Genomic DNA, 72,089 nt, shown 5'->3' with positions numbered 1-72,089 from the left:
TATTATGTGTCCATATCAACCAATCAACAGTGCGATAACCCTTCACAGATCGCTTGTAAGTACAGTTGGACCAATAACCCTTATGCCCTTGTAGTTACATCTAACTCCTTAAGTACCATTGATTCCTCTAATGAACATAAGTCATAGTCCTACTATGACCGAGGTCATGTCACCTATAGTCGTTTAGGTGAGATGTAAGTCTCCAGTATCAACGACGTTATATACAGAGACTAGTCATCTCGTGGTCCGGTCTTATACAAACTTTTTGTATAGGACACCCACACTCATATGTCTCCACATGAATGGTCAAGACCAACCATCTGTAGTAGTTCACAACACTTGTAAATCTCTACAAAGCGGGTCGTATCCGTAGTGTCACCAGGATCAGGTATCCCTCCTTAATCCTTAGATTCATATTAAAACTATATGTTAGATTTGATATGAATGAGATTCATATTACAACTATAGGTTAGAGTTAATGTGAATGAGATTCATATTAAAACTATAGTATATGAGAGGAAAATAAATTTGAATATGGTTCAAATATAATATTAATTAAATATATGATATTTTTTAATTAATATTAATTAATATTTATTAAATAAATTTAACTCCAATATTGAGTGAGCAGGAGAGAGTTACTCCAACTCCCCTCGAGAGATATGTATAAGTGTTATGCATTGGAAGTAAGAGGACATATAAAGAAGAATATTGCTCTCTGAAATTCATTCAAGAGAATACTCTCAATTCCCACCATCTCCTATCTATCAAAACACAAAGGAAAAGTTCCCCTGAAAAATCCTCTTCCTATTCTTCCAAAAATTGGCTCCTACAAGCCATTTTCTTGCTGGAGAATAGGGGGAAGGCATATTGGTGGGGTTCTGGTCGTGATTGGGAAGATTGTGACCACATTGAAGAAAGTCTTCAAAGATATCTCCTTATCCTTGAAAATATCCATTGTAAAAATATGCTTAATTAGATATATGTATTTGTTCTCTGTGTTTTTTTATATGTTCCAAATTTAAATTAAAAGCACATGCATTCACGCACTTCAGCACGAGATTCGATCCCTTCAAATACATAACAAATATCTGTTGGGTTTTATAACTTGTGATTTGTAACAATAAAACTTATTCTGAAAATTCAATAAGTTGTTATTGATTATATGTATTGCTTATTAGAAATCCAATAAACCTAAAAGTCCTTTGACTATTACATGAGTACTTGAACTTTATGTAGAGTCATAAAAGTGGATCAGGTTCAAGTAAATAGTCAAAATGATTTATAGTATATGAATAAGGTTGGGTGCCTTATTCTGGTAACACTATTGGATGCGGCCTACTCTGTAGTTGTTACAAAGAGTTGTAAAGTGCTACAAACGAAGTGATCCGAATTCGTACATGTTATGACATGAGAAGTGGGGGCGTCCTGTGCAAATGAGTTTTGTACAAGATCGGGTCACGAAATTAGTCACTCTTACTTTATAATATTGTTTACTATTTAAGACTAACTATTTCAAAGCGATGACCTAGGTAACTTGACCTTAATCCTTAGCTAACCATGAATTCCTGTTTGTTTGGAATTATCCTTTGATTTGCATGAGGGAGAGTAGTCCAACAGCACTACTCAATAAGCCTCCCATTTTGGGGATAAGACCGAATGAATAGCTGGGGACATAACCCTGCAAGATAGAATTCACTCCTACCCGATTAGGGTTAGCAGAAAGGTTGTTCCCTTAAGTGTTGATTCTGGGTCTTGAACAAGGGGCTCCACCTTCTCATTGGCCCGAGAGGGACTCGATTTGTTGATTAGATCACAAATCAATTGTTCATTAGAGGATCAGTGGGAATTAAGAAACAAGAGGTAATTTTGGGGGGTAAAACAGAGATTTAACCCAACCATTATTACGAACAATTTGTGAAGGGTTAAATTACTAATCATAGTTATATCGAGTGGACATAATAGATCTACAGTGAGGGGAGTTCAACTATGGGTTTTAGTGGAGTGACCCATTAGTTAACAAATGAGGGTTAATTCGGTCTAATGAGTTTAGCCAATTAATTTCGGATCGTTGGAGCCCATGATCTATAGGTTCGTGAGGTCTCCCTACTAGCTCGTAAATGGATTGGCTTTAGAGTAACATGATAAGTTAATTTGAAACGTTCAAATTAGAATTAAAGGAATTGGTAATTATATGAGATATAATTACACTTTTAATTTTAAGAATTAAACAGAATCGAAGAATTAATATTTAAATATGATTTAAATATATGAAGGTGGAATTGTGTAAAATTAATTTAATATTTGATATTAAATTAATTATAATTGTTTAAATTGTTTAAATAATTATTTGTTAAATTTATTAAGAAAATTAATTTATGAAATTAATTTTGTCAAATTAATAATATTTTCAATTTTAGAAAACAAATTGATTTTTGAAATCAATTGAAAATTGAAAAAGATTTAAGAAAAACACAAAAATGGAAAGTTGGATTTTTCCATTACATCTTCAAATTGCTCACACAAAACCCATTACTTTGGGCTTCAATTACTCCAAGCATGAGCTGCATTTCATGCAGTCATCTTCTCTGCATGATTGTTTGCAATATATTGAGAAGATTGGAGTGAATTTGAGCGTGCAATCTGGTGAAGAAAGCGTTCTTCAAGTGGGTTGTTGCTGTGAGCTCTTCTCTAAATTCCCTTCATTCAAGCTTATTTTGAGTCCCACAACTCAATCTAAAGCTCCAAGAGAATAGTAGGGAAGATCTTGAGGTGGTTTACAACATGATTTGGAGAAATCTGCAGCTGGAAATTGAGATTACAAGAGTTCTACAAAGGTATGACTTGAAACCCATTTATTTTTGCAATAGCATGCCTTAGTTTCTGCCAAAATTAATGAATTAGAGTACTTATTGATCCTTGTTACTTCTGCTGCTTGCTGATACAATCTAACAAAATCCACTACCCTGTATCGATGACTTGTTATATCAGCTCAGGAATGCTTTATTATTCTTTAATATCGATTCAGGATCGAGATATCATCAGCTAAAGCTTAAAGAGTCAGATATTCTAAAGACGGCTTTCAGAATAACGTATAGACACTATGAGTTCTTAATAAAGTCATTTTGGCTAACCAATGCCCCAACAGATTTCACGAATTTCATGAATCGAGTATTCCATCCATACATTGACCAGTTCGTGATTGTATTCATCAGTGATATATTGGTGTATTCTGAGTGTAAGGAAAAACTTGTTGAACTTCTCAGAGTTGTATTCTTATGCAGGAAGAAAATGTGGTTGCATATGCATTGAGATAGTTGAAGAAGCATGAATGCAACTACCCAACCCATGGCCTGGAGCTAGCAGCGGTGGTCTTAGCCTTGAAGAGTTGGAGACACTATTTGTTTGGCAAGAAGTTTCACATTTACACTAATCACAAGAGTTTGAGGTATATCTTTGATAAAAAAAAAAAAAAAGTTGAATTTGAGATAGAGGAGGTGGTTAGAGTTGATTAGAGACTATGACTGCATAACAGAGTACCATTCAGGAAAGCCAATGTTGTAGTTTATGCATTAAATAAAAAGTTTAAACATCAGCTTCACTTAATGCAATTAGCTCGTCTCTATTGAGGGAGTTGAAGGATGCTAAGGTAGTCCTATCAGTAGGTAGAATGGGAGGTCTATTTGTTCACTTTCAGATAAGGCCTACTTTGATTGATGATATTATCAAAGGCCAACCAAGAGATCCAGTACTCAGGAAGATAACATAAGAAGTGAACCTGAAGCAAAGGATAAAGTACAAGTTGAGATATGATGAAGCTTTGATGAAACATGATAAGTTATGTGTTCCAAGTGATTCAACTTTAAAGAGTGCAATCCTGGAGGAGGCTCATAGTACAGCATATGCTATGCATCCCGGAAGCACAAAGGTGTATAGGACTCTGAAGAGGCATTACTGGTGGGCAGGAATAAACCATGAGATTGATGATATGTGACTAAGTGTTTGATCTATCAACAAGTTAAACTTGAGCAGTATAATCCAATAGGACTCTTAAATTCACTTCATGTACCCGAGTGGAAGTGGGAGCATGTCACTATGAATTTCTTATTTAGGCTTCCTCGAACTCAGAATGGTTATTACGGGATACAAGTGATCGTTGACAGGCCTACCGAAACAACACGCTTTTTGCCAGTTACGGTAATTTTTACTCTGGATAAGTTAGCCAAGTTTTATGTTGATAAAATAGTAAGCCAGTATGGAGCTCCATTATCTATTGTATCTGATAGAGATTCAAGATTTACTTCCAAGTTTTGGCCTAGCTTATATCAAGCACTTGGTACTAAATTACATTTTAGTACAACTTTCCATCCTCAAATCGATGGCCAATTAGAGAGAACTATTCAGACCTTGCAGGACATGCAATGTGCTTGTGTACTGCAGTTCAAAGGAAGTTGGGATTCACATCTACTGTTGATGGAATTTTCCTATAATAAAAGTCACCATTCCAACATCAGAATGGCACCGCATGAGGTATTATATAGTAGCAATGCAGAACACCTATATGTTGGGATGAAATAGAAGAAAGGAAGTTATTAGGGTTAAAGTTGGTTCAAGCTATTATAGAGAATGTGAAGTTAATCGAGGAGAAACTAAAAATAGCTTGGGTAGACAGAGTAGAGAAGCCACTTGGGAAAGTGAAGACTAGATGAAAACCAAGTACCCTTATTTATTCTCCTTATGACGTTCACTAAATTGTGAGGGCGAAATTCTTATAAGGGGGTAGTAAATTGTAAGCCCCAATTCTTTACTATTTTTTCCTAATTTTAAGTTAGTGTTAAATAGTGCATTGTGGGGATTAAATGCTTTATGTAAGAATGTATTTAAGTTAAGGATTTAGATTGGGAAGATGGGCATTTTGGACAGTACTATTATAAAGAAATGAAAAATGAAAAATGAACTACTTTAACTTTGTGTGGACTTGAGTCACTAAGGAAAAAAGAGGGAGTTATTACTTAAGTGTTGAGTTAGGAGTAAAAGAAAATTTAAATTTTGTTGGGAATGGGAGGGAGACCTGAGAGAGAGAGTTATGAAGATTCTAAAGATATTTTGAGGGAATTTGTGGGGGATTGAAGGAAGCTTAGTGATTAATGTTTATTTGTAGTTAAAAAGGTGGCTAAAAAAGAGAATAGATAAACATTATTAGGTTGAAAAGGTTGAAGGAAGAGCTGGCAAGAATTGAAGGTGAATAGAGAAAGGTGTTGTCAGTGCATATATATAAGGTGAAGAAGAGAAGGTCAGTGCTTCCAATTCACTTATGCAAACCATTAATTTCTTCGGCCAAAACTCAGAGAGATCGAGGAAGAAGATGATGGAGGGCTGGCATGGTGAATTTTGATCGAAAAGTTGATGAATTTGAAGGAAAACAAAAGGTTGTTTAAAGATTCGAGCAAGATTGAGCAAGATGAAGTGTGGAGCTAATTTCAGGTTGTTGAAGAGAATTTAGGAACTCAAAATCAAAGGTTAGTTTGTTTAAAGGTTGTTTAAGAGTTTTATATAAGAAACTTGTGTTAAATTTGGCTAAAAATGGTGAATTACGTATTGAAATTGCAATCGGGAAATACGGAAGTCAAATAGAGGGCTATCAGTTGGAGGTTGAAGAAACCGGTTGGTGGGAGCTTGTAGGCACATTGTGTGACATTTGACGCATTGTACACGCCCTGTGCATTGTCGTGCGCACGCGCTAGCCGCTTAAACTCTACACCCACAGTGCGTTCAGCAACGTCCATCTACGCCCAGTATTGTACTTGTTCACATGCCCAATGCTTAGCAACACGCGTCTCGCCCACCCAACGTGTTATGCGTCCAATGCCTTGCATTCATCCCTCAACACTTAGTGTATAGTTCACCGTCCCTTAAGTGTTCTGCATGTGTGTCTATGCCCTGTGCGTGAGTTGTCAGTTGTCAGCCTACCTTGTGCGTGAGTTGCTGCCCATCAGCCTACCCACGCTTTGCCTTGTCGTGTGCCCAGCTACCATCAACCTATCTATTGGTCTTGCCTTGGTCATTGGGTATTTTGGTGAGCTATTTTGAGTCCATTCAATGTTTTTTTTATATATTTTTAGCTATATAACAAATAAGGATGGACTCTAAGATGATACTAAGAGTATTTGGAGATAATTTAGGAATTATTGGAGCTAAGGCAATGTCTAGGGGTTAAACAAGGGCTATGATCTAATTTTGAGGCCAAACTGAGATTGGAGTGGCCTATATCCATTGGGAGCCAACCATTGACTGTGAGTGACACTTGTTCTAAAAATAAACTCTTCATGGTTTATGACTATGATTTCTTATGAAAATGAGTTGCTTAACTGATAATGTTATGGTTTTGAGCATGATTTCCATATTTGAATTCTTATGGTTTGTTTCTAAAATAATATGCTTATAAAGAAACAAATTTGATCTTCATGATTTTATGCATATAAATTGCTAGGGATTTGCTGAACAAATGATGTTAATGGTTTCTGTTAAGCTAGAAATTGTTATATATGAATGCTAAAGCTTTTGAAGCGTAGTTTCAAACCATTAGGCTTTGTATCCTGATCATGATTAACAGGATCTCTGATATTGAAGGACAGAAGAAGGTATTCGGTCCAGTATATGAGAGTGTGTAGGTCTTTGGGACCCACCCTAGCACATAGATAGGCATTGGGCCATGTGAAGGGGTGTTAAACCCTTTAGGGGCATTCTATGTGCACGTAAGAATAATATCGATACTGAATATATTGAGAGTACTTTACATCAACTAAGGTTATTGAGTGTTTTGTGCTTACTCTACCTTAACTAAGGTTTTAAGTAAAAGTTTAATGTGAGATTTAGTGAAGTTAAAGAAATGGAAATGATTTATCATGTTTCTATGGTTTACCATGCACCAACTTAGGGCATGACACATTGGTCCTTCTTTTGTTGTGAAGTTACTGCATCGACTCTAACGTTGGCTATAAGGTACGTTGGTGCATATGTTGGCATATGTTAATGAATTCTATGTTCCTCGCCATGCATCCATGTGCCAACTTAGGCTGTGACATACTAGTTCACTCTTTGTTGTGAAGTTACTGCATCAACTCTAATGGAGGTTATAGGGAACATCATAATGTAAGTTGACATTACATCAATGTGTCCCACATTCCTTGCCATGCGCCCATGCTCTAACTCAAGGTGTGACACATTGGTTCTATCTTTGTTGTGAAGTTAGTGCATCAACTTCAATGGTGGTCATAAGGTATATTGGGCTCGTTGGATGACAAATGCCAATGTGTCTTTCGTTCTTTGACAGGTGCCAACATGTATAGATGTATTGTAGATATGTATCAGATGCGTTGCAAATATGTAACAGACACGTAGTAGATAGACATGTCAATGCATCGTGCGCTACCTTCCAGGCGTCAATGCGTGCAACAATCAAACTTTGAAATAGAGAATTAACAATGCAACCATCAAACTTAGGGATGGAGAAGTAGTGATGCAACTATCGAACTAGGAGAGGGAAAAATAACAATGCAACCATCAAACTTGGAGACGAATAAGTAACACTTGGAGATGGAAAAGGAACAATGCAACCATCGAACTTGGAGATGGATGAGCAACAATGCAACCATCAAACTTGGAGATGGATGAGCAGCAATGAAACCATCGAACATGGAGATGGAAAAGCAGCAACACAACCATCAAACTTAGAGATGGAGAAGCAGTAGCACAACCATCATACTTGGACATCGAGAAGCAGCAATGCAACCATTGAACTTGGAGATGAGGAAGCACACAATACTATCAAACTTGGAGATGGAGAAACAACAGCTAAACCATCGACATTTAAGATGAAGAAGTAGTAATGCGACCATCGAACTTGGAGATGGAGAAGCAGCAACACAACCATTAAACTTGAATATGGAGAAGCATAAAAGAGGTCTGCAAACTTGAATTTGAAGAAACACTGGTGAATATCCAAACTTGGACTTAAGGAAGCATCGTCATAGCCTCTACTCTTGATCTTGAAGATGCAATATTGAAGCTTTTAAACTTGAGTTTGAAGATATTTTTGCTAGACTGAACTTAAAGTTTTCTTCAAGTTGCATATGTACCCTTATAATACACAGTGAGTCATAACATAGTTTAACAATTTTTTTTACTAGACTAAACTCAATGTTTCCTTCAAGCTACCTACGTACTCTTTAAAATGACAGGGATCAAGTTATAATGTAGTTCAAACATTTTTTTTTACTTTTTGTTTGTTTTTTTACTGAATTAAACTTAAAGTTTCCTTCAAGTTGTCTACGTACTATTTATAATGAATAGGGATCAAGTCATAACGTAATTTAAAAAAATAGTTTTTTTTTTTTTTTACTAGATTGAACTTAAAATTTCCTTCAAACTATCTATACGTACCCTTTTTAATGAATATATATCAAGTTATAACGTAGTTAAATGGAAAGATCTTTTTTTACTTAACTAAACTTAAAGTTTCCTTCAAACTGCTTACATACCCTTATAATGATAAGGATTAAGTCATAATGCAGTTCAAATAGAGTTCTTTTTTTTTTTTTTTTTGGGGGGGGGGGGGGGGGGGGGGGAGGAGAGGTGGGGTCGTTTATCCATATTCTTCATTTGTAGGATTCGTCAGCATGATGAGTTTTGCCTTCACGGTCAAGGAACCTTCTGTATTTATGTCAATAGACAACTTTTTCTTCATGCGTGAAAGGACACAACTATGAAACTTCTCATCATTGTTTTCTTCATTATACAGTTTTGCCTTCGAAGATTTCATATTTCTTTCTGAAGAAATTGAATCCCAATAGATCACTTCTATCTTTGAATTGGGATGGGGGGAATTTTAATTGATTTTATATGAAAAACAAGTTAAGAATGCAAAAAAAAAAAAAAAAAAAAAAAAAAAAAATCACAGAAACCATACCTTTGAAGACCATTTCTTCAAGATCTTCCGTGAAATTCCCACATCCTCCTAGGTCACAAATGAAAAGACACTGCCACAAGGCTACCCGACTATTCTCAGGGAGGATCAAGGATGGTAGGATCCAAATAGTAGAGAGTTGAATAGTTTAATGTTTTAGAGGAAAAATACTCTGAAAGTTCGAGAGAGATAAAGCAAAGGGAAGAAGAATTCCTTTTTTTTCCACTATATTTTGTATCAAAATACAACATCCAACAAACAAATTATCGTGAGGGGAGTTATCCCTTCACCCATGTAACCACTCCCTTGCAAACTGCATGAGAGTTATTTTTTTTAATATTTAAATTATTATTATTTATTAAAACTATATATAATCAAATTTAATAATAATAAATAATTAAATAAACATTAATTAATTAATTAATTACTAATTAAATGATTAATATAAATACTATATATTTATTAAATCATGCATTTAAATCATATAAAAATGCATATCTCTTTTTTAGACTATAGTTCTGATATGAATCCAATTCATATTAATTTAATATTCAAATCTTATTCAAATCTTATTCTCTCATATTATATAATTTTAATTATAAATCATATTTATAATTAACTATATATTATAATATATCATTATACATTATACTTTATATTAATCATTATTAATATAAAATTCTCTAAAATAATTCAAACAATTCAATTTATTCCAAAATTAATTTATCCCTGTTTTTCCCTCAGTGAGCTAGCAAGAGGACCTATGGACCTACAAATTAGAAGCTCTAATGATTCAAAATTAAATTAACTAAACTCTTTAATTAACTTGATTAATATTCATTAATTGTGGGTCATTTCACTAATGACCTACAACTGCATTTTTCGCACTACCATGAATATAACCAGTCATCAATAAGTCAATCCTTCATGAATTGCTCGTAATTATAGTTGAGTCAAAATTACCGTTTTACGTATACAATTATAACTTTCTCCTTAAGTCCTAATGATTCTCTAATGAACAACCTATTTATGGTTCTACCATGAACTAAACCCTCTTGGACCAATGAGAGGGAGGGACCCCTTGTTCAAGATATGGAGTTAATACTTAAAAGAGCAACCCATCTACTTTTTCTGAAAACGGGAAGGAGCAAATTCCATCTTGTTGAGCTATGTTCCCAACTTCTTATTTGAACAAATCTCCAAAATGGTAAGCTTATTGAGTCAGCGACTTGGGCCACTTTCAACATACAAATCAAAGGATTGCCCTCATAGATAGGAGTTCCTAACTCACTCATGATTGAGATCAAATTACTTAAGGTCATCCTATGAAATGTTAATCTCTTCAGTTAATGATGTTATAAAGAGAGATTAATCATTTCTCGGTTCGGTCTTATACAAACTCTTTGTACCAGATACCCCCACTCACATATCTCCACATGACGATTTGGATCAAATCGTTTGCAACACATACAACTCTTGTAATACTTACAAAGTGGGTCATATCCATAATGTCATCAGGATAAGACATCCAACCTTATATACTGCAGACCTTTTAGGTTATTATTTGAACATGATCCACTTGTATGTCTACCACATACTGTTCAAGCTACATAAAACAATCTTTGAACTTAGTTTATTGGATTGAGTTAATACATTTTAAATGTCAAATAAATACTTCTTATTTTGTTAAATAAATAATTTGTATTTACAGATTACAAACTACAAGATCAACGAGATTTAGGACACTAAATCTAACACTTCATGTTGATCGCTTGTCATTTTGAGACGATAAAAAATAGATGTTGAAAGTTAATCTTTCTTAGATGTGGAAATACTTGGCCTTTTGAAGGCTGAAGTTCGAGTAGAGGTAGATGTTAAACATTGATCTTCTTCTTTTATCTTAGTCATACCCAATTTTTAGAAGATTAAAGATCATGTAGTTGAAGGCTTGATACGATTGAAGACAGAAGTTTTTTTGCTCGATTTCTTTTGAATCGTCGACTTCTTCAATAGTTATATGATTACTGTCAACTTCCGTTATGCTGATAACATGACATGCAATAACTTAATACTTCCTCTGAATTATTATTGATGAAGCTTCTTGGGAGGAATTTTGTCAAAGTTATCGGTTGTCAAAGTCGAAGGAAGTCCTTGTCTTCTTCCTTAGCAAGCTTAGGCTTCCATGCCATCTTTTTCCCTTTTTTTTTTCTTCTGAATTTTGCTCCATCTTCTATAATTTCGATTGAAGCATGACTCTTTATGAGATGAATTTGGTTGTCTTCTTTTTCAAGGAGTCACAACAATCCATCCTTCATCCTTCTCTTCGATTGGTTCTTTCTTCTCGTGGGAGTCTTTCGTCACGATCTTCTACTGGAACCGAACAACTTTTTGCTCGAAGGTCCTAAACTCGATTAAACTTTTGCTTTCATCATAAAATGGTGTTGATGGTGAAACATTTGAAGTTATTGCCACTGCAATATGATTTTTCTAAGCTACTTCATCAATATCCAGTTTAATCTTCTTTTCATGAGCTAACCTTAGGATAAGCTCCTTTAGCATGAAACACCTATTTACTGGGTGGCTAACAATCTGATGATACTCGCAGTAGTTGGGATCGTCTACTTTTCTAGATTTCATTATTGTCTTTTCTCACCTTAGGAACCTAAAAGCCCTTAGTTCTTCTATTGACGATGCTCAACTCCTTGTCATGGGCATGAGTCGCCAACTCTTTGAATATACAAGGCTTTATCCCTTACAGAATGTAGCAAAGTTCCTTGTGCATGCCTTAGGTGCATATCTCCATTGTAGATAATTCAGTGAGTCTATCTTTGTAACTCTCTACTGGTTGATGTAGTCGATAACTGGCTCTCATTTTTGCTGCTTGGTTTATCAGCTCCATCATACTGACGATGCGTCTGGTGCTGTAAAAGTAGTTTAGGAACTATTTTTCTAGCTATTCTCGACTATCAATCATTGAATCCAAATGGGTGTACCAATTAAAAGCATTTCTTTTCAAGGTTTAGACAAATTGCTTGACTTAGATCTCCTCTAGATCCTACATTTTTGCAGGTTTCAATGAAATGAGCAACATGTTTTTTCGGATTGCCCTTTCCATCGAACTGCTGGAACTTTGGAGGTTGGTACCCAGCTGGCATTCGCAAGTCGTCGATTCTCTTGGTGTACAACTTGGAGTACATAAAAGAAGATTGCGACAGTCGTCCATACTGAATCCTTATGGAGTTTGTAATCATATCCCATAGCTGTTGAATCGACAGAGAGGCGATAAAGGTAGATTGTTGCTGCTGATTTTTCTACAAGATAGTCTTTCCTTTGTCATTAGCTTTAATAGCTGGAGCTTAACTCATCTCAGTAGTTTCTCGAGCCTACATTTGATCTTTTAAGGGAACGATTTCATGGTCTCCTCATTAACAACTTTCATTAAGAGATATCTTCATCTCCATCTCTGTCATGGCTGCCTCGACTATTATATCCGCCATCATAATAGACACTACATCAAAGTGTGATTCTTTCTCTAATCGATCAATAGCAGGAGCAAAGTCGTCGAACAAGATATTTTCTCTATTGTCGATCTCGCCTTTAGGAAATTCCATTAACTGCTTCCATATTTTTCTTGATGATGACAGAGCCTTATTCTTGCTCATGTAAGATCCCCTTTGAGTGACTCTGGGTGATAGGTCCCAATAGGAGCCGCTTGTAGCAGTTGCTTTGGATGCAATTTTCTTTGGTTCCATTTGTTGATTTGTCGATTGGATGATGAGAGAGAGATGAAAGGTAAAGATGTCCCACTGGGTATGCTAATTTGTAGTACGAGGTTTCTGGATAAATGTATTTCGTGGAGATGAATTTGTTTTGATGTAAATGTGGTTTAATCTCTAGAACTTGATCCTTTAATTCTCTCTCAGTTGAATGCATATACTTGACTTGAGGAAGTGAAGTGCATGATATTCTTGAAATTGAGGTCTTGGAAGAATCTTTGTATCAAGAATGCTTGTATCTTCAAGGAGTGGTTCAGTCTTTAGGTGTTCAGAAGTCTTCTGATTCTAAAGAATTTTCTTTAGGCTCTCTAAAATCTAAAATTTTCGATCCTTCACAAATTAAGAGAATTCCTCTATTTATAAAGCTCTCAGGTGGGCTTTGTGGGCTTGGACTTGGTTGGTCCATGGATCTGGCCCTTTGGCGCCCAATTAATTGGATTTGGGCCTTATTTGACATTTGACTAGATTAAGCCTACTTTTAGGACTCAATTTTACTTTACCTCAAATAATAATATCAAATTAGACCAAACTAATTTTATTCAATCCAACGGTCATCATTAGGATTTGCCAATTTATGTTTTCAATTTCAATTTGGGACACATGCCAACCTTTGATTGGTCCCAAATTTGATGAGTTATAATTTTGTCATTAATTTGAGAAATGACGTGACGATTTGTGAGGGTCCAAAATTTCTTATTCAACACACTTGGATTCTCTTTTAAAAATAAATCTATTATTCTCATGGTATGCAAGTTAAAAAAAAAGCATTATATGACTTAAAACAAGAACCACACGTTTGGTTTGATAGATTGAAGAAATTTCTCAATTCTCATAGATGTCACAATTCTCGAGCTGATATTTCTCTATTCATGAGAATCTTCTAAATCTACTTGCTATGTATTGATATATGTAGACGAGATAATTATCATTGGACCATCCTCCTAAAAAACCAACAACTAATATCTTCATTAAATACCGATTTTTCTCTAAAAGATCTTGGAAGATTAAGCTACTTTCTTGGTTTTGAAATCTCATATCCACAATTTGATGGACTATAATTATCTCAAAGAAATATATCTCTGATATGTCGAAGAAAACCAAGATGAGTGAAGTAAATAGTATGTCAACACCTATGATCTATCTAATCTTATCAACACAAAGAAGTGAAATATTTTCTTATCCTCAATTATATAGAAGTATCGTGGGAGTCCTCTAATATGTGACCATTACAAGACCAGAACTTACCTGCTTGTTAATTGAGTATGCCAATTTATGCACAACCCACAATTCTCATACTAGCAATCTGTCAAACGAATACTAAGGTACTTGAAAGAAACTTCACAAGTTGGTTTATTATTAGATAAACTAAAACATTTTTCAATTCAAGCTTTTGCGGATGCAGATTGGAGATCTGACTCAGATGATACACGTTCTACTTCTGGTCGTGTGTATTTTTCGGAGGAAACTTAATAACACGAGGTTCTAAGAAACAAAACACTATATAAAGGTCAAACACAAAAGCAAAATTTTGATGCCTAGCTTATGCTGCAGCTGGATTAATTTGGCTTGTTAAAGGAACTTTGTACCAAACCTCCCATCCTTTGGTGTGACAATCTAGGAGCTATTCATATTAGTGCAAATCCAGTCAACATTCACAAACAAAATATGTTGAACTTGACATCCATTTTGTTCCTGATCTTATCTTATAGAATAAAATCTCCATTCAACATCTCCCTGTCGTAGCTTAGATAATAAATGTATTTATCAAGCCTCTATTAGAATCCTCATTTTATCCTTAAGATCTAAACATTTTGTGTTTTTTATGCTACTAACATCGACTTGAGGGAGGATATTAAGATAGCTCACTAAAGGAAGTTTATTATGTTGTAATATATTGTTATTAGTTTGTACTATTGTTAGATCGTATATCTGTATGCCTCTCTATAAAAGGCATTAAGAATCAAGTGAGAAGAAGAAGAAGAATTACTTTATAAGGAAATGTGTTCTCTTATTCTTGTGTGATATATTTTGAAGGTCCAATATAATATGGTGAAGTGGAAAGCTAATGTAATAATTAACTTAAAAATAGACTTTAAAACATAGTCAAATTTTACCATCAATCTTTTAGTGTCAGTACAACATATATGGTCGTGAAATTTTAAACTTCTGACCATGAGGGGCAAGTTCTTAGATTGTTAAAGTATCATCGCATTAGCATAATCAAACAATTTTCACCACTAACGTTCACATAATTCTAATAATTCTAATATTTATTTTCCATTGTAGTCATATTTTATTTGTTTAAGCTTCGACAAGTGGATTAGTCAATAACACATGTTGTAACTAGTCAAGTACCCATAATATAATAGGCTAATAGATCATAAGTTTGAATCTTTATATTCAAATTTTAATTAACTAAAAGGAAAATGTTAAATCTATACCCCTAAACTTTGGTATTTCTATCAACGAAAACTTTAGACAAATAATTATATCAATTGTGAACTTTTATAAGTGTATTATTGCTTCATTCATTACATTCCAATAGGAAAAATGTGACGTAATACTTATATTTGTATGAATTAAACCCATAAACTTTCTTAAATCTAAAGGATTTTCTTTGAGAATTATCTGCGCATCAATTCATCATTCATCATGAAAACTAATTCTAATAAATAGTTTTAATTGATTCGCTTTTGAAATTTAATTGATATAAATTAAAAGTTTGAAACAATATTTAGATTGCTATAGTAACATGAAAAAAAATGAATCAAATCAAATTGGTTGAATTGGGGGAAAAAACCCGACCCAAAAATTGTTGTATGTTCGGAAGAACGTGATCCGCGACTTCTGTTGTCCGGACGAACAAAAGAAATTTCTTTCTTTCTTATTTAGAAACAAAGAAATAGGCATAAAATCCACCCTGTTATTCCACTTTCTTGATTCAATTTCCATCAATTCCCAATCTTCAAGATGAAATTCTGTCAAAAATGAAGCATCTTCCTCTCGAATTCTTGCACAGTTTCCGCCAGATCCTATACGCCTTCCTACACAAAGCTCCATTGCTTCTTCTTCTTCATCAAATCCCTGAATTCTTCTGATTTCTAGGGATTCTTACTCTCATCTTTTTTCTCTACCTGTTTTACTTTCTGGGTTTCTTTTCTTTCTTGCTCGTGAACCCACGTCTGTCGATGTAGCGATCTCCTTGATGTCAGTTGTCAAGGGGCGTCTGAAATTACAACCCTGAACTCTTGGAACCAAATCGTGGGGATTTGTGATTCATCCAAGCTGCACTGAAGGAAAGGGGGGTTTTGAAGTTAATGCAAGCGTAGTGTGATTATGGTGAGTATGGTCAAAGACGGGAAGGCTGGAAGTGCTGCTAAGCTTATAGTTGATGCTCTGCTTCAGCGGTTTCTCCCCCTCGCTCGGCGTCGAATCGAGACCGCTCAAGCTCAGGTTCAGTTTTTGCTTTCGTTTCCTTTACCCTTTCCCAATGTTTCCCCTCTAGAAAATTTCACGTGCAGTTTAGCTTTAGCTAGCCCCCCCGAAAACAAAGAAGATGAAGAATGAGTTATAATAGTCACTCTGTTGGAAATTTAAAGCTTTCTGATGTTGGGTGTTAGTGTAACATCCTCCCTGATGAATCAAGGTTGTATACCGTATATTTTCTGGAACACCAATTGATTGTTTTCTATTTTTCTGGGTGCCAGTAGTCCAGTGCTTAATTATTTCGTGTGTTTGCTCAACCTGGTGAGTGTATTTTATTGTTGTTCTATGCATTCTGATGGCAGCTAGCTAGTATCGAAATCCAATTTTCCTGTCCATTTTTGTTGTTTAGTACTCTTTTGTAAACAATCGCTCACTTCATTAACTTGTCTGTTTCCAATTTGTAGGATGGACAATATCTTCGACCATCGGACCCTGCCTATGAGCAAGTGCTGGATTCCTTGGCTATGGTTGCGAGACACACACCTGTGCCTCTTTTAGAGGCTCTTCTTCGGTGGAGAGAAAGGTGCCTCAAATTTCCTAGTCTTCTTTCTATTTTCACTTATCCTTCTCCTAAGGACAACTTTCTTAATATGATCTGTTCTATAGGTTGTACAACTGTGTCCTTGAGTTCTAAGGACAACTTTCTGCATGTGCTTTCTTTGTTAGTGGTAGCTTACAGGGTTGAATCCAAACACTGACTTGCTTTTCACTGTCAATTGGAATTAGTTTAGGAGAGAATCTTTATCTTTTATTATTTGTTATGCAATAGTTTCTTAGTTTACATCCATTTGACGACGTCTGATTTTTTGAAAATTTTTAAAAAATGAATACAGGCACCTTAACGTAATTGTGTTGCATGTACCTCTGTGTTGATTTTCATTATTTTTTATGATCGGAGATAAAGCCTTAGGAATTAATAGAAGGTACAGTGTTCCTGAAAAATTCAACTAAAATAAGATGATAAACATCCTCTATGTCAATTAAACTGGGATTGCAAAGAAGTTTCTAATGGTGGTGTAGTTAAACAGATGTCTCACCCCTTGTTGAGCTTAGTAATACATTCCTTCCATTTCCTAATATATATTATGGCTATATATATTTTATGACTATGGCGTATAATGGGAGTATGGATGTTCACATGGAGCTAATTTGTTTAGTTTTTGACTTTTGTTCTTTAAAATTCTCCATTCTTTTGCCTTGATGCTTGCACTTTAAGATCTTTTTCTAGGCTAAGAGACTGCAGTCAAAGAAACCTTTTTCTTCCAAAAAAAAAAGAAGGGGAAAAAAGGAAGAAAAAGAACATATTTTTGTGATAGTTTATTTACATTTTTCTCTTTTCCGCCCTCCTCATTGCAGTGAATCTCCCAAGGGTGCAAATGATGCATCTACTTTCCAAAGAAAGGTTTGCTCATTCTGTGAAAACTATTTAATATTGCTGTCGTCATTATTTTGTTTCGAAAGAATTTGTACCGATAGAGAGATGGATAGTGTTCTTGATATGGGGTTACTTTAAAATCCCTTGTCCAGAGATGTTTGCTTTATTAACTTGAAGTTATAATGATATGCATGCTTGGGGCTTAGCTTGCAGTTGAGTGCATATTTTGCTCAGCATGTATTCGCTTTGTGGAGTGCTGCCCTCAGGAAGGACTTACTGGTGCGCACATTGTTGTATCAAATTTGTTTTTGTTTATTTTTTTTCTTCTTTTGTAGCTAATTGATAGCGGTTTATCATTGTAGAGAAGCTTTGGTCTGGGCTTGAAAACTTCGTTTTTGATTGGCTAATTAATGCTGACAGGTAAGGTTGCTTTGGCATGGTTAATGAACAATGCAGTTTTTTGTTTTTGTTTTGGGGTAGGTATAACCGTTCATTAAAATAAATGGACCATATGGAAATTTAGTAATTGCTTGACTGACTTCAAAATTTCCTTTACCTTATTGTTGATTCTTTTTTTTCCCCATATTCAAAGTGATAAGTGCTTTTTTTTTTTTTTTTCTTCTTCTAAAAAAAATTGTTCTATCGTTTTGTTTGAGTCGTGGTTGCTTCATTTTGAGTGTTGCCTTGATACTGAGGATAGGAGTTTGGTTAATTGTAACTTTTCAAATATGAATGAAAAGTTTGTGTTTCATGTTTAAAAAATAAAAAAATAAAAATAAAAAAGGAAAGTCGGAGGATAGCATTGAAATTCAGCTTGCGCCTTGTTATTATTTTTCAAAATTTACCTGTAACTTATAAGTATTGTTATTAGATTTATTGCCTTTGTTTATTTAGGCAGGCCCTATTATCATTATTAGACAATGACTTCGATGCCTAGATATAGGCAAATAGTCTAGGGAGACTTCCTTGTGTTTATTTACCTTTTGATTTCATTATCGAAAGAAAACAACACTTAGGTTTGGTTAAATGTCATTGCAGGGTTGTTAGCCAGGTTGAATATCCATCATTAGTTGATTTGCGGGGGCTTCTTTTGGATCTTGTTGCACAACTTTTAGGTGCTTTATCTCGCATCAGGTAAACAATTTTGTTTTACCATTTGAAAATTGTTCGAATTGGATTTTTTGCATGTAATATTTTAGAAGTAATTATCAGGTTTACATAAGCTTTCGTTTATCATGCATGCATGTCAATTGATGCTTGCTTTATTTTGATATTTTAGCATTAGTACGAACTAGTTCTGCCGTGCACTTCTCTCTCCTTGACAAGCTTATGTTTATAGTTGTTTTACTTTAATTAAAAGGGGTAGAAACATTTGTGCTCTGTTGTTTTATTATTTTGCAGGTTTAGTTCTGTGACTGAACGCTTCTTCATGGAACTCAATACGCGTAGGATAGACACCAGTGTTGCACGAAGTGAAACTCTTAGTATCATCAATGGGATGCGCTACCTTAAGCTCGGGGTATGCATATAACTTTTATTTATGCAAAGTCATGTAAGGATAATCGCATACTTTTATTTATGCAAAGTCATGAAAAGATAATAGCATAATATCAACTTCAATTCTTAGGTTAAGACCGAGGGAGGACTGAATGCATCTGCCTGCTTTGTGGCTAAAGCCAATCCTCTCAATCGTGCTCCACATAAGCGCAAAAGTGAGCTTCACCATGCACTGTGCAACATGCTTTCAAACATCCTTGCTCCACTGGCAGATGGAGGTAAAGGCCAATGGCCACCTTCTGGCGTCGAACGTGCACTTACCTTATGGTATGAAGCTGTTGGACGAATTCGAGCACAGCTGATGCATTGGATGGATAAGCAGAGCAAACACATCACTGTAAGTGGGATCCGTTTTGCCCCCTCCTGTAAGAAATTCATATTTTATTTTATACATTGAAGCTATAAATTTGCGATTGAGTTTTAGTTTTATCTGTTTTGGCTCTTTGGTATGAAAATTTTGTTTCTTCTGAAGAACTATCCAGCCTTAACTACCATCATAAACCATACACAGGATATACTGTTTGGAGTTAAATATATGCTAAGGTAATTATATTTCTAACAGTTAGATACAGTTAAAAATTGGCTGATAAAAAGATATTTTTTCCCAAATTGATGTGATTGTTTTCTCTCGGAATATCTGTGCAATATTTGGGTTGGCTAGGTAACTACGACGTCATAATTTTGGATTTTTCATGTGAACATTCTTCTTCATATCCAACATCATGTCTGTTTTTCCTCTTGTGCTTTATGCCAGTGTTCTTTGTGTTGTAGGTTGGTTATCCATTGGTCACTCTTCTTCTTTGTCTTGGTGACCCTCAAATATTTCATAACAACTTAAGTCCCCACATGGAGCAACTTTACAAGCTTCTTAGAGTAAGTTCCATTTAATTTTGAATTAAGGAGGTGAATGATGACTACATCTAATTCTAATAAGATCCTCAACTCTTCTTCAGTGTTCGGTGTGGGAAGTTTCTTCAAAAAGAGACTGAATATGCCATCTTGTTTCCATCGCCCAAATTTATGAAACTTTATTTTGATTGTGCAGGACAAGAATCATCGATTTATGGCCTTGGACTGTCTTCATCGGGTTCTAAGATTTTACTTGAGTGTTCATGCAGCTAATCAGGCCCCAAATCGTATATGGGACTACTTAGACAGTGTCACATCTCAACTGCTTACAGTTCTAAAGAAAGGATTGCTTACACAAGATGTTCAACATGATAAACTAGTTGAATTTTGTGTGACTATTGCGGAACATAATCTTGATTTTGCCATGAACCACTTATTGTTGGAATTATTGAAACAAGATAGTTCTGGTGAGGCAAAAGTTATTGGTCTTCGTGCTCTCCTTGCCATTGTTACATCTCCTTCCGGCCAGCACGTTGGCTTAGAGATATTTAGAGGTAACCAACTTGTTAGGAGCCCCTGAATTTGTCCAAATCTATATTTTCTTGATCTAATCAACTTTGTTGCATTAGCAGGTCATGATATTGGCCACTATATTCCCAAGGTGAAGGCAGCAATTGAATCAATTTTAAGGTCTTGTCATAGAATCTACAGTCAGGCTCTTCTGACATCTTCAAGGACCAATATTGGTAATTTGTTTTCTAGTGTTTTACATGCTGCAGTTTGAAGGAAGATAGTAGAATGAGAAAAAGGATGAACCGTGGAATCTAGCATGATTATTGTGATTGTTGTAATTATTATTATTACCATTATCAAAACTTCAGTATAGTTATGCTTCAGGTTTTTGAGGTGCATATATAGGAGAGCCTGCTTTACTTGATAATAAGATGAGCTGTTGAAGGTGTACTTGGTGCCTACATGTTTGGCATGATGAGCACCATAATGCTAAATTATGTTGTCTGAACTGCCATATAAGATTGAAAAGCAAAATGTTCAACATTAAATTGTTTTGAATCAGCATCCCAGGAAGTAATCATAGTTTTAATAAATCTATAAGTGTGGATTTCTCTGTTCTTAATCTTAAAAAATTATGTGATTTTAGCTGAAGTAAGTAAGCAAACAACCATACGCAACAAAACTTTTCTCCCTTGGGAAGTCGACAATCTCCAATTACTAGATCCTGTGAATTTGTATTTGTTTTAGTTTTTGCCTGCTACTGACAATAATGGTTTAGGTCTCTTTTGTTGGTGTTGTTTTGCCTGTTTTATGTCATGCTAATTTGATTTTTAGGTCGTTTAATCTTTGACATTTCCTTTCTTTCCGTAGTTCAATGTTTGTCTATTCAAGTTTATTATTATACTGTGCCGTAAACTTATCACTTGATCTTCTCTTTCCTATATTAAAAGATCTAGCTTTTTAATTTTTTATGGGGAAATGGAAAATGAATTGTCTGTTTCCAGATTCTGTAACAAAGGAGAAGTCCCAAGGATATCTATTCAGGTCAGTCCTGAAGTGTATACCGTATTTGATCGAAGAAGTTGGAAGAAGTGATAAAATAACTGAGATAATACCTCAGCATGGAATTAGTATCGATCCTGGTGTTCGTGAAGAAGCAGTTCAGGTACTGAACCGGATAGTAAGATATCTTCCTCATCGTCGCTTTGCAGTAATGCGAGGGATGGCTAACTTCATCCTACGGCTTCCGGATGAATTTCCACTTCTTATACAAACATCACTGGGGCGCTTATTGGAACTTATGCGATTTTGGAGAGCTTGTTTGATTGAGGATCGTTTGGAAAATGATGTGCATGATGAAAAGCGTACAGTTCAAAGAACTGATGGGTTCAAGAAGCCATCATTTCATCAGTCGGGAGAAGTAGTTGAATTTCGTGCTTTTGAGATAGATGCAGTTGGTCTGATCTTCCTTAGTTCTGTGGATAGTCAAATTAGGCATACAGCATTGGAGTTATTACGCTGTGTGCGTGCCTTGCGGAATGACATTCGAGACCTTGCAATACTTGACCAACCAGATTATACTCTTAAATATGATGCTGAACCAATATTTATCATAGATGTCCTAGAGGAGCATGGGGTAATTTTCTTTTAACTTTTTTGCACTTCTCTGCTGTTCCTTTTCACTTGACTTATCGAACTGCTGGGATTTGAAGATATGTCAAACTTGATTTATGAACTACAGGATGACATTGTTCAAAACTGTTACTGGGATTCGGGGCGTCCGTTTGATTTGAAGCGAGAATCTGATACAATACCTCCAGATGTTACTCTTCAGTCCATAATATTTGAAAGCCCTGATAAGAACAGGTGGGCACGCTGTCTCAGCGAGTTGGTTAAGTACGCTTCTGAGCTGTGCCCAAGTTCTGTTCAGGAAGCAAGGTAAATAACGCTTTTCCCAAAATTGTGCTTTCTTGACAATTATATTTTTAAAGAATCACAATGCTGGATCGCCATTGGGCCTAATTCTGTATGAGTTATTGCCCAACACGGAACCCTCTTTTGTCTATCTGAGATTTAATGGCCAATGTTGGAAGTTTCTACTCTAGGATGTGTTTTGTAAAAAAAAAATTTGGTTGGCAGGGTTGAGGTTTTGCAACGTCTCGCTCATGTCACACCAGTTGATTTAGGTGGAAAGGCTCATCCATCCCAAGATTCAGACAACAAATTGGATCAGTGGTTAATGTATGCCATGTTCTTATGTTCATGCCCGCCAGCTCCCAGAGAAAGTCCTGCCTTGGGAAAAGCCAAAGATCTTTATCACCTTATTTTCCCTTCAATAAAGTCTGGATCAGAAGCCCACGTGGTGAGCACATTTTTGAGACAAATTTTCTGCCTCAAAATTTACATCTTTCTGTCCCTTTGTTGGGCCTCTCTTATGGGATGTAAATTTTTAAAATTGAATTTGCAAGTCGTCTGCTTTTAAATTACCTAACTACATTAAGTTTATCGACCGATACTGAAGTTTGTCAGTTCTAATTCAGCATGCAGCCACCATGGCTCTTGGCCACTCGCATTTCGAAGCATGTGAATTAATGTTCAGCGAGCTAGCATCTTTTATTGATGAGGTTTCCCTGGAGACAGAGGGAAAGCCAAAATGGAAGGTATTATCCAAGATTTAATCGAAATGCATTATCTTTTTTTAAATGATATTTGTGAAGAAGTGTCGAAATGTGTACAAAAGAACCTATCAAGTGATAATTACATGAAGCTAGTCCAATACTCTAGGAGAGTTGATATACTATACTTACAAAAAGGTTGCTTTAATTTGCACCAAGATAGTGCTAAAAAAGAATTAGATTCTTCTTAATGAGAAGAAGTAATACTCACCAGAGCCAAAATTTATACTCACAAGTATAATCAAAGCAATGAACTCAGAACATTGACCCAGTAAAATTGTAGTACTTTTCTTTAATGTTTCATTATGGAAATTTTCATATGTCACAACAAAAACAAGGAAGTAATTGAGAACAAGAATGAAGAATTAAAATGAGCAACCCACCTGTCACAGTTTAGAATATCAGGCAATCGGTTTAAAATTGTTCTTTTTCTAACTACTAGGAGTTCTCTTACAAATAATTTTGAGATATCAGTATTTCTCGTATTTCTCATATCAGTATTCCTTGTATTTCTCATGTTGGTTTATGAATTATGGGCATAATTGTAGTTTGGTCACTGTCTCTTGTAATGTTTGAAGTTTTTTGCTTCTTTTGTTGTTTGTTGTTATTTTTACTTCATCTGAGAGTTTGTATCCTTATTTTTCTATCTTTTCGTATATCAATGAAAAGTTTGTTTCTTGTTCGAACTTATAAAGCTCTAAATAATTGTATCCGGTACTTCTTGTTCTCAATTTTTTTCCTGGCCACGGTTAGTTGTCCTGTTGTTGTGATTTGTGATCCTATTTGTAATTTTATTTTCCCTCGAATGAAACTACTTGTGTTTATAAAGCTGAATTAGTTAAATGTCATACATGCATGGTTTTGCACTCATCTACTTGAAGTTCCTTTGAGGAGGGGCAAATAAGTTTGTTGCATTTATTATTTTGGTGAAAATCAGGCCAATGTTGGGAAGATGTACATTTATTTTTCCCCAGAGTACTAGGTGTTTTCTGTTAAAGTTTCTTCTTATAATGACTTACTGACTTCTGTACTTACAGAGCCAAAAGCTACGGCGTGAGGAGCTTCGTACTCACATTGCAAATATATATCGTACTGTTGCAGAGAAAATCTGGCCTGGCATGCTGGCTCGTAAATCAGTTTTTCGTCGGCATTATCTAAAGTTCATTGATGATACAACCAAACAAATCTTGACAGCACCTCTGGAGAGCTTTCAGGAAATGCAACCTCTTCGTTATTCACTTGCTTCTGTTCTGAGATCTCTAGCCCCAGAATTTGTTGAGTCAAGGTCAGAGAAGTTTGACCTTAGAACTAGAAAGCGGTTATTTGATCTTCTACTCTCCTGGTCTGACGATACAGGCGGAACATGGAGCCAGGATGGAGTCAGCGATTATAGACGTGAGGTAGAACGTTACAAATCTTCTCAACATGCTCGATCGAAAGATTCAGTTGACAAAATATCATTTGATAAAGAACTTAGTGAACAAATTGAAGCAATCCAGTGGGCATCCATGACTGCCATGGCTTCACTCTTGTATGGGCCCTGCTTTGATGATAATGCTAGGAAAATGAGTGGCAGGGTCATTTCTTGGATAAACAGTCTTTTTATCGAACCTGCACCCAGGGCTCCTTTTGGTTACTCACCAGCTGATCCTAGAACTCCATCATACTCCAAGTCTGTAGAAGGCGGTCGTGGCACTGCTGGTCGTGATAGGCAAAGAGGGGGTCACAACCGCGTCTCTTTAGCAAAGTTGGCTTTGAAGAATCTCCTGCTTACAAATTTGGACCTGTTTCCTGCTTGCATTGATCAGGTAAGTTTATTCTTTTTTACCTTCTATGATGCCTTTTGTCCTGTTAAAATTCAACCGGGTTCTCTTTTGAAGGTTATAAATTGAAAAAGAGTTTTTGATAGGATATGTCTATATTCATACATTTTCTGGAGATTTTCGTGGTCTCAAAAGGCAAATTTGCATGCACAAATGCAAAGGCTAAAAATCTAATAATGTTTGAAATGTAAGGGTTTTGATCATTGAGTTATAATGGTGAAACAAGAATCATATGGTCAAGCCTAAGGATAATGATTAGTGCTTGATGAATTAGAATATTTTTAGGAAAAATAACACTTTTGGTCTGTGAGGTTTGGTTCAGGTTCTCTCAAACTCAACATTTTTACTCATGAGGTTTGCATTTGGTAGCATTCATGGCTAATTGGCTACTTTTCTGTTTCAGTGCTACTACTCCGATGCTGCCATAGCTGATGGTTACTTCAGTGTGCTGGCAGAAGTATATATGCGGCAAGAGATACCAAAATGTGAAATCCAAAGGCTTTTAAGCTTAATTCTGTACAAGGTGGTGGACCCTAGTAGACAAATCCGTGACGATGCTCTTCAAATGCTTGAAACTCTTTCTGTTCGTGAATGGGCTGAAGATGGCACGGAGGGGTCGGGGAGCTATCGAGCAGCTGTTGTTGGTAATCTTCCTGATTCTTACCAACAATTTCAGTATAAGCTCTCTTGTAAACTTGCAAAAGATCACCCGGAATTGAGTCAACTCCTTTGTGAGGAGATAATGCAAAGGCAACTTGATGCAGTTGATATCATAGCTCAACATCAGGTTCTCACATGCATGGCTCCGTGGATTGAGAATCTTAATTTCTGGAAACTCAAAGACTCGGGTTGGAGTGATAGACTTCTGAAAAGCCTTTACTATGTTACGTGGCGGCATGGGGATCAGTTCCCAGATGAAATTGAAAAGCTCTGGAGCACGATTGCTAGCAAACCAAGGAACATTAGTCCTGTTCTGGATTTCTTAATCACAAAGGGAATTGAAGACTGTGATTCTAATGCATCTGCAGAAATAAGTGGTGCTTTTGCCACATATTTTTCAGTTGCAAAGCGGGTGAGTTTGTATTTAGCACGGATATGTCCTCAGCGTACTATTGATCACCTAGTCTACCAATTGGCCCAGCGCATGTTAGAGGACAGCATTGAGCTTGTTGGTTTAGGCTCCAAGGGAGATTTGGGTGGAAACTTTGTGTTGGAATTCTCTCAGGGGCCTCCAGTGGCCCAAGTTACTTCTGTTGTGGACAGCCAACCGCACATGTCACCACTACTTGTACGTGGATCCCTTGATGGTCCGCTCAGGAATGCTAGTGGGAGCTTAAGCTGGAGAACAGCTGGCGTAACTGGTCGAAGTGTCTCTGGCCCCCTAAGCCCAATGCCTCCTGAGTTGAACATTGTTCCAGTAAATGCAGCAGGTCGATCAGGCCAGCTACTTCCAGCTTTAGTAAATATGTCTGGTCCTTTGATGGGTGTTAGAAGTTCAACTGGAACCATACGCAGTCGACATGTCTCCAGGGATAGTGGTGACTATCTCATTGATACGCCAAATTCTGGTGAAGATGGGCTTCATTCTGGGGTTGCTGCACATGGGGTTAGTGCTAAAGAACTACAGTCCGCGCTACAGGGTCATCAGCAGCATTCTCTTACACATGCTGACATAGCATTGATCCTTCTCGCTGAAATTGCATATGAGAATGATGAAGATTTCCGTGAGCACTTGCCTCTGCTTTTTCATGTCACATTTGTTTCAATGGATAGTTCAGAAGACATTGTTCTAGAACACTGCCAGCAATTGCTGGTTAATCTACTATATTCACTTGCTGGCCGACACTTGGAACTTTATGAAGTTGAAAACAATGATGGAGAGAACAAGCAACAGGTTGTGAGCCTGATCAAGTATGTTCAATCAAAGCGTGGAAGCATGATGTGGGAGAATGAAGACCCATCTGTTGTGAGAACCGAACTTCCTAGTGCAGCACTTCTTTCTGCACTGGTTCAGAGCATGGTGGATGCTATCTTCTTTCAAGGTGACTTACGTGAGACTTGGGGATCAGAGGCACTAAAATGGGCCATGGAATGTACATCACGGCACCTTGCTTGTCGCTCACACCAGATATACCGTGCACTGCGGCCGAGTGTTACAAGTGATACTTGTGTATCTCTCCTTCGTTGTCTACATAGATGTCTGGGAAATCCAGTACCCCCTGTGTTAGGTTTCGTTATGGAAATCTTGCTGACCTTGCAGGTAATGGTTGAGAACATGGAGCCTGAAAAGGTTATACTCTATCCTCAACTCTTCTGGGGGTGTGTGGCTATGATGCACACAGATTTTGTCCACGTTTACTGCCAGGTTCTTGAGCTCTTCTCCCGTGTGATTGATCGTTTATCATTCCGGGACAGAACAACTGAAAATGTACTCCTTTCAAGCATGCCTCGGGATGAACTTGATACTAATAACGACATTGGAGACTTCCAACGGATTGAATCTAGAATGGGCTATGAGCTGCCTCCATCTACTGGGAATCTTCCAACATTTGAAGGGGTTCAGCCGCTTGTACTTAAAGGGCTGATGTCCACTGTTAGTCATGGTGTCTCAATAGAGGTTCTTTCACGAATTACGGTGCACTCGTGTGATTCCATTTTTGGGGATGCAGAAACAAGACTTTTGATGCACATCACAGGCTTACTCCCATGGCTTTGCTTGCAACTCAGTAAGGATCCACTGACAGGACCAGCTTCACCACTCCTGCAACAACATCAAAAAGCATGCTCAGTTGCATCTAATATTTCTATCTGGTGTCGTGCAAAATCATTGGACGAATTAGCTACTGTTTTCATGGCATACTCTCGAGGTGAGATCAAAAGTATTGAGATCCTTCTTGCTTGCGTCTCCCCTCTACTTTGCAATGAGTGGTTTCCAAAGCACTCTGCACTGGCTTTTGGCCACTTGCTGCGCCTGCTGGAGAAAGGACCGGTCGAGTACCAGCGTGTAATACTGCTGATGCTAAAGGCATTGCTTCAACATACTCCTGTGGATGCTTCCCAAAGTCCGCATATGTACGCAATCGTCTCGCAGTTAGTCGAGAGTACATTATGCTGGGAGGCATTGAGTGTATTAGAAGCACTTTTACAGAGTTGTAGTTCAATGACAGGTCCACACCCACACGAACCTGGGTCCTTCGAAAACGGACATGGTGGAGTTGAGGACAAGGTACTGGCTCCTCAGACATCGTTCAAGGCTCGCAGTGGACCCTTACAATATGGCATTGTATCAACATCCGCACCAGGTTCCATTCTTGTGCCGGGGGTTTCAAATGAACCAGGACCTTCTCCAAGAGAGGTGGCTCTGCAAAACACACGACTTATTCTCGGGCGGGTTCTCGATAGCTGCATACTGGGAAAGAGGAGAGACTATAGAAGGTTGGTTCCTTTCGTCACAAGTATTGGGAATCCTTAACTCCACGTCTCTGTAAGTAACTTCTTTTATGTAGAGGCAATGTATATATATACACGTCAAGAGGTAGTTTTGTAGCTAGTGTTGAATTATATTATGTAGTTCTAGCAAGCTGAGATCCTTTCCATTTATAGATTCCTATTTAAGCTTTGTAAATGTACGTATATTTTCTTGCTTACAATGTTAATTTGTTTCCTATTTCCTTTCCCCTAAGAGTTCTTACCTCGAAGATAAATTCAAGCTCTTTGATCGTGGAACCTATAATATGACTAGAACTTTGATAAGAAACAGAGACTTGTATTAAAATGGAGAAAGAGAGAACAGCCTAAGGGCGAAGGGTTGAGAAGACCTCCACAAAATTAAACAAGACAGCCCTCCAATTATGATATGACTAGAACTCTATAACATAATGTAGATAATGTGCACAAGTCGAGTGAGGAGAGGGGTATATACAATATTCTTGAACACCACACGACTTATAAAGAGCATCCTCCAGCTATGTGCAAGAAACTTTAAGAGTTCACTTTAAGAGTGAAAAGAATGAAGACTCTGTTTGGTAATCATTTTATTTTTTATTTTTGTTTTTTTTTTTTTAAATTAAGTCTATAGACACTACTATATTTAAATTTCTTTTTTCGTTATCTACTTTGCATTAATGTTTTAAAAAATCAAGCCAAATTTTAAGAACTAAAACAAGTAGCTTTCGAAAATTGGTTGTTTTTGGAATTTGACTAAGGATTTAATTATTGTATTTAAGAAAGATGTAAATCATTATAGAAAATGTAGATGATGTAGACTTAATTTTTAAAACGAAAATAAAAAATCAAATAGTTACCAAATGGAATCTAAACTATGAATTTTTTAGTCCACTTGTTTTTCTATTTGAGGTATGACAAAGTTAAACTATATAATTTTGCAACAAAATTCAAGAGTTGAAAATGCTTAATAAAAAATTTAAAAGTAGTATTTAGTTTTATAAAGAAAAAATATACTTCAATGCAAATATATGATACAACATAGGGATATTTTCAAATATAATAAAATGAACCAAAGTATTTATAAATATAACAAAATATCATTGTTTATTAGTAATAGATATCGATAGATATTGATAGACTATTATCATTACTATTAGTGATAGACTAACATTTTATTGGAAAATTTCACAAAATGACCCAAAGACCAAAAACTTTTTTACCAATAACCTCTTCCTAAAAACTTTTCTATCACCGACTTTTTGCTCATGCAAAATTTCAAAATTATCCTTAGTTTTAAAGATCTTTCAGACCAAAACTTTCCATTTCTTCCTTTAATCATTCAATGTGTATTCAATACAACATCAACATTCCACCAAAGCATTTATTCCCAACTAATATTATACCAATAGTATTGAATAACATTGGTATGAACAGAATGGAAGGTCACTCTCAGTATTAACTTTCTGTTGAACTCCCCACGAAATTCTCCCATTGTTCTCTCGGAGTGTTCTCTCAGAGTTTCAGTCCAACATCTTTAGTGATCGCTTTCATCATCAGATTCAGAAATGGAGGGAATGTAAGTGATATTCTACAATATTTCTTGCCCAGATCGCTTTCATAATAAGTGTCGTTTAGCCTTAAATGAACGATCATATAGTAATATATACACAATCGTTCATTACAATATAAGTGTTATTTAACATCATTAGACGATTGTATACTAAGTTATAAACGATCATGAAGTAATTTATAAACGACCGTGTAGTAATTTATAAATGATGTGTAGTAATTTATAAATGATCGTGTAGTAATTTATAAATGATTGTATACTTAGTATTGTATATGCAATCGTATATAAATTTCTAAATGATCATTTATACAGTACTACACGATTGTTTATAAATTACTACATGATCGTTTATAAATTACTACACGATCGTTTATAACTTAGTATACGATTGTGTGTGTATTTATAAATGGTCGATCATAAATTACAATATTTGCTTAAGATTTGCTTATCCCATTATAGATTAATGACGCTACTTCGCATCTTTGTACGATTTGGTAGGGATTGGGATGAGTTCGAAAGGAATTATGTTGGAGGTCATATGAAAGGTCTGAAAGTTATAACAGTCAGTGAATTAGTGAGTATGATGTACCAACAACTGAATATCGATCTAGACATGTTTGATATACACATCAAATTTTGTTACACTTTATTGGTCCCAGCTCCCATGATCGACATAATCGACAATGAAGACCTTGGCTTTTTTTTAGAAGGTAGTGATACATCCCGAATGCCATTATTTGTATCAGTTACACCTTGCGAAAGTCATGGAGTACACACAGACAATAGGTACCAACATTACAATCCAACCAATCAACCCATTTCAACTAGTTAAAACTATGGGTTTGCAACCATTCCAACACGTTATATTCACACCATGTCTTCACTAAATGATCATATTGAACCATGTAACTTGGGGGATGACTGAAGTGAAGCTTGGTTTGGTCACAACAGTGAACCCATATGTACTTCACAGTTCGATACTGAACATGGATATGGACAATCTTCAGGACCACAAAATTCTCCAATACCTTATATCCATGTTCCAACCCCACTTGCTCCCGTCCTACCAGTTGTGATGCCTTCAGTTCAAATGCATTCCACCATTCCAATCCAACCATTTGTAGATATACCCAGACTATCAGAGGGCACATCGTATGACGACCTCATCACAATACCTCATGACTGTTTGAATGATGAGGATATAAAGGTCGGTCAAAATTTATTTTCGAAATATGATTTGTTAGTTAAATTATCGATGCTTGCAATAAGAAAGAACTTTGACTGCCGTGTAAAAAAGTCAATAAAGAGCTCCCTAACTATCCATGTTCGATGGAGGAATGCAAATGGAGAGTCCATGCGAAAAAAAATGAAAGAAAGTGATTCTTTTAAAGTGATGAAATATCCAAGCAAACATACATGTTCTTTTGAAATGAGAATGGATAATTATTGACAAGAAAAAAGTTGGGTTATTGGACACTTAATCAAGTCCAAATACGAATAAGTTAGTCGAACATACCGCTCGAGAGATATAATTGAGGACATTCGACGAGATTATGGAGTGAACATAAGTTACGGGCGAGCTTATCGTGTGTCACATCCCTCCTCGAGCCCGCTTCCTGAGCCCGAGGAGAGGCGTGAGGGACCGCAGATACCACCCTTTTATGATACCTACTGCCTATTTGAACCTCTTTACTCTCAGTAAACTTTAAGTCAAGGAGATATAAAACAACTGATTAATTAGGCCAATTTTAAATGCAATAATGTAATGTTTATACAACTCCAAGACTTAGCTACAAAGTTTACATCAACAACTCAAAAAACCCAGAAGTATGACTGTGGCTGTGGCAGACCTTGACCTTAGTAGCACCCTGGAACTCCTCACCTTTCGCTACCTGGGAAGAAAACATGAAAGAAAAGGATGAGCTTCACAAAGCTCAATGAATGGTAAACAACTTCTAGAGTTTATTTCAACTCATAATAATACAAGCATATCATAAATACGAGGTTAATACTCAAACTTCAGCTTTGAATGAGTCTGCTCTCAACTCTATCTACACATACGGTAGATAGCTAAACTGATAACTACTTAGAATGAGTATGTTTTCTACCTGCACACACGGTAGATAGTTAACTGATACAAATCATAAACGCTTACTCTTTTGCGTTCCCTCTGTTCCCTATGTGCACATAGTTCCTTGCTCATGGGCTAAAAAACTAGGCTTGCCGGCCCTCTGACCATCCCATACGAGGTTCCTCCCCACAGGCTTAGGAACTAGACCTCTCGGTCCCCTGACCATCCCGTGAGGTTCCATTCGAGGCTTAGGAACTAGATCTATTGACCCCCTGACCATGCCGATCACATAATCTCATTCTCATGCTATTTATTCATTCATAACATAAACATATACAATTTATTCTAAAAAATATGCTTTAAGACTTAAGGGAAATACCACTCACCTTGGTAAGTTAAGAATCTTCCTCTCTAGAAGTTCTTTAGTTACCCCGGCTCCCTTTTGAACCTTAAAATCCCGATTCAAATTTAAGCTTATATTACTTATAGTTATAAGCCTTATCTCGAGATACTTCCTTCTACAAACATGCTCTAAAATGCCTCAAAAAGCTTACCTTAAAATCTTAGCTTAGAACTCCTCGTGGTTTGACTGGAATCCTCAAAACATCAAGACTAGACCAAGCTTACCCGACAGCTCGACCCTTCTACCTTTTCCTCACTTGCCAGCCTGATTCCTTAGAGCTTCTTCTTCGGCAGCCCTACCTTGAAAACTAGACTCTCAAAGCTTTCAGATGGCTTTGGAATCACTCAAAATGCACAAGTATTCTAGGAGAACTTTTCATCCCAAGTTGATGCTACTTCTAGACTTCACTGTCCGACAACATCTCCTCCTCTTGGAACTTCATGATCAACACATGGTCTTGCTACCAATGCATGCGCTTCATGATCAACGCATGGTCTCCTCCAAATCCACCTTCTAACACTCTTCCTTACATTCTTTGAGAGGATTTGGCTTATGCATTGAAGAGACATTTTGTGGTGATATTTATAGGCCAAAAGAAATGATCCTTCTCATCTTTACTAAGCCTCAACGCAAGACACCTCCTTCTTTGGAGTGTTTGCACCATGTTTTACCACCACCTACTCCTTTTCCATTCACCTACTCTTATGCCACTCACCTGCTTGAGTTGTCTTCCTCATGCGTAAGATTTCCTTTGCATGAAACTTTATTTGTCCAGCTCCTACTAACTTAAGTCTAACCACCTCTCGGTATAACCATTTGTTCGGATGAGCTCATCAACCTTGCGTAACGCAAGCCTCAACACCGATCCATCATTTAGTCCATCTATAGCTCCTGCACATCACCACTTAGCTCCATCGTTTAATGAATCACTCGCTATCGCTTAACATTCAGCCCTCTCACTGTCTCTCATTGTAACCAATCGTCTAGTGACTACGTCCCATCGATAGCACTTATGCCCCATCGTGTAGCTCAATCGTTTAGTGATATCTCGCTCTCAAAGATCTCGCGCATAGGCTATCGCATAACTGCTGCGCCTATCATTTAGCTCCATCGTGCTGCGCTGACGCCTTATCGTGTAACACACACGCTCATCGTCTAGCGCATTTGCTTATCGTAAATCGCCCATCGCCCAGCATCTGCGTCTATCACGCAACTATTAGGGTTGATTCCCTAAAGTATCGTGTCATGTAGTTTTTAAACAGTTTGTACGAATGCTTGTGTTGTTAATATATGATATTTACTTCACATCTTGTATTTTTGCTCTGTTAATTGTTTTATTTGCTTTACCACAAACCAATAAACATAAATCCCTGGTTATCTGTATGTGACTCAAGCATGTATGTCGTGACATACAAATGGATCATGTCTTAAGTGATAACCAAAATGGTCTGTAGTATATGGATATAGGAGGGAAACCTTATCTTGGTAACGTTACGGATGCGGCCCGCTTTATGGAATGGTCATAAGTGTTGTGACTTGTCACAGGTGGTCTGATCCTGATAATTCGTGTTGGGGACATGCGAGCAGGGGCGTCCTATACAAAGATTTTGTATAAGACCTGACCACGAAGTGTTAACGCCTTGTTATATTCATGACAGAGACTTCACTTCACTAGGATGACCATAGGTAACATGACCTTAATCCTGAGTGAGTTGGGAACTCCTGCCATTGAGGGCGGTTTTTTGATTTGTATGAGTGTGAGTGGCCAGGTTGTCGATTCAAACCTACCATTTTGGGGGTTCGTCTGATTTGGTAGCTGGGAACTCAGCTGCACAAGATGAAATTCATTCCTTCCCCGAGGCAGAGGTAAGTAGATAGATGGCTCCCTTAAGGGCTGATTCTGGGGCTTGAACGATGTGACACCACACACATTCTCCTGGCCCGAGAGGTGTTCACACATAATTGGACTATGTTGTATTGTTTATTAAAGGAATCAATGATACTTAAAGAGTGAGATGTAACTATAGGGGCAAAACGGTAAATTGGCCTAACTGTACTTACGAGCATCTGTGAATGGTCATCATACCCATGATTGGTTATATCCGATGGACACAGAAATATATCTGTGGTAAGAAGAGTTCAGCTATTGGTCTTTAGTGGAATGACTGATAGTTAAAGGATGGTGGATCTCGTGGCTAAAAAGTTTAGTCAGCTATTCACGTACCATTGGAGCTTCGACCCACAGGTCCATTAGGTCCCCTGGGTAGCTTGGATAAAGTCGAGAACCAGTATTTGGGTTAATTTGAAATGTTCAAATTGACAAGAAGAAGTTCGATTATATATGATATAATTGGACTGGTTAATTATATATGATATAATTGGTAAATGTATGAGATACATTTTTATGGAGAAAATTAGATATAAATATGATTTATATCAAGTATAGGAGAAAATACTATAGTAGATATGTGATATCAAACTATAGGATATAAATATAATATGATTATATTAATTAATTAATTATTGATTAATTATATGATAATTAATCCCTTTTCAACATTCGGACGTGGGTTAGTGGACAGCATCGGTTATGGTAACCGATGAGTTTAAATGAAAAAAGTTTTTGTTTATGAATCGTGCAACCGATAGCCCGTCAATCATCCCAAAAGGAGAAGTGAAGCACGCGTTGGTGAAAGAAAACAATCGCTTGAGAGCTTATATGATAGTCGCTTCTTCGCCTAAATGATTGTCCACTTCGCGCTAAACGATCACACACTCTCGCCTACACGATCGGATAACTTCTCTAAACGATCGTATAGTGTGCCGATTTAGCTAAACGAACGTATACCTTTTCCTAAACGATCGTTCAACAAATCCTACACGATCGCGTAGCTCCTCTATGCGATAAGCACTTTTGCTATACGATAGCGTTGTTTCTTTCTCACTTGCTTATCGCCTACACGACTCGTTTTTCCTCCGTCCTCTACCAAATTCACCAAAGTTTACCCTTTGGATTTTCACTCCGAGAATACCTGGGGCTCATTAGTGGTGGTGTCGTCCCCATGACGTTCCTATGCAGTTATTCATGCTGCTTTTGTTGACGCTGTTGTTGGGCGGTGGTAGATTGCTTGGAGTTTTCGCTGCGTTGGAGTTCCGAAGATTGAAGATTGTTTTCAACTGGTATGAAACTCTTTCCCTTATTATTTGTTGTTCGTAGCATGCCGTTAATTAAGTTTTGATTGCATAACTATATGTGTTGAATGTATAATGTTATATTTCGGTCACGGTGAGATCGAAGCGATCCGAACGCGCTCATGGAACTCTCGGTATGAGATCCTTCAATTGGTATCAGAGCAAGGTTTTGATACTCCGATTTCATCTGTTGCAACGAAATGACTTTTACATTCAAGGTGGGTGCATTTCTACGCTGTTTAATTGTTAAATCTGCTGTGGATGTGCCAGATTAATGGATGTTTTTGGGATGTTTAGCCTCAGTTTAATTTAAATCCTTTTACATTTTTAGATGTTTGTAAAGGCCCCTGTGTTTATGGGAATTAATAATTGTTATCGAGTATGTATTCTAAGTTTGTTTGGAGTTTTGAGTCGTTCGTCGAAGTTCTGGGCAAGCGTTGCGGATCTTCGAGGGAGGAGGCGATCTAGGGTTGATCGCATCGTGCAGAAGAAGTTCTACGCGATTGCTATTCATCGCATCGTAAAGATGAAAGAGTACATGATTGTTGATGAATGCATTGGTCGATGGGGAATGCGATCAAGAGTTGGTCGCATCGGGTTGACGATCGAGTACGCGATCGCTGAGTATCGCGTCATGTAGACAATGAGATGCTCGCAGATCGCTTAACGAACGGGTGCGCTAGACGATCGTTTAGGTCAGCAAGCTTCATTGCTTAGTAGGACTAAACGATTGCTTAGTATCGCAAGGTAAATCGTTTATTTGGTTGCACGCATCATATAGACGATGAGACGCTCGCGTATCGTTTAAAGCGCGAACGCTAGATGATCGTTTAGGTCAGCAAGCTTCATCGCTTAGTAACTGACTAAATGATCGCTTAGTAACTCAAGGTAAATCGTTTACCTGTCGTCACGCTACACGATCACATGGACGGTCAGGCTTCGCAACCTCGCGTTGTCTACGTGATCGTTTACTTATTCTTCTATCGTCTAGTGTGCGCTGAACGATCGTCTACCTGCTGGAATTTGCTACATGATGACGATCTCCTGGCGGTTCAAGACCTGGTTCGCTTGTGAACCGGTTTGCTCGATGAAAAATGTAATAGATAGGATTTTTTTCATTCCAGTTTTTTGTAAAGACTCATCCCGGTCCATTAATCCTTTATTTATTACATGCGATGTATATTTTTTATATGTCATATGGTATGCACATATAGTAAATCCCACCTTAGGTTATGCAATGGTCATGCATCATCTCTTTATTGTAATTGTTATAATTTAGAGAAGCATGATTTTAATTATGTAAGAGCATGCTCATGCATCGTATAATATAAGAGTTATATTTATGCATGCATAAAAAGCATTGACATGCATCATCTTTATATTATAAATACTATAGTATAATGGTGAATGATAACATATTTTGCTTGGTTGTTACGCGTTATATAAAAGTTATATATAGTAATGACCGAACATTGCATGAAGCATGACACATAGGTTACTTTATAAAAGTTATAAATGCCTCGTTGTGCGCAATGGTTTTAGTTGTTTCTTTTTAAAAGTTAAAGAGAAATTAGAACTAAAAAGAATAAGAAAGACATGCATGCTTACTTAGGTTTAATTCATGGTTTTAAAATGTTTAAAACTTGGATTACATAGACCTAAGATCACGGTTCTAATATGATTAGCAACCCTAAGGCTTTAATCTTTTAGTCAGTTTAATGGGATTAAATTAGCTAATAAAAGGTTAAAGTGTAGCAAATCTATGTATAAGGGATCTTTTGTCTAAGGTGGGTTCTGTCTAGGCTGGGGTATTTAAGTTGACGGAAACGTAATACCCCTACCTGGGAACTTACCTGGAAAGGTGAATTAGATATATTTGATGCATGCATTCAAGTTAAGGACAGTCCATTAAAGTGTTTAAATGTGACTACTTGAACTTGTTCATATTTCATAGACAAACGTTATTTATGAGCAGAGTTTAAAAAGATGACTTAGACTAAAATCAATAGCTGGATTTTCTAGGTTAATGAATCCCTAGGTAGAACATTCAGTGGGAGGTACTTGGGGCATAAGATGCTTCACTTAAACCCTTCAATTTTCTCCTAAATAGTCTACATCGTGCGATCTATCCTCGGCCTCGCGGCACCTTTGGCGTGTCCCCCCAACGGATGGTGTTTGGGTAGGCAATATCAAGGTGGATGGAGAGAATGTTCATAGTAAGTGGGAGCGGGAAGTGCGACAGTATATCCCTCGATCTCCCTCGTTAGGTTTAATAAAGTTACTGCGCATCGCCTCGAAGCACCCTAGGAGTGTCCCCCTAAAGAATAGTAGTTTTGTGCGTTTCTTTATTTGATCTCCTATAAGAGGATAAGGTAACTTAATATCTTGTCCTAATCTGTCTTTTTCCTACGGTAAGCGCATTAGGGCGGGACTCTGGCACCGAAAGCGAGGGGTTACACTTACGCAGAATAGTTAAAGGTTAATGATTCTGGACCAAAAAATGGTGGTTGTTAGGTTCAGTTCCAAGAGTTGGTTCTGCCTAATGGTTGAGAATGTCTCATCCCAGCGAAGGGGAAAATGATCACCCCATCGATGGCGTTTGTTCTGCCTCACTGGGGCATCATTGCAAAATAGAAGTCTATAATTTAGGGTACTTGAAACTATTTTGCAAAACTGATTCGTTTAAAAGTGGTTTAGCAAAATCTAATAAAGTTTTGTTCGTATTTTCAGTAACATTTTCAAATTGCAACAACCACGTTATCGTTGTTAAGCGCCGAAAAACTTACTAGCGATAATTTCGCAACATGGAAACACATGATCACGACGATCCTAATCATCGAGGATCTCATGTTTGCTCTCACGGAGGCTTTCCTCCTATTTCAGCTCCAAATACCGCTTGAAATGTTCAGGAGGCATACGAGCGATGGACAAGGGCAAATGAGAAGGCCCGAGCCTACATTTTGGCAAGTCTTTCTGAAGTCCTTGCCAAGAAACATGAGCCTATGGTCTCAGCGCGTGAGATCATGGAGTCCCTACGGGGGATGTTTAGACAACCGTCTAAACAGCTTATGCATGAGGCTCTTAAATACATATTCAACTCCAAAATGTAAGAAGGCACCTCTATTCGTGAACATGTGCTAAACATGATGGTCCACTTTAATGTGGCAGAGTTGAATGGGTCTACTATCGATGAGGGCAACTAGGTTAGGATAATTCTGCATTCTTTTCCGAAAAGCTTCCTGCACTTTGTTAGTAATGTGATTCTTAACAAAGTGAAGTATAACCTTACAACTCTCCTCAACGAGTTGCAGACATACCAATCTTTATTGAAAAGTAAGAAGAGGTAGAAAGGTGAGGCAAATGTTGCTTCATCCTCCAGTACGTTCCATAGAGGTTCGACCTCAGGCACAAAGTCTGCACCTTCTGCTTCTAACTTTACAAAGGGGAAGAAGAAGAAGGGTGGTAAGGGAAAAAGGAAGGCACCTGCTAACCTACCGCCTGTCGCCTCAAGGAGGCGTCCAAAAGTTACTAAGGGAAAATGTTTCTATTGCAACCAAGATGGACACTAGAAGAGGAACTGTCCTCGATATCTGAAAGAAAAGAAAGCAGCCAAGGCCGATAAAGGTAAATGTGATTTACTTGTGCTTGAAACTTGTTTAGTGGAGAATGATGATTCTGCCTGGATAATTAATTCAGGGGCCATTAATCATGTTTGTTCTTCTTTTCAGGGGATTAGATCTTGGCGACAGCTGGAGGCAGGTGAGATGACGATGCGAGTAGGCACCGGGTACGTCGTCTTAGCTGTGGCAGTGGGAGGACTCCAGTTAGCTTTACAGAATAGGTTTCTTATTTTAAATGATGTATATATAGTTCCTGAACTAAAAAGGAATCTTATTTCTGTAAAGTGTTTATTGCAATATAAATATACTATCTCGTTTAATATGGATAAAGCGTTTATTCATAAAGATGGTGTTTTCATTTGCACAGCAAATCTGGAATCAAATTTATATGTGCTAAGGCCGTTAGCTATTAATTCCCTCTATAATACTGAATTGTTCATAACTGCCGTAACTCAATCAAAACGTCGACGAATTTCTCCAAAAGAAAATGCCCAACTTTGGCATCTTTGTTTAGGGCACATCAATCTCAATAGGATTGAGAGATTGGTGAAGAATGGACTTCTAAGTGAGTTAGAAGAAAATTCTTTACCTGTGTGCGAATCTTGCCTTGAGGGTAAGATGACTAAACAACCTTTTACTGGAAAAGGTTCAAGAGCCAAGGAGCATCTTGAGTTAGTACATTCTGACCTTTGTGGTCCTATGAATGTACGAGCCCGAGATGGCTATGAGTATTTTATCAATTTTACTGATGATTACTCCAGGCACGGGTATGTTTATCTTATGCGACGGAAGTCTGAATCCTTTGAAAAGTTCAAAGAGTTCAAGGTTGAAGATGAAAATGCATTGGATAGACGGATTAAAACACTTCGATCGGATTAGGGTGAAGAGTTTTTAGACTTGACATTCCAGGACTATTTGATAGAACATGGAATCGTTTCCCAACTCTCAGCGCTGGGTACACCTCAGCAGAATGGTGTAGCGGAGAGGAGAAATAGAATCTTGTTAGACATAGTTCGCTCGATGATAAGTTACGCTTCCTTACCGGACTCGTTTTGGGGTTTCGCAGTGGAGACTGCGGTGTATATACTCAACTGTATTTCCTTCAAGAGTTTTGCAAGAACACCTCTGGAGTTGTGGAACGGGCGTAAAGCTAGTTTACGTCACTTTCGCATTTAGGGTTGCCCTGCACATGTGCTTGAGGCTAATCCCAAGAAGTTGGAACCATGGTCGAGGTTATGCCTCTTTGTAGGCTACCTCAAAGGTACACAAGGGGGTTATTTTTATGATCCAACGGAAAATAGGGTGTTTGTTTCAACAAATGCTACTTTCCTGGAGGAGGATCATATAAGGGAGCACAGTCCATGAAGTAAAGTCGTGTTACGTGAACTTTCCAATGAAACTACTGAAACTTCAACAAGAGTTATTAAAGAGCCTTCTACATCAACAAGAGTTGTTGATGGGAGTTCATCCAGTAGGTCTGTTCCACCTCAAGAGTTGAAGGAACCTCGATGTAGTGGGAGGGTTGCGAACCCACCCGTTCGCTATTTGGGCTTCACGGAAATCCTTGCTATGGTAGCAGATGGCGACATTGAGGATCTGTTGTCTTATAAGAAGGAAATGGAGGATGTTGACCGGGATGAATGGGTCAAGGCCATGGATCTAGAGACTGAGTCGATGTACTTCAACTCAGTATGGGATCTTGTAGATCAGATCTACAAGCGCAAACGGGGTGTTGATGGGAAGGTATAGAACTTCAAGGCTCAACTTGTGGCAAAGGGTTATACCCAGGTAGAGGGAGTCGACTATGAGGATACTTTCTCGCCTGTTTCCATGTTAAAGTCGATCTGCATCCTCCTGTCCATTGCAGCTTATTATTATTATGAGATCTAGCAAATGGACGTCAAGACAGCCTTTCTGAATGGCAATCTTGAGGAGACCATTTATATGGTGCAGCCAAAGGGATTCATATCCCAAGGTCAAGATCAAAAGGTTTACAAACTGAATCTGTCCATTTTGGATTGAAATAGGCATCTTGATCTTGGAACATACGGTTTGATACTGTGATCAAGTCGTATGGCTTTGACCAAAACATTGATGAACCTTATGTCTACAAGAAGATCATCAACGCTTCAGTAGTCTTCTTAGTGTTGTATGTAGACGATATCCTACTCATTGGGATGATGTAGGTCTACTGACTGCAGTTAAGAACTGGCTAGTGACCCAATTCCAAATGAAAGATTTGGGAGTGGCTCAGTTTGTTCTAGGTATACAGATCTTTCCAGATTGTAAGAATAAAGTGCTAGCACTGTCTCAGGCATCGTACATTGACAAGTTGTTGCTCAAGTACTCGATGTAGGACTCTAGGAGGGGCCTAATGCCGTTCAGGCATGGAGTTACTTTGTCTAAGGAAGTTTGTCCTAAGACGCCTCAAGATGTTGAGGAGATGAGACAGATCGGTCTAACCCAGGCCATTTTAATGTTGCTGACTCGTTTACGAAGGCTCTCACGGCTATAGTGTTTAAGGGTCACCTACGGAGCATGAGTCTATAGGATCGCCCGCGGTTGGACTAGGGCATCTGCATCTATCACGCAACTATTAGGGTTGATTCCCTAAACTATCATGTCATGTAGTTTTTAAACAGTTTGTACGAATGCTTGTGTTGTTAATATATGATATTTACTTCACAACTTGTATTTTTGCTCGGTTAATTGTTTTATTTGCTTTACCACAAAGCAATAAACATAAATCCTCGGTTATCTATATGTGACTTAAACATGTATATGGTGACATATAAGTGAATCATATCTTGAGTGATAACTAAAATGGTCTGTAGTATATGGATATAGGAGGGAAACCTTATCCTGGTAACGCTACGGATGCGGCTCGGTTTGTGGAATGGTCACAAGCGTTGTGACTTGTCACAAATGGTTTGATCCTGATCATTCGTGTTGGGGACATGTGTGTGGGGGCATCCTATACAAAGAGTTTGTATAGTTTGTATAAGACCTGACCATGAAATATTAATGCCTCGTTATATAACACCATTCATGACAGAGACTTCATTTCAGTAGGATGACTATAGGTAATATGACCTTAATCCCGAGTGAGTTGGGAACTCCTGCCATTGAGGGTGGTCCTTTGATTTGTATGGGTGTGAGTGGCCAGGTCATCGATTCAAACCCACCATTTTGAAATTCTTAGGAGCTGGGAACTCAGCTGCATAAGATGAAATTCTTTATGCTATAAACCTTTTGAATTCTGGAATTGATGTGCAAGCTAAATAAGATTGGAGTTATAAAAAGAATAAAATAGAATATATAAAATTATTTATAGTCGACTCATCTAGAAAGTGTAAAATAGAAATTTTATAAAAAGAATAAGGGTAAAATAGAATTTCATTAACACATATATCATATGTTAGTTCGATTGGATTAAACTTATTTTTTCATTTATGGACTATTAATTGAATCATATATAATTTTTTTAGGCAAATAGAAAAAATCATTAGTATGGTGATAGTGACAATTACACCATTAAACTTTCAATTGTAAAAATTAAACCTCTAAACTTCTAAAGCATTAAAATTAGACTCTGAAACTTATAATAATGATAGAAATTGAACCCATATTCTCATTGCTAAATTGACTAAACACATCCGTTCTCTCCACTCTCTCCGCTTATAATAATTTTTTTGCTCATCGCCTTACGCTTATTATCTCGCTCTCTCCGCTCTCGCTCACGCAACCTCTACACATGAGCAACTCTTGGCCATGCCAACACCTTCGACTTCATACTACACTTAGCCTCATCTCATCCGTTCAATGTTTCCTAACACCCAACGCATTGTTTCTTTTGCCTTTACATTTAGCCAATATTCTATAAGTTAAGGCTTATCTCAAAGCTACTCAAGGAAAATCCATTCAACACTTGAAATTTCCTTCTCTTCAACATAGGATTTAACTCATACTTAGTTAATTCCCTTAATTACCTGCTTAAGTAGAGAAATTGAGATCCAGGTTTCACATCATGCTAGAGAATACGGATTGGTGTTCACACGAGGTTCGCCGGAAGGATCATATGCTATTGCTAGGGCATATGGCGAGGTACTTAAGCTTGCAAATCTAGGTACGATTTGAGGTTGAAGTGGAGGACGGGCAATACTTTAAGTACATCTTCATGGCACTTGGTCTGTGTGTTAGGGGTTTTTTGAACTGCATCCGCCTAGTAATCGTTGTTGATGGGACCCATTTGCATGAGAAATACAAAGGTGTGTTGTTAATAACAATGTGTATCAATGGCAATAATAACATATATCCTATCGCCTTCAGTATTGTAGATGGTGAGAACGATGCATTATAGACTTGATCCATGACTCATTTGAAGGCTTTAATAGGAGATGTTATGAATTTAGTGATTATATCAGTTCGTCACATCTCAAGTGCAAAGGCCGTTGCAAGTATATTCCTTAATGCATTTCATGTTCTATGTATATACCATATTCAAAACAATTTGGTTGACAAATTCAAGAATAAGGACACAATCCCATACTTCTACCTAGCGACGAAAGCTTATAGAATGTCTGAGTTTCAGATGTATTGGCCTAAGCTCCATCAATATCCTGGTGTGACAGCCTATCTTAAGAAGGTTGGATTACATTGGTGGGGAAATGTTTATCAAGTTCATTGTAGGTATGACAAGATGACGACAAATATTATAACGACCCGACCCCCTAGGACTTAGGTAAGGTCGTTACTAAAATAAATGCATACAAAGAATTTAAAACGACGCTCAATCATTTGAAATAAATACTAATTAGAAACAAGAGAAGTTCAAAAGATATTTATTAAATACAATTGTTAAAAACAATAATAGGGTACCCATAAATCATAAATGTTAATAAGTACATATGAAAACAATTCTTATCAATAAGTTTCAAACATCAAAACTAAACATTGAGGAAAACATGAAAAGAACTCTAAATCTCATGATGCGGAAGCGTAAAAACTAGTCCTAGTGGCTCGATCATGAATTCCGCTGCGTCATCGCTGGTGCATCTTTACCCTTACCTGAAACATCAACATAAGAAAGAATGAGTATAAAATACTCAGTAAGTAACCACACCACTGGGGTCAGGCTAGGCATCTATGTCCTCTAGATACCCACATATGGCACATAAATACATGTAACATATAAGAGATTGAGTCTTATCCTATTGTAGTTAAGTATGCCCACAGAACTGGTGAATACCGAAGGAAACACAAAACTAGTGAATCCCGAAGGAAACCCAAACTGGTAAATCCTGAAGGAAACACAAAACTGGTGAATCCCGAAGGAAACACAAAACTGGTGAATCCCGAAGGAAACACAAACTGGTGAATCCCGAAGGAAACACAAAACTGGTGAATCTCGAAGGAAATACCAATTGGTGAATCCCGAAGGAAACACAAACTGGTGAATCCCGAAGGAGACACAAACTGGTGAGCATCTAACTAATCAATGAGGATATTCACACAGCCCTACCGTGCTAAGATTCAACATTTTACAGTTCTAAAGCATACATAAAAATCCTTAATACCATGGCTGCATCACATACCCATAATTCTTAACAACATATTATACATCATCTATGTATAACTTATATCATAAATCCAAAACATACAAGTATGCCTCAACGGCAGCAGATCAGACATCGACATATGAAAATACATACTATCACATACTAACGATTAAGCACTTAGGTGTGTATGTAAATAAATCAGAATTTGTGCCAGAACATACTTTGATTCAAGTCATACTGTCAATCAGCATGCTGACATTTACCATAACATACACTTATCATGCTAACATATAACTAGAGCCTGGCCCGTGGGCAGTTCCAGTGATAAGATTACTTACCTTTACTCGCAAACTCCAAAAACTAGCAAGCTCAACCTCTTCCTTGTCCAACGAAACCGAAAACCCACAGGATCAAACTTAAAAACACCCTAAACAAAGACACCAGGACCTCAAGATCCAAACCTAACACCCAACATCATGGCAAATTATTTTAGGCCGCAGTCCATGGTTCAGTCAAACTTAAATCGAGAAATTCATAAACATACAACATGCTTAACAACCCACATAAGTTTAGAGCCTTACTCTTCACCAAGATTCGTCGACTACCCCTTTACTCGGCTTGACGACAACTTCAGCAACCTAAAAATTTTGCCCTACATCCAAAGCATGACGTGAACCAATAAACTAAACCAATAAACTAAGACCCATGACTATTTTATGAGTACTTGAACTTTATGTGGAGATATAAGAGTAGATCAGGTTCGAGTAAATAGTTAAAATGATCCATGGTACATGAATAAGGTTAGGTACCTTATTCTGGTAACACCATTGAATGCAGCCTACTCTGTAGTTGTTACAAAGAGTTGTAAAATGCTACATACGATGTGATCCTAATTCGTATATGTTATGACATGAGGAGTGAGGGCGTCCTATGCAATGAGTTTGCATAAGACCAGAACCAAGAAATAAGTCACTCTTACTTTATAACGATGTTTACTGTATAAGATTGACTATTTCACCTAGATGACCTAGGTAACTCGCTCTTAATCCTGAGATAACTATGAATTCCTGTTTATTCGGGATTGCCCTTAGATTTTCATAAGTGAGGGTTGGCTCAACAGTGCTAGCTCAATAAGACTCCCATTTCAGGGGTAAGACCGGATAGATAGCTGGAGACATAGGGTGCAAGACGGAGTTCACGCCTACCCGATTTAGGGATAGGCGAAAGGTTGTTCTCTCAAGTACTGAATCCAGATCTTGAACAAGGGGCCCCACCCTCTCACTGGGCTGAGAGACTTTGGTTTAGTGATTGGATCAAAACCCATTTGTTCATTAGAGGATCAGTAGGGACTTTAGGAATAAGACGTAATCTCGGGGGTAAAAAAAATATTTGACCCAATCGTTATTATAAACAACTTGGGAAGGGTCGATTTGCTGATTATGGTTAAATCATGTGGACATAATATATCTACAGTGAGGGGAGTGCAACTATGGGCTTTAGTGGAATGACCCATTAGTTAACGAATGTGGATTAATCTGGTCTAATGAGTTTAACCAATTAATCTCGGATCGTTGGAGCCCATGATCTGTAGGTTCGTCAGGTCTCCCTACTAGCTCGCAATAGACTAGCTCTAAAATGCAGTGATAAGTTAATTTGAAACGTTCAAATTAGAATTAAGGAAATTAGTAATTATATGAGATATAATTACGTGTTTAATTTGAGAATTAAACGGAATAGGAGAATTTATATTTAAATATGATTTAAATATATAAAGATGGATATGTGTTAAAATTAATTTAATATTTGATATTAAATTAATTAGTTTTATTTAAAAATTATTTTATGAAATTAATTACATTTTTCAATTTTTAAAATCAAAATGTATTTTGGAAAAATAATTTTTGATTTTATGATAAAATTGAAAAATTAGAAAACAAAACACAAAATGGAAAAATCTTATTTTCCATTATCCATCTTTCAACTTGCTCACACAAAAGCTTTCATCTTTGTCTTGTCTTCTCCAAGCATGAGCTGCAACTCATGCAACTCTCTCTTTTGCATGTTAATCTACAATATAATGAAGAGATTGGAGTGAAATTCGGGCATGCAATCTATAGAGAATTTCAGAGAAAATTCGGGTTGAAGAAAGGGTTCTTCACCAAGATTGCTATTGTAAACTTTTCTCCTTCATCCCTTGATTCAAGCTTGTTTTGAGTCCCACAACTCAATCTAGTGCACCAAGAGAATAGTGGGGAAGATTTTGAGGTGGTCTGCAACAAGATTCGGAGAAGATAACAGCTGGATAAGGAGCTTTAAAGAAGTTCTACAAGAGGTATGTCTTGAAACTCACTTGTTTTCTGCAAGAACATGCTTTATATTTTGCCAAAATTAGTGAATTTGAGTGCTTAGATGATCCTTGTGCTTCCGCTGTTGCTGATACAATCCTACAATTACTATCCTAAACATATCAAACGAACTATTCTTTCAAGGAAGGTAATCGATCGTTTAAGAATATGTAAACGATCGTTTAGAAAATCTAAAAGATCATTTAAGACTATCAAAACAATTGTTTAATATGATCTAAACGATCGGAATATTTAACTTATCATCTAGAAATGCATACCTTATTCAGACGATGAACCATCATCTTTATTGCGTTCAATTGTTGGCCCATCAGATGATGCTGGATAGTAAATGTATTTACCATTTGACAGACCATGGTAGTCAAGTTTGCCAAATATTTGTGAACTTCTTTAATTTCAGCCCTAAGAATCTTGTATGATTTGGAATGACGATGTATTGAGGACTTCTGTTACCTACGTGGTTCCGGCTTTATTAGGTTATCCTGAACCGACATACATGGTTCTGGCTCTATACCTTGCACATTTTCAGAGCTTTCTACATGGAGTTCATGCTCTTTATGCCCCCTAAAGGACTCGTGAGTATCGATTTAGTGTTCAACCCCTTCAATCCTTCTTGCTCCAACAACAGGAACCACATTAAGTCCTTCCAGTCGGTCCTCCTTGTACCTTATCTCCTCTGCGCTAGGTACAAGTCTCGACACAACAATAGTCTGTACATAAACAAATGAGCAAGTCAGAATGCATGAAACTATAAACAAATGAGCATGTCAGAAGCGATCAATTACTTACTTTTTTTGGGTGGAAAACTTTATTGCTTAATGATTTATAAGATGGAGCACGAGAACAAGTCCATCTAAGAATTTTAGGAATTTCAACATTGCTAACTTTGGTGGTTATGAACTTAATTGATGTAGATAAAATTTCGTAGCCAAAACCTATGATATAGAAACTTTGTTACATGTACATAACACACAGGTTCAATGTATATTAAAGTGAATCAGAAACAAAAGTAAATACCTGGAAAGCAAGTACGAATCCCTTTATACAGTAATGTAAGGCATGATGATCACATTTTACTTTCTTTGAATCATATGCCTCCTTCTTCCTGCGCGTGATAATCTTCATGCTATTCAATGTACATCGATAAAAGAGAGAAGACCAGTTGTAATGTATGAAGACGTCGTGGTCATCGACAATTCACATCAAACTGGGTTTTTTTTGTCTTTTCCAATCATCATAGTTTCAATAAACAGTGCTAATATAACCTTGACAGCATCCCAGTTAAGTTGAAGTTCTCGAATGCGGTCTCCACGTCCTTGCAAGAACTATCCTTTCCATTTGGGTCCTTAGGTCCAAGAATGAGTTCTCGCAACCTTTTACCGCTTGTTTCTCTTTCTACTATTTTCCTGGTCGGCCACAAGCCAGTTATCAAGTTAAAATTCTCTTGGGAGAATGTTACCTTCTTCTCTGGAATGTTGAATGATATAACATCTGGGTTTGATGTTACCTTCTTCCCTAGAATGTTGAATGATATAACATCTGGGTTTGCATCTGCTACCTCCCTTAACAGAAAATGGTGCAAAAGTTGTCCATTAAAAACAATATCTATATCCAGCAGTGGACCAAAGGTCGTTTTCCTATACAGTCTCATTTGATCTTCTGTTAACTGATTCTTAATCATAGGGACAATTTTGTGGACTTGGCAAGCGACTGTAGTAGGGACGACCATGTTACCAATCTGATAATCATGCACATTACAAAAATTAGTAAATAATCACCATCTTACCAAACTGACAATCGTGTACATTACAAGAAAATCTAAACGTTCATCTAGAAAATCTAAACGATCGTCTACACAACCTAAACAATTGCATAACAAAAACTAAACGATCACATAATGAAAACTAAACAATCGCATAACAGATATCTAAATGATCATGTAACAGTTAGCTAAACAATCGCATAACAAATATCTAAACGATTGCACGATATAAACCTAAACGATCACACAATAAATATCTAAACGATCGCTTAGTATTCTCTATTCGATCGCTTAGTAATCTATATCTAATCGCTTAGCAATATCTAAACGATCGCTCAATATTCTCTAAATGCTCGCTTAGTATTCTCTATCTGATCGCTTAGTATTCTTTCAACGATGGATTACGAATAAATATGCGATTAAACCTTAAAAGATAGTCAAACCTCGAATATCAACATGCATTCTTCAAGGAGAAGAATCTCATACCTTTCAGATCACGACGACGGTGGTAATGAAGTTTGAAGAGAAACGTGTGAGGAGTTCCCAGCTGAAGTTCGAAGAGAAAACGGGAGCAAATTTGAGAGAAAAATCTTCGAAGATTGAGAAGGAAATGAAAGAAATGAAAGGACCTATCGTTGTAAAATATTCGTAGAGGTAAGTAAACAGTCTGAAGGATTTTTAAAATTAGGAGTAATTTTGGAATTTCGCATGGGCAAAAGATTAGTAGTTGAAAAGTTTTTAGGAAGAGGTCATTGGTAGAAAAGTTTCTGGTTTTTGGGTCATTTTATGAAATTTGACCCATTTTATTATATTTAAAAATATTTTCAACAATTTTTTCATTTAAAACCATTTTTCTATAATATATGCATACATATTCTTTTCTAAAACTAGAATGTAAATAGTAAAACAAAAATGAAATTCTTTATGCTATAAACCTTTTGAATTCTGGAATTGATGTGCAAGCTAAATAAGATTGGAGTTATAAAAAGAATAAAATAGAATATATAAAATTATTTATAGTCGAGGGTCCCATCTAGAAAGTGTAAAATAGAAATTTATTAAAAAGAATAAGGGTAAAATAGAATTTCATTAACACATATATCATATGTTAGTTCGGTTGGATTAAAATTATTTTTTCATTTATGGACTATTAATTGAATCATATATAATTTTTAGGCAAATAGCAAAAATCATTAGTATGGTGATAGTGGCAATTACACCATTAAACTTTCAATTGTAAAAATTAAACCTCTAAACTTCTACCGCGTTAAAATTAGACTCTGAAATTTATAATAATGGTAGAAATTGACCCATATTCTCATTATTTATGCTAAATTGACTAAACACAAATAATTAATGATATTAATTAAACCACTTTGATTAAAATTAATGTTTTGTTAAGCACATGGTTTTACTCTCTCTTATACATCAAATTTGATTACAAAACTTTTATTTTGAAAAGAAATATTATTAAAAGAATAAATATCTAAAATGTACGTTTTTATGGAGGAATGAAGAAGAAGGGCATATAAAATGCCTGACTTCGTCAAAATCCCCAATTTGTAAATTTTCCCCCAAAATTTCTATGGCCTTTTTCTCCATTCCTAAACTTCATCTTCAACCTAACATGCCTCTTCCCGATCAAACCCACTCCAATTCACCTTCTCCGGCGCCGTCTATCCCATCCCACCGTCGCGACGATCTCCCAGACCCCATGGATTTCAATCCTTTTGCTACCATCGCCACATCTGCTGACGATTCCCTCCCTTTCGAGACCGATTGGTTTTCCGACTCGGATTCCGACTCCGACCGCGATGTCAATTGCTTTGTCACTGATCTTTTCGAGAATCGTAGCTTCACCGATCATTTACGCGATAACGATCGAGGTTTGGATTCTGCGCTGGACTCATTTACGCGTTCTGCTAATGATTTGGGCATTTCGGGATTTGAAGATAGCGGTGAGATTGAATCTAATTATATTGAGGAGCTCTGGTCGACGTTCGCTGTTGAATCTGATACACGGGTTTCGGAGGTGGATATAGGCATGCAAATTGCGGATTCCATTACTAGTGGCCTTCGTGTTGTTGATGTGGATTCGGATTCTGATTCTGATCATGGGATGATTGGTGCTTTGCAAGTCGTGACAGGGGACGATGGGTTGAAAGTTCGAATCCTGTCTCGGATAACTTCAGCTTTTGTTTTCAGGGCCAGAGGATTTCGTACGAGGATTTTGAGTGGGAGGAGGTGGAGGAACGGGTGGATGAAAGGGAAAATTCGAGCGTAGTGGTAGATAGAGCTGAGGAATTGTCTCTTGCATCGGGTTTTTCCAATGAAGAAGAATCGGGAGAAGAGGCGGGTCGATGGGAAATCCTATTGGTAATGAACGATATCGGAAGGAATAATGATACTGAGGCGTACATAGCGGACCAAGATGATTACATGTATGCAGCAGAATACGATACCCTTTTTGGACAATTCGTTGAAAATGATAATGCTTTGAAGGGTAGTCCTCCAGCTGCTAAGAGTGCTGTGGAAAATCTTCCTCTGGTTGAGTTAAAAACAGAGAATAAGCTGACAGAGGAAGTTGTTGTTTGTGCGGTTTGTAAGGATAAATTCTCAATGGAAGAGAAGGTGAGGAAGCTTCCCTGTGGCCACTATTACCATGATGATTGCATTCTTCCATGGCTGAATATTCGAAACACATGCCCTGTTTGTCGGTATGAGTTGCCAACAGATGATCCAGATTATGAGCGTAGGCAGAGTCAGAGGGCGAGTGGTGGCCTGCAATCGGATTTGCAGGTCAGGTACAATTTTGAGCTAATAGCTTAATATTATTAGTGCAATATGTGAAATGCAACCTGTGAATAGGGTCACTCTTAGATGAAGAACGTTGCTTACGATTTTGCATTTGTAAAGGTTTTGTGGTAAGTATTTGTTTTACAAATTCTCCGCGTGGAACTACTAGCATTGCTGTTGATACGCTCAAATTGTCCTCAAGGGTATCCATAGCGATTCAATGCTTGGTAAGTTTTAGTTACTAATAGTAGGGGGGAATTATTTCATCTCTTACTTACCTTTGTTGAATTCAATTTAGGAATTATAATGATTGAGACACAAGACATACTAAGTGCTGGGCTTTGAAATTTTTTACGTGTGAATGTATATTTATATGCTTGAGTATTCGTTGGTAAACTTGTTAAAATAGGAACCTCCTGGCGTAAACTTTAGTGTGGCGCAATTGCTTGATTTTGGGTAAAAATAGTTCTGTTAAGTTAGCTTAATAGACATGGGGAGGATGATGCTTCTGTCATCGGGTTCTGATTATTAATACTTACTCATCCGGTTATTGGACATAGAAATCTTAGTGGATGTGCTTTGGCCTTTTGTGTGTGTTTGGGATTGTTATCTTCCCCCAGTATATTAAGTGCATTGACTAAAAAATCACTTTTTTTGGTACGTATGAAATTTTTTTATGGATGAAGAAACATTTAGTTAATCTTTTGTTTTACCCCCCTAAAACGCTAGTATAAAAGTGTTTTAATTTAAAATACTCCAGAAGTCACTTTTAATCATTCATGATATTGGAGTTTTTGTGGGTTTGTTGCTTTAAGATTTTTAGAAAAGCGTTTCTTTTATCATTCCAAAGTCACAGACTTCTAAATTCTGGTGTTAGCTATTGTTGCATTTACCCGTCTGTTATCTTATTGCCCCCTTCTTTAAAATCTCTGGAAATTGTTATATGAAATATTATTATGTTGTTAGTTGCTATGAATTGAATCTCGGTTTACTTGAGCAGATACAAAGGACTGTTGTTTGCTTTTATGCTTTGTCAGATTATCCATTGATTAATTGTTTTGGAGCATGTTTAAGAGTGATTTTGAAAGTGTTAAAATCACTTTTGTCAGGTTTTAAATCATTCCGAAACTTGTCTTTAATCATGCAAAATCAATTTAATGTTTAATTTTACACATTTGAATGCAATTTTCATATCTTCAAAAATGAGTTTAAAGTCTAAAAACAGATTTTGGAGTTACTTTGAAAATAACAAAAGTGACATGATCCATTTTAGATTCACTCCCACATGTGCCGATGTTGTTTCTTTCATGGTCTATATGATGTTTGTGGCTGCTAGAACAAAATATAGACTATGGCATTATTAAACAGAGGGTTAGCTGTTCCTGCATTTCTTTCATCATCTATATGATTGCTGCTGCTAGAACAAAATATAGACTATGGCATCATTAAACTGAGCGTGAGTTGTGCCTGCATTTCTTTCATGGTTTATATGATGCTTGTTGCTGCTGGAACACGATATATAGACTACGACATTAAACAGACGGTGAGTTGTGTAGTAGCAACTTCCATAATTTATCTTCATATTCTGGATCAGGATTCTTCTCTCTTATCAGTTGTGATTTGTGAATCTGTGGATTGGTACTTACTGTTATTAACATTGAGAACCATACTTGTTAGTTGTCACCATATTCTTCTTATCCAGGTTCCCCTTCCAAGGTTTGATTGAATGATTCATTTTGTTGAGTGAGACTCTTTCTTCTGAATTGGAAATTGAATCTGAAATTATTGAGGTGTTTATACTGCACCTCTGCTATCTCTCTTTTTATTTCATGCCTTGGGTGTATTGCTGGGATCTCTGCCTATAAAAGTTGGTTTGAAGTATTGTTTCCAGGTTGCTGTGTTGGTTAAATGGTTATGGAATTGTTTGCTGAAGCTTTTAGTAGTGTGGCTATGTTATCAAATCACATTCTTATTTCAACCATGTTTTCCAAATCTTAGAATGTTTTTTTTTTCTTTTATAAACAAAAATAATAATAATAATTATTATTTTTAACGTTTCAAACTTGTTTTGATGGGTTAAACACTTTGAAAGTTATTCCAAAGGTCATGTTTTGTGCTATAGTGCTAAGGAAATGTTTGTTTTCACACTGTTAGGATATAATCATATAAATTCATACGGTTATAAAAGTTCAGGGTTTGTTTGGTAGAGAATTCGAAAATAGAAATTTAAAAATGAAATAGAGTGTTCGGTAGGAGATTTAAAAATTGAATTCTAATTTGTGTTTGATACTATATTGTGAACCCTAGCTGTAATTACACACTTTAAATGTTAAGTTGATTACAAGTTATTATTAATTAATTTATGAAAATATTTTATTTTATAAAAATTTGTATAAATTATTATTCTGTAACATTATCTTATTTATCATATTTATTTTAATTAAAGAAAATGAAGAATTGAGTTTATAACATGAAATATGTATTTCTAAATGTTTTTATTTTTATTTTAACTTTGAAAATTCAAAATTTGGTTATACTACAAATATATTATTTTTAAATTTGTATTATTTGGATTATAGATTCCAAAAATTTAATGTAGCAAAATTTTGTTGGGACAACTTTAATTATGAGAAGTGATGATATGAAAATCATTAGTTATATTTGAGTCTTCATCGTTTTCTTAAAAGACAATATTTTGGATATTAATTTGTTTTGGCAGCATGAGATGAATTCAGATATTTATAATATCAATGTTAAATTTAGAAAAAGAGGTATTAGTTAAGATATGAAATAAAAGCTTAATTATATATTTATGACATATATTCCATGACTAAAAGTCAAGACAAACATTTAATAATTGTTTATTATTTTTTGTCTTCTTCAATAATTGTTTTGTTTTAAGCATATAAAAATATTGTTCGTAAGATAATCAATCATATGAGATATATAAAGAGGTTTCAACTATGCTTAAGATGCATGGTTAAATATAGATAATTATACATCAATACTTATTCAAATGGTGTATCTATAAGCTTTTCAGGTCAAATTGAAGAGGCGTACATTGATATGATTGGTGAATTAAAGATTATTTTAAAGATTATTTTTAGTATAATAGGAGTGGAGAATTCGAATCACAGACTTCTAGATCGCTAACACATACTACATGTTAGTTGAGCTGTGCTTACTTTGATGATCATTTTTAAGATTGTAAACGATATAACTTGCATTAATTTAGTAGGTACTATGTAATGAAGTTTGATGATTATGTATCTTTCTTAAAATATTTTTATTATTACTTGAGACAAGTTAGTATATTTATACATGGGCAAGAAATCATTCCCATATGGATTATTTCTAATGAGTGAGCCTTCAAGTAATTATTTATGTCTATGAGAATGACTTGGGGCAATCGATCTCCTATTTCATCAAGATTGATCTCTATATATTTTTCTTTTCTTTTTGTCTGATTTGGGAGTGAGCTGAGTCGTCTTATAATTTTTAATTAGAATATGGTGTGTAAAGAGGTTGGCTTCAACCTTTCACCACCTCTTTTATCACCTCTTTTGAGTAAAACAAATGAAATATGAAATGTAGGGACAACTTATCAAGACTTGCTTAGTGTAGACCAATAAAAAATTCTCTAGAAGAGATCTTAAAAAGGGTTGAGGTTTAAGGAAAAGTGACTATAAAAAATAAGTTGGTGTGAACTCTGGGAGGAAGGGGATATAGATTGAATAAAATTGTTATTTTGGACAAGCACAAGCAATGGAAATTAGTCTTGTCCTTAAAGATTTGAACCTCTGACAAAGTACATATCAATTATGCTAAACTATGTCCATATTAGCCTACACGTATACATGTATGTGATTGTTGGCACTCAAATCTCATTCGTGTCGGGTTATGTTACGGGTGTCTAGTGATCTTAACCTTTGGCTTGCTTCTCTCTGGTCTAGTTTCAATCTTGTACGAAGTAACCTACGCAAGAGATCCTTGCACCTATTCGGTGCCAAGTCTACTGCACTTTGGTGCTTAAGTTAGTATTAGGAGTGACTAATTCAACTAAACATTAAAAAAAAAAGAAAAGAAGGTAGGATCTCTTTTTTAAAGATTACTTATCCTCCCCTTTGAGGTGGTCAAAGAAGACAATTTATAAACCAATCCTCTGATATATACCGATAGTTGCGTGTAATAACATGGGTGTTAGAGACGTTTCTGGTGCTCGAGATTGTAGGTGTTGGGATTGGTGTCCTAATTTTTCCGGAGTCTCGTTGTTTTGTAAAGATACACATTGTTCAATGAATAAAATAAGTGTTATTTAATTCTGACATTTACTCATATCCAATAAACAAAACCCTTTGGTTATTTTATGTGAACTTAAGCATGTATATGTGATATACAAGTGGATCATGCCTTAAGTGATAACCTAAATAGGTCTGTAGTATAAGGATTAAGGTGGGATACCTGATTCTGGTGACACTACGGATACGACCCGCTTTGTAGAGGTTTGCAAGTGTTGTAAACTACTACAGATGGTAGATTCTGACCATTCATGTGGAGACGTGCGAGCGAGGTGTCCTATACAAAGAGTTTTTATAAGACCTGGACCACAGAATGACTAGACTCTATATATAACGCCGTTGATACTAGAGACTTGCATCTCATCTAAACGACCATAGGTGACACGACCTCAATCCTGAGTGTTTTGGAAACTCCTGCCTTTGAGGGCAGTCCTTTGATTAGTATGGGTGAGAACGGCCAGATTGCCAACTTAACATGCCTACCTTTTTGGGGACTTGTCTGATCTGAGAGCTGGGAACTCGATCCACAAGATGAAATTCACTTCTTTCCCGAAGCAGGGATAAGTAGAGAGATTGCTCCCCTAAGGGCTGATTCCGGAGCTTGAACATAGTGGCCACGACCTCTCTTTGGAAGAGAAGACTCAGTCATAGTAGGACTAAGAGAGATCAATGGTACTTAAGGAGACAGATGTAACTACAAGGGCATAACGGTTATTGGCCCAACTGTACTTACGAGCGATCTGTGAAGGGTTGTCGCACTGCTGATTGGTTAAGATGGACACATAATATATCTGTGGTAAGGAGAGTTCAGCTGTCAGTCTTTAGTAGAGTGTCTGGCAGTTAACGAATGGTGGATCTTGTGACTAAAGAGTTTAATAAGTTATTCACGTACTGTTGGAGCTTCAAGCTACAGGTCAATAAGATCCCCTTGATAGCTCAATGGATTCAGTTGAGGATCAGTTCTTGGTGTTGATTTGAAAAGTTCAAATTGACAAGAGGTATTTTGATTATATATGATATAATCGGTTTGATGTATGAGATACATCTAGTGGAGGATTGATGTAAATGAGATTTACATTAAGTACCATGGAATAGAAAGGAACTATGGTTTATATGTTTCATGAGATGAAATATTAAAACTATAGGTTATAAATATAGTATGATAAGTTGGTTATCATTTATATTTATAATAATATTAATTATTGAATAATTAATTCTTTTTCTTTTAATAACCAAATGAGTGGGTGGTTATTGAATTCATGGTAACCATGAGTTTAAAAGGAAAGTGGTTTTCCTATTTTGAAAAGAGGTTTTACAAAAGGTTGATAAAATTTTTTGAGATTTCTCTCGGCGAAAAAAGGGATCTCATAGAGTCGTCAAGTAAATACGGATTTACTAAACGATGGCTAGACAAGCTAAACGATCATGCAATATTTACTAAACGATCGCATAGTTTTATTAGACGATCGCTTGCCCAAAGTAAACGATCATGTAGAGTTTGTAGGCGACAGGCCGAGCTAAACGATGAGTCAAACGATCGCATAGCTTTTGCTAGACGATTTTTTAGCTTTATCTAACAGATTGAGCATCGACCTATACGATATATCTCCGCCATCTCCCACTTGCCCAGTCGTGTATGCGACGGTGTTTCCTCCTTCGTCTGCCTCATACCAACTCTAAACAGAGCCCACCCTCTGGATTCTCACACCGAGAATACCAAAGTAGCCTTATTGGTGGTGTCAGACTCAACTCGACACCGTCAAGGTGTTCTGGGGGCCGTTTGTGCTGTTGCTGAGGAGTTCATGACCAAGGCGATCGTTGAGGACGAGTGCGAAGTGTTTATGCTGTGTTGCGGTCGTGTAGATCGAGCGTTCGAGGTTGCTGTTGTTCGAGCAATCGTGTGCAAAGGAGCGTGGAGACGCATATTCAAATGTGCGTAGAGTTTTTCTCATTGTGCATTTGTATTTTACATGCTATAATTTCTGTATGAATCGCATAACCGTTTGTTTGAAGTCGACTGTAAATGTATTGTTCATTTATGATTGTGATTGGGAATAATCTTTCTTCCACTGCTCATAGAAATCTCAGATCCGATTTCCTTCAGTAGGATACCAGTCCAACCTTGACTTGTTTATTTCCCTATTGACATATAATTATTAGCTCAACTAGTTGGCCCAAACTTCAAGGCACTATCATTTCTCTTTTGGAACGTGCATTCCCCTATGCCCTTTTTCGGCACCCTTAAGCTTGGGCTTGCTTGTGGGTTTTGGACTTTGCCTTGAGCAACCCTCAACAGTGATCATTACCAGAAAAATTACTTTTAGTAATGAGCAAATCACGTTGCTGAAAGCTAGAAAACGTCATTAAAGGTATTAACAACACATAAAAGTACATCTTTGTAAATGTCGCAGTTGTCTTGTAGTAAAAAGTTTTAGTGATAAATTAATTATTGCTAAAATGCAACTTTCATTGATGCTCACGTGTTACTGAAAGTGTACTTTAAGCAATATACAATATGTATCGCCATTTGTTTATCACAATGTAAAATCTTGTTGATAAACATGGGTTCTAAGTCATTGTAACAATCTTTCGCGACATGGATAAAGGTCGGTAAAATGCGTGAATGTGCACAAAGGAAGTGAAACTATTGATAAGCAACTCTAGAATTCATTTGTCGTTCTTAGGTAAATTTTTTAGTAGATTTAAGTGGCTAGCTTTATATATCTTTTTGCATTTCTTTATAGCTTCTTGCCTATTGATTCTTGTCACACTACAAGTGAATGTGAGGGGTTATGTAATGATCACCAATAAAGACTTTTTACATTTTTACTATTGCCTAAAGAAAAAAAATTGAAATGTTTATTATTATTATTATTATTATTATTTAACGATAGGTGGGAGGAGAATTAAATTTTTGACTTCGAATTTGATAATATAACTTTATGTCAATTGAACTATAAAAAAATTACATTTTCGAGTGTAGAAATATTTTCTAATTAAAAATTCTAATCATAGTTATAAAATGATGAAATATGTTTTCTTTTGGGTCATTTACATTAAAATTTGATGCTAAAGCCAAAACTTAGAAAGAAATGTTTCCATATCAAGGGTAAAATACCCTTTAATTCTTAAATCCAATACTTGAATTTCATTAGGTTAATTAATGGGTTATTTAATTTCAAGAACTAAAATGAAGCATCATTGGAATCTCAAGAGCAAGGAAATGTTAGATTTTGAAACATATGAATAATAAAAAAAAAAACTTAAGGTCTATTTGGTAGAGAATCTAAATCATGTTTTATGTTTTTAGATTCATTGAGTTTAGCAAATTTGTATTTGCAGACAACACAGATTCTGTTTATGAAAATTGTTTTTGGATCATGTGATCCAAATAATGAAATTTTTGAAAACAACATTTTTATGTTTTCATTGTATCAAGATTTCAAATTTTAAATTTTAAAATGCAGAATTATATTAAATAAAGATTTAAAAAAACTTTTTGAAATATAATATATCATGTTATAAACTTAATTAATTTTCTAAACAAATATAATAGGTATTATGTAATGTATTATAAATTATATAATTTTATAAAATAATATTTATATAATTTTTAACATAAATCATATTCATAAATTAATTAATAATATTTCATTGTCAACTAAATATTTGGGTAACTACAACTAGTTTTATAATTTATAAATATATAGTATCAAACACACTTTAAATAAAATTATAAATTATAATTTAATTTTTGAATCTGTTACCAAATACATATCTGAAAATATGAAATACAACTTTGTTTTCATTGAATTGTCCGTTATCAAATTTCTATTTTTAAATTCTCTATTAAACAGAACCATAAGGATCAAAAAGATTTTTTTCCCCACATCAAAGTGAGTGCCATTAGAAAGATGGAGAGTTAAAAAATAATGAGAGAAAACTAAGAATCTTTATTTAGAAGTAGAATAAAATACCTCGATTTTAAAGGAAGAGGAGCTTCACAAAGTTTAGGAAACAAATAAACAAAATATTCTTTCTTCCTACCTTTTGTATAGAGTTTATGTGCAAAACTATTTAGATTTAGCCCTAATTGCTTAACATAATTAGAATTAATAGCATCTATGGAACATCCATTTTGATAAAACACCATTTCTTTTAATAAAAAAAACCAAATCTAACATATTAACAATATATTTAGCCCAAAAGGGTTGTTAAACCATTCCTTCGAATTTCAAATGCATAAAAATCTATGAAAATGTTTGCAAATTCAAAATTTATACTATTATTTTCCATTTAAAGTATAAATGGAAATGATCTCTAAAATTCCAAGGTAAAGAAAACAAAATTAGGGCAAGAAGATGAAGTGGTAGCTATCATGTCAAAAGTTGCCAAATAATGTTATTGTGGTTATCCTCAAATTTTGATAGTGGATTAAGATTTTAATCCAAATTTTTGTGAGCAAAAGAAATGCTCAAGTGATTGTCTTAATCCAAATTAAAAATGCACTACCACTCCCTTAAATGCACTTCTTTAACATCATGAACTAAAGCACATACATTCATTGCACATTCAAATAAGGAAAATCTCATAAAGTTCATAATTTATTGATGTTACACAATGAATTAATCTATTAATGTGGATAATTGAAGCAAGAAATTAAAGTGAGTAGGAATAAAAAAGAAATGTAATGGTTGAAAGATGAAAAATCAAATGGTAAAAGGAAGAGAATGGGGATTTATGTATCACAAAATGTGCTAAATCTCTCATTGTTAGTAATCATCAAAGGGCTATAATTATAAAGTGATTTGCGCAAATAACAAGAATCACAATATATATGCTGCATGTTAATTAAAAAAGAATTAAAAGAAGATAACTTATCTTCAAAGTTTTGCTTATTAATTTTTTATCCCTAATGAATCTATATTAGGGTGCGTGAATAGGACATTTGCATCTCATCTTCACTAAAAGATCCAACCATCGAGTATTTTCGAGAGTCAATCATCCACTCTCAAGAAAGTATATAGTTACATTAAATATTAAAGATCGTCTCTTTGCCACAAAACAACATTAAACAAAAACGTGATTTAAAGATTCTTTTTTTCCGAGAAATAGCAATGTACAACCATATGAACATACAATTATGGTAGATTGAAATCATGCTTGACCATGGTAAAACTTACAAAATGTAACAACAAACTAAGAAAGCGATTAAAAAAAAAGACTTAAATTTATTTTGGAAAGGAGCACAAGTGAACATTTTTTAAAGTTACATGGAATGAAATTATTTCAAAACTTATGTAACATAAAAACACTAACAATTTCATAAATAATATGAAAGAAAAAAAAAAAAGAATCTTTAGGGGGATGCATTTAAATCTCCATTCACCATGTTCATATTCATTTTCCTTAAAAAGGTATATATGAAAAGGAAATAAAATGGGGATGCAAAATAAATGGAAAAAGATGGTTTGTGAAAAAGAAAAAGAAAGGGGAAAAAAAAAGAAAAAAAGAGAAACTTGGTCATTTGTATGAAGAACACTATTGGATCAATATCAAGGAATAGAATGGCAACAAAACAAGCATCTAAAATAGGACAAACATTGTAAAGATGTTTTGGGCATTTTCCTCTCTATCTCTCACACTATCTAAATTAATCACCAAATTATAAAATCCAACAAAGCTCCAATAATGTACATTTTGGACTCTATCCTATACTTTATAGGACACCCACCACAAGATTAATTTGTATTTGAGGAAAAAAAAAAGAAGAAGAAGAGAGGGAACATCACCAAATGCCATTCAACAAATACATATATTGAGGTTGCTTTAATTGGGTGCATTGAAGAGTTGCCCATTTTGATATATTTTTTTTTTTTTTCAATCTCTCTCTATATAATTCTTTTCAGATTAAAATACCATTTGGTTCTTATACTTTCGAATTTTTTTACTTTTACTCTCTACACTCTCAACAAAATTAAATTTAATCTCTCGAAATTAGTTGAAAATTGAACAAAAATCTACAATAAACTAACAGTAAAAATTAAATTTAAGATTTACTGAAAATATCAGAACTAAAATTGAACATCTGAAATGTACAAAAACTAAGATCGAACAAAACTCTAAAGTATTGGGACTAGATCGTTAATTTAACTTTCTTTTATATAAAGAAAACTTTAATTGACAAGTCAAGCAATAGGAAGGGTAGGATGTAGGGGGTGGTGGCACTAACCCATGCGCACTTTGCCCCACAAATTTTCATCTATCATCACCCTCTCTCTTGTCTTAATCTCTCTATTTTTTATTTGCTTTTTTATTTTTTTTTTCTTCCTTTGCTTGCTTCATCATCCTTCTTAACATAATCTTCTTTCCCCATCAATTTTTTTTTTCACTTTTGTATATAATGGATCAGTCCAAGTACTCTTTTTTAAAAAATATATATTATTCTATACGATATTGATTCATAAAGTTTTAATGTAGAGAGAAAGAAAAAAGATCGATAAACAAGTTCGTGTACGTTTATTTAATGTTTTGCTTTTAGTGAAATAAAATATCACTAATTCGGTTAAAGCTATTTAGTTAGGTCTAATGGTAATGTATTCTACGTTAAGGATATATGATTCATCAACATGGTTGTATAATATTGAGTTACGAAGTTAGACATTTATTTGATATGTTGATCGACTTATCTGGAGTTATTAGTTTGTAAATTCGCCAGGCTTGTTTTACCGTCTTTACAATTATCCACAAACTCATATTTTTATAACCCATTCCTTTTAGACTACAAATCCCAAAATTCACAATCTCAAGCTTATTAGCATTTTAGGCCAAACTTCTAACAAAACACTGTCAAATTTGAGAAGTGCTTCTAATGGACAAAAACAAATTCAATAGTATTTATGGAAGAATTCTCTAGCTTTACTTTAAAGTTGCACAAAAATTCATGACTTCATTCAAAAGGCAAAGGAAACAGGAAAAAGGGTGTTTGAGATGTTGAATTAGTTATTATAGTCTGTGGCTTATAATAATCTGTGTTTGGGGTACAGACTATTTTAATCTGAGTAAGAAATAGTAAACATTATAACACAAATGAAAAAATAGGATAAAAGATGATAAGTAAGAAATAGTAAACATTGTAACATTGAGGGGTTTGAAATAGTAATACTGTAATTAATTGTAGATTATAATAGTTAGAAATACAAACTATGATGATGGGAACCCCAAACATAGAGTGAACTATAATGGCCAACTCCACCCACTTACAATTGGGGTCGAAATACCTCCTAATAGAGACTGATTGTTGGACTGTAATGGAATTGGAATGTATGTAATGTAATCCAAAACCCATGTTTGGATTGAGTGTTTTGGGCTTGAATTGTAAAACCAAACTCAATCCGTTCACATAGTTTTCAATCCAACCCTTTTTTCCATTGTTTTCACGCTTCACAATCCTATTTTTGTTCCGTCCTCAATTTCACACGCATTCCAACACCCCCTCAAATTCTCAGTAATTTTGATTACATTCCAACCCCAAACAATCCCATACGAGCACCACGGTAAAGGACCACATGACCACATGGTATATAAATATCCATATGTGATGTACACTACAAGTACAAGTACAATTGCAAAAATGACATAACAAACTGTACAGTTTCTGATACAATTGGACAGGAAAACATACTGAAATCTGTACTTTCCTACTCAAATCTCACAACATTCACAAATGAGTGAGGGAGAGAAAAAGAGACAGAAAGAAAGAGAGATGGTCAAAATCTTTCTAATGACAATGTTGACTAAGCAGTCCACTCAATCAGACAAGAGCCTCAAGTGTGGGGAAGCAGCATTTTTTTTTTCTTTTCTTTCAAGTTGCTCTTTTCTCCAGTAAAGATTATGGTATTACATGAATTAGAGAAAAGCTCTTTATTGAGTGGAAGACTAACTTTCAAAGCAAGTACACAATTACTTGCAAGTGTGGCTATTCCCTCCACCAATCAGACAAGATTTTCCACTCTGAAAGTAACTTTTTACCTTGTTGAGTGAGTGTGGTTAGCTTAGGACCTCAGCTACTCTCTCTGTCTTTTAGCAGCTAGCTAGCAAATTGTAAGCTCAAAATTTGACCAGATTTTTAAAATAACATGCTTGATCCAAGCAATCTTACACGGTTCGCCATTACTTTTTTAGCAGCTCGACATCGAACAACTTGGGCATCTACTGTCCCTCGCTCGGATCACATAAACTTCACAATGATTGAAGCAACAAGACTAAGATATGATGAACTAAGGGGAGTTAATCTTCATAAATTCAACAATATCATCATGAAAAAATGCTTTATACAAAGGAGTGCCTGGTGTCGACAACTTTTATGCGACGATGTTTAAGTCGATTAGGACTATTATGATGTGGGATGACATTGAAGTTTTCTACTGTGTCTAGAATCTAGATCTAGATCTCTGTCAACTTTGGGAATTCAATTCATATATCATGTAAATTTTCCTACATATTTAGAGAAGATATTGCAATGTCTACTACTTCCATGCAATCAGAGAGTGTGATTGTATAGTTTAAAGAAATTAAAGATCTTAATTGCAGAAAAGTGCCTTCTTTCACCTCAACTTTTAAATTTTGTCCTTATGTTGATGTCACAGTTGTCTTCATTGTGCTAAACAAATATACATAGGGACTTGGTAAGAAAGCAGTGGTTAGAAAATATTGGCCTTTTTTCTAATTGTTTAAAGAGAAATCAGAGACAAGATGAGGCCACCAATAAAAAATTTGAGTATTCTGTTTCTCTCAGTAGTGTTGTTTATAAATGTAGTCAATTTCCAGTGACGCAATAAATAAGCCTTGGCTTATCTATCTTTACAAATCTTAATTTATAACTTTACATGAATATAATATATTATGATAGTTAGTGCCTTGAAAAATTGAAGTTTTTTTTTTTAGCTACTTCTGCCTTTGTAGTGATACCCTCCATCCTTTTCTTTCTCCTTTTCTACCTTTTTGTGGGAAGGTGGGAGAAGGTTGAGTATGCATTTAAAATTGTATCCATTATCTTTAATTATTGCTCTGGAATTTCTAGGATAAGTGTAAATGATTGGATCAAATTGCACTAAATATAACCAAAATGAACCTGAAGGGAGAAAAAGTATTTGCCAAGAGATTGCATCAGGGCCAATTTGTATTCCTACAGTCTTTTATCTCAAAACACAAGAATAGAGGAAGAAAAGGTTATACTAAGAGAGTTGGTATCTCTACCTATACAATTCAGACACCAAGAAGAAAGAGACGTACCTATAGTATAACCTCCCTCTCGTGTTATGATTGGTTAACCCTCAATCATAGCACTAAAAAGAGGATAATTATAGTTTTCTGTTTGGTTCTTGGTGAGATTCTATGTTTCTCTTTGAGCTTCGGTTTCGAAGACTTTTTAGTTGCAAACCCTTTCTTTAAAGGGATCTTGCGGGCTTGTTTTTTGTCGTCCTTGTATTCTTTCATATTTTCTCAATGAAAACAGTTGTTTCTAAAAAATATAAAAAATAAGATTCCGGGGTCAAGTTATTGGAGCAGTGATTTTTTTAAAGGAAACAAAATTTTTCATTCATTTATTGGAGCGGTGTATTTTAAAACGAAATTTAAATCTTTAACACTATTGGTTATTATGGTTTCTTTTTGAGCTCTACCCTATGATAGTTGATGAATAGGGATGTGAAAGAAGGCTTTGCTTGCCTTGTCCATCTTCCTTTTGCTTACATCACTAGATTGAATTGTCTAGTAGAGATACATCTCAATCTTGACATCCTTTAATGTACCGTGCTTCTTTTTCTAATCATTCTACCATAACAATAATTATACCTCCCACAATATGTATGCTCTCTCTGATGTGAAAATTATTATCAGACATAATCAAACTCTCATGTATATATATATATGTGTGTGAATCATGCACATATTACAAACATATACTAATAGACATGAGTAGTAATAGCAAGAAGGAAGGTACACAGATATAGTAGAGTACCTGAATGATCTTGTGACATGAAAGCAAAGCAGCTGTGCCATAATAGGACATAGACAAGATCTGCATGATATTCAAGTGATTCAAGCTCGGAAAAACTACTTTCTCAAAATCACTCCATGCTCCTAAGAGTGGGCCAATGAAACCTTTTACATGCTATAAAGCATCTTCACCACCAAACTTCCCATTCTCCCTAAACATTGTCTTCTCCCCTTCCAAGATTCAGCAAAGCTTTCTTTCAACAAGGCCTTAAAAATGCAGCCTGGTGAAGTCACTAGTCTCCAATATCTCATCCCCTCCAATTTATCTCCATATGCTACTCACTTTCCCATGGCACAGAACAACTTACCTACAATGCAACTTAACGAATTCGCCAATCCTTTATATAATTTCCAAGGTCCTTCTCAAGTCCATGAGTTCAATCGACAGCCGTGTTTGAGTAGCAATTCAACTTCTGATGAAGCAGATGAGCAACAGCAAAGCCTCATCAATGAGAGGAAGCAGAGAAGGATGATATCCAATAGAGAGTCTGCACGTCGATCACGTATGCGCAAACAGAAGCATTTGGATGAGCTATGGTCACAAGTGGTTTGGCTAAGGAATGAGAACCATCAGCTTATAGATAAGCTGAACCAAGTTTCAGACTGCCATGACAAGGTTGTTCAAGAAAATGCTCAACTCAAAGAGCAGACTTTGGAACTTCGTCGAATGATCACTGAACTACAGGTCAATAATCATTACCCCAACTTCAGAGAACTTGAAAAAATCCCCCCTAACACACCATCTGAGAGCTGAGTCTGCACCAGTCATGACAAGTTATATAGATAAGCCAGGGTGAGGAGGAAATTTTTTCCAGTTCCCTTTCTCCGTTTATAGTTCTTCTGTCTTCAGTCATTTCCTCCATTCAGTCTGTAGCTTCATGTATGTAAAGAAGAACTGCAATAACTTCTGTTTGAGCATTTTGGATGATTAATGTTTAATTATGATTTATATTTTTGGCATCCAAAGACAGCTTAGATCTTCTGAACTTGCTCCACATCGAAACACAATGAGAGATCCATCATAATCCTATTTCAAATAATTCTATAAACTAATGACAAACAATTTATGATATACACAACAAATACAGGACAACAAATTAAGGGCAATGGTCCTTTGGCTAACCACAATTTGGTATCTTCTTTGAGTGGTGTGGACTATCAAGATAGTTTCCCTCTTGAAACCAGCTATCTTATCTCTTTGTTTAGCTGACTGCATATCGTTTTTGTAGCTTTTCTGACCATTTTTTTTTTCAGCTGCCCCTTCCTTTTGTACAAGCTTAAAAATTCAAAGGTCCCATTTGATAACCATTTCGTTTTTTGGTTTTTTGTTTTTGAAAATTAAATCTATAAATCTATAGACACTACTTCCATCTCCAAATTTCTTATTTTGTTATCTATCTTTTACCAATGATTTAAAAAATCAAACCAAAATTTTAAAACTAAAAAAAGTAATTTTTAAAAGTTTGGCTAAGAATTCAACCATTATACTTAGAAAAGATGCACATGGTAAGAAATGGAGAAGAAAGAAACTTAATTTTCAAGAACAAAAAACTAAAAACGAAATGGTTACCAAACGGGGCGAAGTGTTTAAAAAAAAAACAGTACAGGAAGGGTTTTTTTTTTCCCCTGAATGATAAAGTTTCATATTGTGCAGTGAAGATGGTCGTAGTCGTTTGTGATGTTGAGTGTACTGAACAAGGAAAGCAATGAGCAGCATGGATTGGATTATTTATATGTGATGGAGAAATAAGTGGTGGTGGGTTGTACTGATTATAACTTATAATACAGATTACCTTTAAAAATTAAAACAAACAAAAAGATATCCAATGAAATTTTGAGAGCTTTCTTGTTTGTGAACAGACCAGAGCAATGTGTCAAAACTTTTACATAGGACCAAGAACAGTCTTCTGTTGACCGTTGAATACTCTCTTTTCCTTTTAAATTATTTCATAAAACAAAGCCATTTCACCTCGTGTTTCTTTAATTAAAAACAACCACTTTCATTGAGAAAAAAAATGAAAGAATACACAGACATATGAAAAACAAGCCCATAAAAAAGAGAGCTCCCTTTACGAGAAGGAACTCCAACTATGCAACATCATGCCTATAGAATAGTTTACAAAAAGTCTTCGAGATCAAAACAAACGAGAGACCACACTTTCAAAGGATCCCTATCCATTTCCCTAAACATCTACCATTTCGCTCACCCCACAAAACTCATAAGATCGTGCACACCCGAGCCCACCATAAAAAATTACCTTTCTACCCAAAAGGACAATTTAGGAGGAACTCCTCGATCATATCACTAACGTCTCTATGACGAGCATACATCAGTCCAAATGTTTGATAAAAAGAATTCCAATCACAATTCGCATAATCACAACACTAGAGAATATGGTCCAGATCTTTCTCCGCCTTCCAACAAAGAATACAACAGAAGACCCAACCAGTAAAGGCATTTTCCTTACCAGCCTATCCAACATATTAGCCCGACCATGAAGATCCCTGCCAAGTAAAGATTGTTTCTTTAACACATTCTTTAGCACCTTCTGCCAATTTCCAAAAATATAAACCAATGCTGAATTCTGATATTGTACAACTACCAATCCTCAAAATTCAGATGTTGTAGGACCACAAAGATCCAATAACAGCAGACAAAATTAAAGGAAACCAGCCAACTCTAGTTATAGTCCAAAGATTTGAGCACAAGAAGATTGAAAAGATAAATCCATTGCCTTCCCAAAGAAGATTTTTCCATAATCTTCTGCACACTTCCAGCAAATTTTGATGGAGGCTCCTATAGCAATAGATTATCTTGCCTCTGGTTTCTCTTTCTCACAATTCTTCTATTAACTACCTTATGAGAAGGGGGAAAAGTGAAGTGTTTTATCATATTCAAGTCACCCTATTACATCCAACTTAATCTACTTTTATGTCTCTAACACACTTTCACTTTGAAGAGATCCTCAAGTTCGTTTACTTTTTTTTTTTTTTTTTTTTTTTTTTGATAACTATGAGTGTTCAGGTCAGCTTACACGTACCTTAACTAATCTCACAAGACAACCCACCTGACCCTCGATATTTGAATGTCAAGGAAACTCGTAAAAAATTAATTCTTAAGTAGGTGATCACCATGGATTGAACCCTTGACCTCTTAGCCATTTACGCAAATTAGAAACAACATGATACTATCCCAGAAGCTTGGTAGGAAATGCTTAGAGCTTTTCTTAATTTATTGGTTCTGATACATTAACTCCTCATCCAAATTACTAATCAAGGCCGACAACGATACAAAATCATGAAATGTTATGTACACAATTGATTGGCAAAAGAGCCATTCAATACACTTGACATACACAAGGAGGAGCCAATTTGCAGGCAATACTGTTTTCTTTTGTTTGGGGAGTGATAATTTCTTTGTTAAATTGAATGACTTTTTATCATTCTTTGAGTTGATCTTTGGCCTAAAAATTAATAGGGAAAAAAGCTTGATGAATTGAAAGGTTTAAATGATCAACTCTTCAATCAGTATAGGCCCTCAACAGTACTCCCCATAAGCTGAATGTTTGGGCTTCTATTGTGGGGTGTGAGGTGATTCTTCTCCCATCCTTTAAATTAGGGCTCTCTATTACAGAAAAAAAATTGCAAGAAAAGGAAGAAAGTAAGAAAAATATTGCATTTAAGGTTAAAGTGGAAGAAAAGGAAGAAAAGGAAGATGGAAGATGGAAGAGGAAGATGGATTTTTTTTTTTTTTTTTCATTTTTCCTTTAAATTACATTTTTCATTTTTCATTTTTCATTTTTTTCCTTTTTTCATTTTTCCTTTTTCCTTTTTCCTTTTTCATTTTTCCTTTAAATTACATTTTTCATTTTTCATTTAAGGTTCATTTTTTTTTTCCTTTAAATTACAGAAAAAAACTGCAAGAAAAGGAAGATGGAAGAGGAAGAAACTCAAAAAAAAAATATGAAAAAGAAAAAAAAATGCTACAAAGCGAAGAAAGTAGAAGAAGAATGCATTTAAGGTTAAAGTGGTAATTTCGGTTTTAAAAAAGATACCCATTTTTCATTTTTGTCCTTTATTTTGGACCATCTATACCACTTTCCCATGAGAAATGGGAAATTTGTAATAATAGGGATCCACTCGAAATTTGGTCTCACATTTACAAATAAATGAAATTTGGTCTTTTGTCGATGTCATCATGTTGTGAATTTACCACTTTAACCCTTCTTTCTTCTTTCTCCTTCCTCCCCTCTTTTGTAGAACTATTTTTTTTTTTTCGTTTTTCATGCTTTTCTTCATCTTCTTTATTTTTCCTTTTTTCGTTTATAATGATTTCTTTCGTTTATGCCATCCTCTAGACGATTTCCCTTTTTTCTTCTCCTGCGATTTCTGTTTATTTCGTCATCTTTTTTTTTTCGTTTTTCTCTCTTTATTATTAGCTTTGCAGTTTTTTTTTTTGAAGAAAAATGTTACAGGTATGTCTGATGAAGAACAAGACGAAGGAGAGAAGAGCGGGAGCGAGAATAAATAAAAGGAAGAATTTGAACAAATGAGAAGAAAATTGAAGAAAAATTTGTAGTTATGTCTTATGAGGATCAAGACGAAGGAGCAAGAGGCGAGAGCGGGAGCAGGGAATGAGAGCGAGAGTGAGGAGCTAGAAACAGGCCCTTGCAAGTATTTTGAGATCAAATGGATACTTTCACATGTGGATGACGTTAGTAGAAGGCCAAATTTCGAACATTTTTAAAGTGGGGCCAAATTGCGATTGCGAGTTGGCCCCTAAATAGGGGTCATCCATACAAATTCCTCATGAGATACGGGAAGTAGATAAGGTAAATTTGTAGGGATAACTCAAAATTTGGGTCCAAAATGGTAAATGACTTTTTTCTTAAAAAAATGACAAATGACCTTCTGCTAATGTCATATTTAGGTGAAATTATCAAAATAACTTTCCTCACTCACAAAATAACTTTCCTAACGTAGAAATGTCATCTCTCTCTCTTTCTTTCCCCACTCACAAATTACTCTCATCTCTCTCGTTCTCTCTCTTCTTTTCCTCACTCACAGATCACTCTCCTCTTACAACTGGAGCTAATGTGTGGTTTTTCGTCAAAGTTAGTCGCAGCAAAGAAGAAGAAGAAGGAAAGAGGAAAAAAAAAAAAGAAAAAACAGTTTAGCTAAAGTTACTCACAGAGAAGAAGAGGAGGAAGAAGAAAGAAGAGTGAGAGAGAGAGAGAAAAAAGTCGCTCACCGAAGAAGAAAAGAAGAAAAGAAGAAACTCGTAGAGAAGAAGAAAAGAAAAGAATTTGAAAGAAGGGCAAATTTATAATTTTACACATGCATGATGTCAACAAAAGGTCAATTAGTAATGGTTTTTAAAAAATGGGGCATTTGACATTTTAGGCTTCCAAAATAGGTCAACAGTGCAATTTTCCCCGTGGATAAAAAGGGATTTTTGGTGATGTTTGCTTTTCATCTTCTCTACCCTACAAATGAACTAACTTTTGAGTTTTTTTTTTCTTTATGAAATTGATGACCTATCGTTACAAACATATGAAATCTAACATTCTTGCTTATGTCATACTACACTACCACAATGCATTTTATAATGTATTGATTGTGTTGCAAATATGTGCAACTTGTTGTGTTTTCCCATTTTTACAGTTTGTTGTGTTTTTCCCATTTTTACTGGATGAAAAAAGTAGAGATCACAAATACGATGGTGCGCTATGACGTAAACAGAATATTAGCTTTTATATATTTGGGAGGCGGATCATTATCATAAAAACGCTTGTGAATGTCATCCATACAAAAAATTCCTAACTCTTTGATCTACTTTTATAGTCTAAAAAAATTTAGATTTTTTTGAACGTCAAAATATATTTATACTTTAAAAACAACAGAGAATAACCTTTTGTTCATGCCATATAC

At 35.8% G+C, this 72,089-nt stretch overlaps 2 protein-coding genes, 1 long non-coding RNA gene and 1 pseudogene across 5 annotated transcripts; 3 read left to right on the top strand and 1 right to left on the bottom strand.

The window, feature by feature from the left end:
• Positions 1-15,515: 15,515 nt before the first annotated feature.
• On the top strand, positions 15,516-28,695 carry LOC120079766 (ARM repeat superfamily protein). 2 transcript variants are annotated; one of them, XM_039034139.2, is made up of 17 exons: positions 15,516-16,194; positions 16,632-16,750; positions 17,584-17,629; positions 17,809-17,881; positions 17,965-18,022; positions 18,641-18,736; positions 19,004-19,121; positions 19,230-19,496; positions 19,931-20,032; positions 20,205-20,562; positions 20,641-20,754; positions 21,526-22,157; positions 22,263-22,459; positions 22,661-22,883; positions 23,062-23,181; positions 24,234-25,004; positions 25,423-28,695. In XM_039034139.2, exons 1-17 carry the CDS (start codon positions 16,078-16,080, stop codon positions 28,489-28,491), a joined length of 6,480 nt encoding a protein of 2,159 aa, XP_038890067.1. In that variant the 5' UTR covers positions 15,516-16,077; the 3' UTR covers positions 28,492-28,695. The 2 variants fall into 2 exon arrangements, with proteins under 2 accessions (XP_038890067.1, XP_038890068.1); XM_039034140.2 differs by having other exon boundaries at positions 15,602-16,194; positions 17,816-17,881.
• Positions 28,696-44,312: 15,617 nt separating this feature from the next.
• On the bottom strand, positions 44,313-49,899 carry LOC120080463 (uncharacterized). Its single transcript, XR_005482520.2, has 4 exons — positions 49,492-49,899; positions 48,261-48,981; positions 47,504-47,953; positions 44,313-44,389 (listed from the first exon to the last, which is right to left on the bottom strand). It is a non-coding gene; the product is annotated as an uncharacterized LOC120080463 (long non-coding RNA).
• A 354-nt stretch (positions 49,900-50,253) lies between these two features.
• Positions 50,254-52,185, top strand: LOC120080350 (RING/U-box superfamily protein). The gene is given in 2 exon segments (XM_039034992.2): positions 50,254-51,155; positions 51,158-52,185. Coding segments are annotated over 2 exon segments (1,242 nt in total). The 5' UTR covers positions 50,254-50,590; the 3' UTR covers positions 51,835-52,185.
• A 14,052-nt stretch (positions 52,186-66,237) lies between these two features.
• Positions 66,238-67,124, top strand: LOC120079571 (basic leucine zipper 43-like; annotated as a pseudogene). The gene has a single exon (XR_016529982.1). The product of XR_016529982.1 is annotated as a basic leucine zipper 43-like (transcript).
• The last annotated feature ends 4,965 nt before the right edge of the window (positions 67,125-72,089 follow it).

This window comes from Benincasa hispida, chromosome 6 (genome assembly GCF_027475165.1).
Source record: "Benincasa hispida cultivar pf3 chromosome 6, pf3_genome.v1.1, whole genome shotgun sequence".
Taxonomy (NCBI): domain Eukaryota; kingdom Viridiplantae; phylum Streptophyta; class Magnoliopsida; order Cucurbitales; family Cucurbitaceae; genus Benincasa; species Benincasa hispida.
The sequence above is the reverse complement of the archived record's forward strand: the minus strand, read 5'-3'. Positions and strand labels throughout refer to the sequence as shown.

What these genes read in the sequence shown, in the direction of transcription:
- LOC120079766 (XM_039034139.2), top strand. Translation starts at nt 16,078, where the DNA reads ATGGTGAGTATGGTCAAAGACGGGAAGGCTGGAAGTGCTGCTAAGCTT. An exon ending in CATCTACTTTCCAAAGAAAG is followed by an intron (nt 17,630 to 17,808) that starts GTTTGCTCATTC and finishes CTTGGGGCTTAG; the next exon opens with CTTGCAGTTGAGTGCATATT. An exon ending in AGTTCTGTTCAGGAAGCAAG is followed by an intron (nt 22,460 to 22,660) that starts GTAAATAACGCT and finishes TTTGGTTGGCAG; the next exon opens with GGTTGAGGTTTTGCAACGTC.